This window comes from Triticum aestivum, chromosome 3D (assembly GCF_018294505.1).
Source record: "Triticum aestivum cultivar Chinese Spring chromosome 3D, IWGSC CS RefSeq v2.1, whole genome shotgun sequence".
Taxonomy (NCBI): Eukaryota; Viridiplantae; Streptophyta; class Magnoliopsida; order Poales; family Poaceae; genus Triticum; species Triticum aestivum.
The window spans coordinates 586694843-586761880 of record NC_057802.1 but is presented as its reverse complement, the minus strand read 5'-3'; the positions used below and the strand labels follow the sequence as shown (position 1 = coordinate 586761880).

Below are 67038 nucleotides of genomic sequence, written 5' to 3'. Positions count from 1 at the left end.
TTCTTTGGGCGCCGTTGGATCCCCGTCAGAGTTCACTTTAGTAAATTCCTCCTTGACGGTGCCGAGCACGTTCGGGCGCCGGTCCTTCCGTTGCCTCTTCGGTTGGCTGCCATCTGTGCGTGCGCTGCCATCATCAGTGGTGGCATCCTCGGCGGCACCATCAGTGGTGTCATCCCCGACACCACTAGGGGTTGTGTAGTCAGGATCAGTGTCTTCCGAGGCGTCCTCATAGCGGTGAGGTTCTTCCTCCATCTCCTGGGACAGCTCCCAGAATGCCTTGCCGCCCGAACCGCCGGCCTCATCGTTGTGGGCCATGTTTCGCTCTAAATAGGAAAAAAGTTTGATCAAAAAGTTGGTTATTGTCAAGGAACAAGATCATGGTCTCATCATTTAGGGTTTGTCGACACCGAGGCATCCTAAAAGCTAAGCTTTTATCATTTAGGGTTTGTCAACGCCGAGGCACCCTAAAACCTAAGCTTTCATCATTTAGGTTTTTATCGACACCGAGGCACCCTAAAAGCCAAGGTTTTATAATTTAGGGTTTGTCGACGCTGAGGCACCCTAAATGCTAAGTTAAGTTTTCATCATTTAGGTTTTATCGATGCCGAGGCACCCTAGGTTGACTGATATATATGGGTATCTTCTAATAATATACCCTATCAAGAAAAGGGAAGGAGAATTCTAATACACCAAGAGACAGTAAACATATCACACTTCTATATGTATAACACAAGAGGCAGTTGATCCTACTTAATTTAAGTACTAAGATACCCCGGCCCATGCATTAGTCGCAAGTACCCCATATGTCCTATTTTTAGCAAAGTCATGCTAAAATTCACGGAAAATTTCAGCATGACCTATGCTGAAAATAGGACATATGGAGTACCCGAATTTGCCAGAACGGAAGTTAATCGACATTCCAGCAAACTCAAGGGCCTCTTGGGGTACCTGCAAAATCATCACGACACGATGGTCGGAGACAAAACCCAGCAAACTAGCAAAGTTACTGACGTGTTTACAGAAATTGTTTTCTGTAAAAGATGATCATCATCTTTACAAGTCTTTCTCAATGTGATCAATTGATGGATCAACATGCCAGCCATCCAGGCAGGTGATTGTCACTCAAATTAGGTTGGGCTTAGACTGACTGAAGCATCTGTCTTCCTCCCTTTCTTTTTCTCTCTTCCTTTCACATTAACTTTACTTTCCAAAGGAAATAAAAATACAATGCATACATACATACTAAAGCAGGTAGATAGATAGATAGATAGATAGATAGATAGATAGATAGATAGATGAGCATGTTCAGTTTACAAGAATGAATATAAACAAGCAAAGAATGCATGCATGCATATCAAAAGTTGGCATCTACTGCTACTGCTACTGCTTGCCTTTGCTGCTTTATCAGCCCATGCCCATGCCCATGCAAGTCACTGCATATGCATCCCACTGCAGCACAAGCCTTGACAAATCTACCAAGCCTGCCTAAAGCATGTTTGCATGATGGGTATCACACTATCAGTTACTACCAGTTAATTACTAGTCATGCCAAATAAGATACTCCTCCTCATCATCATATAAAAAAAATGACCAATCAGCACATACATCAATATGCTCCTCTCCTCTGCTATTACTTCTCTGCTGCTACAAACATAACCACAACAACAATAACAACTAGTGACCACCAACCAATAGCAGTCTCATTCACCACACAATTCAACCAGACAGCACAGACAGACTTTCAGGGATGGTTTGATCAACCTAGAGAGTCTCTCTTTAACAGTAGCGAAATGGTTTGATCATTTTACATGTGATGTTCAGTAAATCAGATAAAAGCTAATTCTGTACCATTTTATACAACTTCTTTGGCAAGCAAGTACTTGCAAGTAACAACATAGAGCAGGATATCCACTACAATTTTTACGACAACAGATTAGATGGTGGCATGGTTCTTCCTCCCGCGTGATGGGCATTCCTAACAGCTAATACTCAAAAACATACAAGATGCACTACACTCTAAAGCCTCCAAGGCAAGAATTGAATGAACAGTTGCTTATAGGCCTCTACTGATCAGCCCATAAAAGGTCAAGTAAAGCTCTATCCCAATACCCCGTGCACGCAATGGAATTATGGAACAAGCCCTTAACCTCAAAAGAAAAAGATTTATGTGTAGTTTGTACCAAATTTCAATACTTCCACAGCTAATTTGTTTGTTTTTGTTTCTATAGGTGTTAGGTTATGAGGGTTACAACTAGGTACAAATCTTAACAGATACTTATCTTCTTGGGATGCAAAGAATGAAGTTAAATCGGTCTTTCTAATTGAGCAACAAGTCTGGAGGGTTAGAGCAGATTGAGACCACCGAGTTATGGTGGAGCTGGTGTGCACTTTCTGTAGGTACTGTCAGGGAGATGGCCAGCTAATCCGCAAAATTTCTCTATTTGAGAGATTGTGTCGGCTGCGAGTTCGTGCAGATTTTGCTTCTATCATGCATAGTTAAAACTTATCTGCTCACATACGTTTAGCTGCTGCAGATGAAGCATGGGTATTGCAGTAAATATGTCAACAGTATAAACTGAACAATCGATTCAGTAACTCCACTTTTTATTTGACAGATCTACATGCCTACAAAAATACAAGCAGTGTTCCTTTCTTCTGATGAAAATATGTGATTCTTGTCCCATACTCTCTGATAAAAACTTGATCAGAAGGGGAGAGAGGCGAGAGAAGAGGTCACCATGGCAACAGGGGAACCAAATCCAAATAAATTGAACCCGCAGTAGCTAATCCACGGCCCCGTTTCTTCACCCAAAACAACCAGATTAGATGGGCGCAATCTGCCTGCACAAACTGCACACACGCACGCATGAGATGCGGGAGACGAAGAAGAAAACTAGAAAGGGAAGAAGAGAAGGGGAAGATGGATTCATACCTCTTCTTCATCTTGAGGAGGAGAGGCTGCAGACTTGAGTCCGGGCGGCGGCCTGGATTGTGGGGAGCGGCCTGCGGCGAGGGATCCGCGCGGCGGAGGGGGCGAGGCGGAGGGAGGGAGGAGGTGGCATGGCGGAGGTCCGGTTCGTCAAGGTGGGTCGGGGCCTACTTCGGTGCTCGACGGCGTGGAGACGGAGACGCGTCGGGGTGGGTCGGAGGGGGAGGAAGGGGAGGATGGGGAGAGGGAGGCGGCGGGGGCGCGTGGGCGGCTGCGGCGCAGTGGGTCGGGGCAGTGGCGGCGGCGCAGTGGGTCGGCGCAGTGGGTGGGGGGCTGAGAGAGATGTGATCGATTGGGGGAAAGGGGATTGGGGATTTTAGTGGGGGGAGGATTAGCAATGGCGCACCCCCTAGCGGTGCGCCATTAGTAAAAAAAAAAATTGGCTAGCAATGGCGCACCCCCTAGAGGTGCGCCATTAGTATTCAATTTTTTGGATAGCAATGGCGCACCCCCTAGCGGTGCGCCATTAGTATTTTTTTAGGATTTTTTGTTGCCTAGCGGAGGGCCGGCAGCGGCGTCTTGAACCCTAGGTCTCGCTCGGGGGGAGGGAGGGGTGGGTGGTGCACTCGGCCGATTCCGTTCGGGGGGAACCGGGCGAGGAGACAGGGGAGGGTGCGGGGGGTCGTCGGCGGCGGTGGAGCGGGGGAGGGTGCGGGGGGTCGTCGACAGCGGTGGAGCGGGGGAGGGTGCGGGGGGTGCTCGGCGGTGGTGGAGCGGGGGAGGGTGCGGGGGGTCGTCGGCGGCGGGGGAGGGTGCGGGGGGTGCTCGGCGGCGAGGGGGATCTGGCGAGGGGGGATAGCGATTGAGATGGAGGGGGGTCTGGATCGAGTGTCCTCATGAATATTCAATATTAACAAATTCAATTCGAGATGTGAGTTAGAAATTCAATACCATAATAAACATAAATAAATATTCATGAGGACACTAGAACAGAACAAATATCATTTCAATATGTCGAAATACAATCGAGAAATGAAGGCTACAATTTAAATACAATCGATCTTAGCTAGCTATCTGTTCACAATCTTCTTGCCCTTATTTTTCGCAAATGGAGTTCTTCTCTTGAACGGACGTCCTTTAGGTAGGGTGGTCCTGCTTCTTCTTGTGGTGTATGCTGGTACTTCATCGTCGTCGTCATGTTCCATCTTCGGGTCGCCGTACTTGTCGAAGTCTTGCTCATTGGCGACTCCATCCATTCCGATGATCTTCCTTTTGCCTCTCCTCACGACAACACAACTGGGCTTTGACGGGTCGGTAATGAAGAAGCATTGGTTCACTTGGGAAGCCAGTACCCATGGCTCATTTTTCACGGTGACGTTTGAGCCCACGGTCTTGGATTTGGCTTCGGGTATAACCATGGTGGTGAAATACCGGTCTTCTTTTAGGACGCTCTTGGCCCATCTGACACGGAACATCGGGACCTTCTCTCCAGCGTAGCTCAGCTCCCAGATCTCCTCGATCCTTCCGTAGTATCTGTCCTTGTCGTTACCGGTGTAGGATTCCATCGTTACCCCGGAGTTCTGATAACCATCGCTCTTCATGTCCTTTCCCTCGGTGTAGAATGTGTAGCCGTTGATATCGTACGCCTCATACGTCATCAGGTTGTGCTCGGCGCCCTGTGACAAGGCGAATATGAGTTGTTCTTCCGCGGAAGAATCCTCATGTAAAGGGTACGACAGAAGCTTCTGCTTGAACCAACGCGTGAAACATGAGTTGTGCTCTTTGATTATATCTCCGTCCGTCCTCTGTTGGCCTCGGTCATTGTACATCTTCTCAATAAAGGTTTTGTGCTCTACCACCCAAGGATCGACCACGTCTATGTGTTGTAGCGCGACTAGGTTTGCTCTTTCAAAGTCGGCGAGTCGACCCTCGAAGTCGACATGCATTTCGCGGCGACCCTCACGGTGACCCCATCCAGCGAGCCTGCCGAGGTGCCTGTTGACGGGCAGACCAACGGGGTTCTCGATGCCTAGATAATTCGTGCAGTAGGAGATGCACTCTTCGGTCAGAAAGCCCCTGGCTATGCTTCCCTCTGGACGTGACATGTTGCGAACGTATCCTTTGATGACACCATTCATCCTTTCGAACGGCATCATGCTGTGCAGGAACGTCGGCCCGAGTTGGATGATATCCTCCACGATATGGACCAGCAGATGCACCATAACGTCGAAGAATGCGGGCGGGAAGTACATCTCAAGCTCGCATAGTATCACCACGATCTCTTCCTGTAGCCTTCTGAGTTGCCTCACGCCAACCGACTTCCGAGAGATGACGTCGAAAAAGTTGCATAGGCCAAATAGAGTTTCACGAACATGCGCGTCCATGATCCCACGGATTGCAACTGGAAGTATCTGCGTCATCAGCACGTGACAGTCATGAGACTTCATCCCGCTGAACTTCTGCTTCGCTGAGTCTAGGTATCTGCTTATCTTCCCCGCGTAACCGTAAGGAAGTTTTACTCCTACGAGGCAGGTGAAAAACTGATCGATCTCCTCCCGACTTAGAGTGAAGCACGCGGGAGGGAAGTCATATCCGGTCTTCTTGGCCTTTTTGCCTTTGCGACGACTTTCGGTGTCCTGCTTCACCTCATCATCATCATCATTAGCGTGAAGCTCCTCCCTGATGCCCATTGATTTCAAGTCTGCCCTTGCTTTCGGCCCATCTTTGGTCCTCTCTGGCATGTTGAGCAGGGTACCAAGCAGACTCTCGCACACGTTCTTCGTGATATGCATGACATCAAGGCTGTGAGGCACACGGTGGATCTTCCAGTACGGCAAGTCCCAGAAAACATACCTCGTTTTCCATACCTTCAGCAGCGGCTCTGGCGCCTTTCGCTTCATTCCCGGCTCTGGCGCCTTTTGCTTCTTTCCCGGCAATGGGCAATCTTTCCAATTTTTAACAGCTCGTCTATTTCCTCGCTGCTCCTCGTACGCGGGCGTCTTCGGGTTTCGGTTTCACCATCGAACAGATCCTTGCATTTCCTCCATGAGTCATCGTCACGAAGCCACCTTCGATGTCCCATGAACACAGTTTTCGAAGACCCGGGATCTCTATCTAGCTGGCGATACGTTGTGTCATCCATGCACCTGACGCATCCAGAAAATCCGTGGACCACCTGCCCTGCGACATATCCGTAACCGAGATAGTCCTGCACCGTCGTGAGCAATGCGGCTCTCATAGGGAAATATTCTTTCTCTGCGGCGTCCCATGTATTGGCTGGCGTTTTCCACAGCGTGTCTAGCTCCTCTTTCAGCAGCCCCAGATACAGATTGATGTCGCTCCCTGATTGTTTCTTTCCTTCAATTAGCATACTCATGTGAATGTATTTCCTCTTCATGCACAACCAGGAGGGAAGGTTGTACATCCACACAAACATAGGCTAGGTGCTATGTGTGCTTCTCTGGCTGCCAAACGGATTGACTCCATCGGTGCTCGCGCCCAGCATGATGTTCCTTGGATCGTTCCCAAATTCTGGGTGTTCGAAGTTCAACGCTTGCCACTGGCTCCCATCCTTAGGGTGACTCAGCATCTTGTCTTTTTTATTTATCTCCGGATCATTTGCGTCATCTCTCGCTTCTTCTCCTCCCTATCCGCGTGCCAACGCAGGAGCTTTGCTACATTAGGGTCCGCGAAATACCGCTGCAGACGAGGAGTGATCGGAAAGTACCACACCACTTTTCGAGGAGCTTTCTTCCTCTTCTTGTATCGAGTGACGCCGCACACCGGACATATGGTAGACTCCGCGTGCTCGTCCCGATAAATGATGCAATTGTTCATGCACACTTGGTATTTCACGTGCGGTAAATCCAGAGGACACACGATTTTCTTCGCCTCCTCGAAACTGGTCGGGCACTTGTTCCCCTTGGGAAGACGTTCGTGCCAGAATGACATGTTCTCGTCGAAGCATGCGTCGGTCATTTTGTGTTTTACCTTCATCTCCAGAGCCATGAGCATTACTTTCAGGCGGGTATCCTCGGGCCTGCATCCTTCATACAATGGAGTAACCGCGTCTATCTCTAGTTGATCCAGCTTGGCTTTCTCTCGGGCGGCAGCTCTTGCGTTATCCGTCTGCTTGAGAAGCAGCTCTTGAATATGAGGGTCCTGCACCCAGCCCATCGATGGTCCATCGTCGTCTGCGCCGGCATCTTCATCTTCATGATCATGCCCTTCGTTTGCTTTGGCATCTTCCTCATCATCATGTCCGGCATCTTCTACATGATGACTGTGTACTGCATCTACTTCGTGATCACGTCCTGGAGATTCTTCGTCTTCTCGCCCACCCTCGCCGCGGTTGTCTTGCTGCCCTTCCTAATTTCTTGCCCGGCCCCCATGGACGACTTCATAATCATCTTCATCACCTTGCCACCGATAGCCATCCATGAAACCACGCAAGAGCAGGTGGTCCCGCACCTGTACGGAATCCGGGTCCATAAGGCTCCTTAGCTTGCATCTTCGACACGGACATCTTATCTCCGTCTCGTTCTTTTGAAGCATCTCGGCCTTCGCGGAGCTCAAAAACCTATTCACGATGCCTTCGGTCATCGTGCGGACCATGGTCGCCTGCGGGGTAGAGCAAAACGATATTTTAGAACCAAGAAAAAATTTGGCATGACTTTGCCTAAAAATAGGACCAAAAAGAATGCATAGTGCCAAAATTCTCGCCGAAACGGAAATGAATCAACATTCCGGCAAAATATTGGCAACAATCGTATTTCAAATACCGGTACCTGCAAACACAAACATATATGCAACACCACAAACATACATAGATCTAGCTAGGCCATAAAAAGTGCATGTGCACGTTGTTGGAGGGAGAAAAAAGTAGATCTACAACATAAAGAAAGCTTTCCCCTTACTTACCTATCAAAAAAAGGTAATTTAACCACTTAATTTGGATGAATCTATGGTGCAAATGAGGTGAGGAGGAGGAGGCAGCCAAGACAAGCTTGGAGGAGGAGGTGGAGAGAATGAAGTGGGGAAAGTGAGTGTGTAGGTGCCTGTCCAAAATATCTAGCTGGTCCCAGGTTACTAATGGCGCACCACCCACAAATGCGCCATTAGTAACCCTGGTTACTAATGGCACACCAGCTGGCGGTGCGCCATTAGTAGTTTTGCAAAAAAAATGATAGTAGTGGCGCATGGGGTGACTAGTGCGCCATTACTAGTTAAAACTAGTAATGGCGCACTGTGCCCTGGTGCGCCATTAGTATTTTTGTTAAAAAAATTGTTAGTAGTGGCGCACCATGGTTGTGGTGCGCCATTAGTGTGTATCACACTAATGGCGCACCAACACACAGTGCGCCACTGCTATATAGGAGTGGCGCACCGCATGTCTGGTGCGCCATTAGTGTCCATATTAGCTATAGCCCTTTTCCTAGTAGTGGTTGTGTAGTAGACATCAAAGAACATCAAGAAAAAGGATTACACGCACATGAAGAGTGTTCTAGATAGTGCCTTGTTAACCTTCAGCCTGCCTGGTGGATATATCAAGGTGAAAAAGTACAGGAAGAATGGGTTGGGTTTCGGCCATAAGACCGACTTCTGCTGCATCCAACAACCGTACACCAGTAAGGCTGATGGATTCTACCTCATGCATCACCTGATCGAGTACAGAAGGGATAATCAACGCCTTCGCATGTCAGCTACTACCAATGATGCCGAGATTGTCAACTGGGCCACAAGCATAGGAAAGATACCGGATAATCGAATCCGAGCGGAGTTTTATCACGTACAGTGTGAACTTGCCCAAGTGATCATGAAGGAGGTCCTCGAACCAACAAGGATGTTCTACCATGGGCCAATCACGCGGGATGATGTCCGAGCACTGCTACTCGCTCATCGTCTGGACCTGAAGCCTTTCAACAAGCTCGGGTGCTTCCTCCCTGACTATGAAGATTGGACCGCCGACATGGAGGAATGATTGTCGATGATAATGTGTCACTAATGTCTTTCTATGGCAAAACTTTGAATTTATGCACGGTGAAACTCTGTGATGTAATTAAACCGTCCTCCTGAACTAGCGTAGATCGCTCTAGTTAATTAGTTTGGGTATGAGGAACTTCGTTATTTATGTTTACTATAGGTTGCTTGTATTTTGCTAATTATGCCTCTTTGTTTCCTTAAGTACATTATGTTGCATATTTTCGTTGAATTCATCAACTGACGATGCAGGTACATAGATCAGAGAAGGTGAAGGACTGCTATGCCATATTCGTTGGGAGGGTTCCAGGAGTGTACGACCACTGGCCAGACGCTCAGGTCCAAGTGGATAGGTGCCCGGGCGCTAGCCACAGAGGGTTCGACAGCAGAGCCGAAGCGGAAAATAGTTACTTGAGATGGACGCTCCGGCAGGAGAGGGAGCGAAATCGGTGCCTCAAGAAGTACTACATAGTTGTGATCTTGCTCATACTAATCACTCTTCTCTTCTACATCATGGTTTAGATAGAGATGATGAAACTTGTGTGTGTGCCATGACCATGCGGTTGCATTTATTCGAGACATGACATGACTTGTGTATCGCTATTTTCGAGATCTGATGATATTTGTGTTGGATGATGATGATGATGATGGTGGCGGTATGACGAGACTGCTGTATTTGTATGATATGATGAGAATAGTGTATGTTTATTATGATCTGATGAAACTACTGTATAGAGCATGCACAAATACATCACAAATACATAGAGGGGAAATAAATCTGTGAAAGCAGAAATATTAGCAGTAGTGCTGGTAGGCATCTAGCGGCAGCGCTGGATTAGCAGCAGTGCTTGCTTTGGTGCAGCGCTACAAATAGTTAGCAGTAGCGCTGGTCCGGGCAGCGCTACTGCTAACCATACTTACCCGTAGTGCTGGTCCGGGCAGCGCTACTGCTACAACATAGCTGTAGTGCGTTAGCAGTAGCGCTGCCTCCAGCGCTACTGCTATAGGTATTTCAAGCTCTACTAGTAGGCTTTCTCCTATTAGTGAATCCCTCAATTGAATGGATTAAAAACACTAATTTAAGCTAATATTGCATTACATAGGGGTAGAAAAGTTGATCAGTGATTTTACATTCATAAAACTAAATTATTTATACTAGACTACGTGTAGCCATGGCGATTGCGGTGAAGGGATTGGGTGTTGGTGCTTTGTCGGGGACGTTGGGGAATCCTTCAACAAGGGCCCGTATGACCTGGAATTCTTCCTTGACAACCGGATTTCCGGCCACGGGCATGGGGATGGAGACGGTGTCCTCGTCCATCACCTCGAGGAGGTCCAATACCATATTGTATTGGTCCCAATGCGGCAACAGGAGATCCGGTTCATCCGGCTCGGATTCGTCCTCCCCAAAGCTAGAGGTGAGGGGCAGATCATACTGCTGCACCATGGGTGATGGTGGCTTGGAATTTGGGAGAGGGGGGATTGGGATGGACCAGTGGGTGGGTTCGAGTATGGGAGAGAAGGGAGGATGGCAACCTTCTATAGGCCACTGCGGGCACCATCAAGGGGTAAGCTTCCCAATGAGAAACTTGTCTATCCGACAGGCCGCCCCGAAAATTTGATGGAGCGAGTGTGGCATTAATAGCCAGGTGGTTGCTCGCCTATGGTGCATCACAGGCCGCACAACCCAGAATTTGGTCGTGGCGTGAGGAGGAGGAAGTTGAAACTTCCCTTCCCCACTGACAGTTGGGATTTTGAGCGAGCTTCATACCAAACCTTCACATTCTCCAAATATAGAGGTTATGTGGTTGTTTATGGAACGTCTTCTATAAATTATGTTGATCTAGAGGCATATAGCACCTTAGCGAGTGCCTTTTTAGCCCAAATTTTATGTTTCAATGGTTATTATGACGATTGACCCAATATTTCAATTCTGCTAGACCTCAGTACGTACTGCACACTTTGCGTTTAGGCGAATTGGCCTGTACAGGAAATACATGTGAACGTGCAAACAAATAGAGCGAGGTACTTGAGACCTTTTCTTTCCCTTCTCGCAAGGCGGTTAGGGAAAGCCTTCCTCTCTTCGACCTCCACCGACGAGTCCGTGGATTCGCCTCCCCTCTGCCTGCCGCTCTGACAGCCGGTAGCGGAGAGGGGATTTCTGGTGCCTCAGATCTGGCTTGTAGCGACCAGACCTCAAATGGTCTGTGCTGCTGTGCACCAGTGTCATCCCTGGATCAGTAATGCTGACACACACAGTACAAATGGAGGATTTATAACAGAGTAGCAATCACACACTTATTACATCGAATATCTCCAAAGAGATTAAGTATGATAAACATGGCTTAGGGCCATCTAATAACGATAACAGCGGAAGACTTGGAAGATAAGTGAGTCCATCAACTCCAACGGCATCACTGAGTATAAGACCACGACCTAAGGCACCTTACTCGTCGTCTGAAAAGTCTGCAACATGAAACGTTGCAGCCCGAAAACGGGTCAGCACATAGAATATGCTGGCAAAGTAGCACAAGGAGAACAATGAACAATAGTAAGGCTATACTATATGCATATATGGCTGGTGGAAAGCTCTATGGTTACAGTTTTGCGAAAAGCCAATTTTATCCTACTTCAAAGGAATAAATTTTATTTAACTATCATGGTGGTTGAAACATTGAGAAGGTACCTCCAACTCAATCCCAATTAAGTGTCATCATTAACCCAACAAAATTAATTATAAGTATCACGGTGATGAGATTCAATTGACAATCCAGGTACTAGATACTCAAGTTGTCCATAACCGGGGACACGGCTAATCATGATTAGTTTGTACACTCTGCAGAGGTTTGCGCACTTTTCACCACAAGACTCGATCGCCTCCGCTTGATTCTCGCACTGCATGATGTTTGAGAAACGGATGACCGAGACACAGTCTTTCAGAAACAATCACTCTTTACTCTGGATGGACCGGTACACCTACTTTCCCCTACATCTGCTAGTCCACCTCTTCAAGAGATCCTGTAACCTACTCAGCTATGCTAGAGCCCATAATAGCTTGTGGTTGCACACGGAAGTTTCTAGCATGAATAATCTTATGATCCCTTTGAGCCTGGGTGGCGGACCTTATACAAACAGACAACACTGGGTTCTCCAGGTGCCTCAATCCACCCAGATGTGAGTTTTAGTTGCCACCTTAAGTTGAACCATTATTAACAATCTCACATCTGTCATGAATATCTCTCAAACCCAATCCACGTCTACGAGCATAGCATGGCAATATAATAGCAACGTAGAAGTAACTCCCAAGGGTTTGATAATAAAACAGGTAATAGGTACTACCTCAACTACTTCCCAGATACCCACAATTTAATTAGATCCTAATCATGCAATGTTTGAGGAATAGATCTAATGCAATAAAAACTGGGTATGAACGGGGTATGATCAAAGTGTTACTTGCCTTGCTGATGATCCGCAAAACCTAGCGATTCGAAGTAACAAGCGGCACACTCCGGGTACTCTATCGCAAACAAACAAGCATACAATCAGTACTCATCTAATGCACAGGTAAAACTCGAATGAAAGATCCAACCAGAAAGTTCAACTTAAGAACTCCGGTTTGCAAAAAGAATCAACTCGAAAGAAGCAACGAAAGTCAAACGGCGAAAGAAAGGAACTTCGTTTGCTAATCTGGATCTAGGTCAAATTTTACTATAGCAAAAACTTGTTTGAGTAGGTTAATCGGAAAGAAAATTTCGAGACGAAACTCTAGGCGCTTGAATCGCCTGATTCCGATAAACGAGCGAGAAGTTAAACTGATTTGAAGATTCGATCAGAAATCGAATCTGAGAAAAATAACGAGAAAATCCGATGAAAAAGAAAAACGGACGAACGGTATAAATAACGGACGTTCGTTAACAGAGAAAAACCGACGAACGCGTTTGTTAAAACGAACGGTTCGGTGAACGCTCGTAAAATAAGAAAACCGAAAAAAAACCGATCTAGGGTTTTTTTTAACGAAGGGTTTTTTTACAGAAAACCGGTCAACGACGGGAAAACGGCCGGCGGCAGTACCTCGACGGCGGGCTCCGGCGAGGGGCTCCGGCGGGGCGGGGCTCGGCGGCGGGGTGCGGGGCTCGGGGAGGCGGCGAGGGGCGGCGGCTCCGGGGCTCCCGGCGGCGGCGGCGGGCGAGGCAACCGGCGGCGGCGGTAGGCGAGTTGCGTGCGGGCGGCAGCGGCGATGTCGGCGGCGGCGGCTCGAGGTGAGGAGAGAGACGAGGGGGGTATTTAAGGAGGGGGGTGGCGGCGGCTTGGGGAAGGGGTCGGCCGGCGGTGTCGTGCGGCGGCCGGACTCGGGCGGCGAGCTCCCGTGCGGGAAAAGGAGAGGCCGCGGGCCGGCCGTCGGCTGGGCCTTTGGCCCAGTCGGCGCGTGCGTTTTTTTTTAAATAAGTTCCGCCTAAAATATTGGATAGAAAAATAAATAAAAATCAGAAAAATATGAAATAAATTTTCCCCGTCTAGTTAGAAAATCTAGAATAGGGTGAACATTTTTAAAATCAAAAATAAATAATTTGGAAACATGCAATATTTTTAATGCAATAAAAATTGCAAATAAAATCCAAATAAATTCCAAATAATGTTTTTAACATTTTTCCTCCAGTATTTCAATTGTTTTGGAGAAGTCATATTTTCTCCTCTTGTTTATTTTAAAATGAAATATTTTTCCGGAGAGAAAAATAATTAAAACCAAAATCCTCGTCTTATATTGATGAAAATCAAATATGAAAATTCGAGAAAATCCCCAACTCTCTCCGAGGGTCCTTGAGTTGCTTAGGATTTATCGAGGATTTGTCAAAATGCAATAAAACATGATATGCAATGATGATCTATGTATAACATACCAAATTGAAAATTTGGGATGTTACAAACCTACCCCCCTTAAGATGAATCTCGCCCTCGAGATTCGGGTTGGCTAGAAAACAGGTGGGAGTGGTTTTTCCGTAGATCTTCCTCTCGCTCCCAGGTGGCTTCATCCTCCGTGTGGTGACTCCACTGAACTTTGCAAAACTTGATAACCTTGCTGCGGGTAACTCGGCTGGCATACTCGAGAATCTTAACTGGTTTCTCCTCATAAGTCAAATCACTTTCCAACTGAATCGCTTCCAGTGGCACAGTATCTCTCAGCGGTATCTCAGCCATCTCTGCGTGGCACTTCTTCAACTGCGAAACATGAAATACATCATGTACTCCAGACAATCCTTCGGGCAATTCCAGCTTGTAAGCAACTTCTCCAATACGTTCCAACACTCTGTATGGTCCGATAAAACGGGGCGCTAACTTTCCCTTAACTCCAAAGCGCTTCACTCCTCGAAGTGGTGATACTCGAAGATACACTCTGTCTCCGACTTCGTGAACTGTCTCCTTTCGTTTAGAATCAGCATAACTCTTCTGCCTGGACTGGGCTACCTTGAGCCTATCGCGAATCAACCTTACTTTCTGTTCAGACTCCTTAATCAAATCTGGTCCAAACAACTGACGGTCTCCAACTTCGTCCCATAACAACGGTGTTCTACACCTCCTTCCGTACAAAGCTTCGAAAGGGGCCATCTTCAAACTGGTTTGATAACTGTTGTTATAAGAAAACTCCGCATATGGCAAATTGTCGTCCCAACTAGATCCATAATCTAGTGCACATGCTCTCAACATGTCCTCCAAAATCTGGTTGACTCTCTCGGTCTGTCCATCTGTCTGTGGGTGAAATGCTGTACTAAATTCCAGCCTGGTTCCCAATGTTTCATGTAACTGCTTCCAAAACTTCGAGGTAAATTGGGTTCCTCTGTCTGATACAATGGTCCTCGGAACTCCATGCAAACATACTATCCTGGTCATGTATATCTTTGCCAACTTAGCACTGGTGTAAGTGGTCTTCACTGGAATGAAATGAGCCACTTTCGTCAAACGGTCGACTACAACCCATATCGAGTCATAGCCTGAACGAGTCCTGGGTAATCCTGTGATAAAATCCATGCCTATTTTATCCCACTTCCATTCGGGTATCGGCAATGGTTGTAGCAATCCTGCTGGCTTCTGATGCTCTGCCTTCACTCTCTGACATACATCACAAACTGCTACATACTCCGCAATATCCTTCTTCATTCCGGTCCACCAGAAAGTATTCTTCAAATCCAAATACATCTTGGTATTCCCTGGGTGAATCGAGTACGGTGAATCATGGGCTTCTTGCAAAATCAACTTCCTGATCTCCGGATCATTTGGCACATATACGCGGTCCTCGAACCATAAGGTATCGTGCTCATCCTCACGAAATCCCTTGGCTTTTCCTTTGCTCATCTTCTCCTTTATCTCTTCAATCTCCTTGTCTGTCTTCTGAGCTTCTCTGATCCTTTCCATCAAGGTAGACTGAATCTCCAATGTCGCTAAATAGCCTCTTGGGACTATCTCCAAACATAGCTCGCGTAGGTCCTCGGCTAACTCCTGAGGTAACTCTCCTGTCATGAGGGTGTTGACATGACTCTTGCGGCTCAACGCGTCTGCTACTACGTTAGCCTTTCCAGGGTGATAATGCAATCTCATATCATAATCTTTAATGAGCTCCAACCATCTCCTCTGTCTGAGATTTAACTCCTTCTGCGTGAAAATGTACTTCAAACTCTTGTGATCCGTGTACACCTCACAATGGTTTCCGATGAGAAAATGTCTCCATGTCTTCAATGCATGCACCACGGCTGCTAATTCCAAATCATGCGTAGCATAATTCTTCTCATGGGGTTTAAGTTGTCGTGAAGCATATGACACAACTCTTCCTTCCTGCATAAGCACTGCTCCAAGTCCTCGACGAGAAGCGTCGCAATAAACTTCATAATCCTTGCGTTGATCTGGCAGAATCAACACTGGTGATGTAACCAATCGTTTCTTCAACTCTTGGAAACTAGCTTCACATTCCTCAGTCCAATTGAATTTGGTGTCCTTCTTCAATAGCTCAGTCATGGGCTTAGCAATCCTTGAGAAATTCTCGATAAATCTCCGGTAGTATCCTGCAAGTCCAAGAAAACTCCGGATTTCTCCAACTGTCGTGGGTGATTCCCAACTTGTCACTGTGTCAACCTTGGCAGGGTCTACTGCTATTCCTTCTCCAGAAATAACATGTCCAAGGAATCCAACTTCCTTCAACCAAAACTCACATTTGCTGAACTTGGCATATAACTGATGTTCTCTGAGCTTCTCAAGTACCAATCGCAAATGCTCCTCATGCTCTTCTTCATCCTTGGAAAAGATTAAAATATCATCAATGAACACCACGACGAACTTATCCAAAAACTCCATAAACACTTTGTTCATCAGGTTCATGAAATAGGCAGGTGCGTTAGTCAGTCCAAATGACATAACGGTATACTCATACAATCCATATCTGGTGGTAAATGCCGTCTTGGGTATATCCTGCTCTCGAATCTTTAACTGATGGTATCCTGATCGTAGATCGATCTTGGAAAATACTTTAGCTCCTTGCAGGCGGTCAAACAAATCATTGATCATCGGCAGTGGGTACTTGTTTTTGATGGTCACTTCATTCAATCCTCGGTAATCAACAACCATCCTTAGTGATCCATCTTTCTTCTCCACTAGAAGTACTGGTGATCCCCAAGGTGACGAACTTGGGCGAATATAGCCTTTATCCAGTAACTCCTTGATCTGCTTCTTAATTTCCTCCAAATCCTTTGCGGGCATCCTGTACGGTCTCTTAGATATTGGCCCTGTGCCTGGCAAAAGTTCAATCAAAAACTCAATGTCTCTATCTGGTGGCATGCCTGGCAACTCTTCTGGAAATACATCCGGATAATCCTTCACCACTGGTACTTCCTCCTGTACAACTCCTGATAAGGAATTCACTTGAGTCCTCTTCGGCATATGCCGGGATACATACTTGATCCTTTTTCCTTCCGGGGTGGTAAGCAAAATCGTCTTGCTGGCACAATCGATGTTTCCTCCATACAACGATAGCCAATCCATTCCCAAAATCACATCCAAACCTTGCGATTCCAAAACAATGAGGTCTGAGGGGAAAACATGCCTACCAATGGCCAATGGTATCTGAAAACATCCTTGGGTGGCCATATACTCTGCTCCTGGCGAGGTTACTAACATAGGGCTTTTGAGAACTTGGGTGGACATCTTAAACTTGTTTACGAATCCCCTTGATATGTATGAATGCGATGCACCAGTATCGAAAAGAACGGTTGCAGTAAATGACTTAACCAAAAACTTACCTATTACTGCATCAGGCTGAGCTTCAACCTCCTCCACGCTCACGTGGTTCACATGTCCTTTGTTGAACGGGTTCGGCTTCTTCCCAGAGCTTCCATTGCCATTTCCATTTTGGGCTTCGGGACAATCGGTAGCGTAATGTCCCGTCTTCTGGCACTTGAAACAAGTAATGTGACTTAGATCTCTCTTGGTTGGGGTAGATGGGTTGGTGCGGTTCTGTCCGTTTCCTCCTCCATTCCCATTACCATTCTTGGAGCCATTTTGGTTGTGCGAACTACCTCCTCCATGGGTATGCTGAAACTGTCCTCCCGGCTTCGGGGTAAATCGTGGCTTCTGCTGGGCTCCAGAATTGTACTTCCCTTGTCCATACTTCCTCTTACGGTTTTCAATCTGCTGTTGCTTCCCTTCAATCATGAGAGCTCTATCTACCAGCTCCTGGTAGTTGTTGAAGGTTGCTACCATCAACTGCATACTCAGTTCATCATTCAGTCCCTCCAAGAATTTCTCTTGCTTGGCAGCATCTGTAGCAACGTCATCTGGTGCATAACGTGCTAACTTACTGAAATCCTCCACATACTGGCCTACGGTGCGTCCTCCTTGGCGTAGGTTACGAAACTCACGCTTCTTCATAGCCATAGCTCCTGCTGAGACATGAGCTGTACGGAAAGCTTGCTGAAACTGGTCCCATGTGACAGTGTCAATAGGGTGCGTGGCTGTATAATTCTCCCACCATGATGCTGCGGGTCCATCAAGCTGATGTGCGGCAAAACGCACTCTTTCCGCATCTGTGCATCCTGCAGTGGTCAACTCTCTCCCAACTTTGCGGAGCCAATCATCTGCAACAATCGTCTCGGTGCTACTGGAAAACACCGGCGGGTTTAACCTTAAGAAACGGGCTAAGTGGTCAACAGGTGGTGGTGGCGGTGGGTTGTTGTTGTTGTTGTTGCCTTGGTTCTGAACTAACACTTGCATCAGGGCATTCTGTTGCTGAATCAACTGGGTGATCTCTGGCGGGAAAACAAATCCGGTGTCGCGTCTCGGAGGCATCTGATAGGTTTAGAAAAGATGAGAGTTAAGAAAGAATGAGGTCTAGAGAGAAAACACTACCCATATGCTCATGAGACAAATTCAATCAATATCACTCAATCAATCCAAACAAGGCAAAACAATCGATCTAACTAGCGTTACAAAGTGCTTGAACTATACTACTGAATGGGGGAAAACTACTACTGATATGGTGGTCTACTAAAAATTCTGATCCGTTGAAGACTCCATGATGTCTGCTCCAGCTTCATCAATCCATTCGTCTTCACTTGGTTCCGAGTCGGTGTCGTCGATGATGATGTAGTTATCCGGACAAGTGCATTCGTCGACTTCTGCTTTTGGCACTGGATTTCCCACGAATGCTCCAATCTTATTCTCCAGGTCGTCAATCTTCCCTACTAGTGCGTTGATTTCCTCCAAGTAATCTTCGCGTGTAGCCTTGAGTTCTTCTTGGAGTTCCTTGATCTTCGTGAATGCCTTCTTCAGTTCCTCCTTGTCCGTGCACATCTGGTTCTCCTGGCGACGAATATGTTGGTTCTGTTCCTGGATGAAAGCTGCAATTGATCCATCCTTCTTGGTCTTGATCATCTCCCATTGCGCGTCTCGACGTCCACAAATTTGATAAATCGTATCCTTAAGCTCCTGGTGGTAGACTTCTCCAATGCGTCCCATGGCGATATGTGCGGCCATGCTCTTCCCTAAATTCGAAGTTGGTGCTTCGAAAACCAATCTCATGGGTTCCGTAATTGGCGCAAACGTTCTTCCTGGAATGATAACTTGAATCTTCCAGCTCTCCTCTTCAGGAAGTGTGGCGTTGTAGGTTCCGGTGACGCTTGGTATTCCTATGTTCAAGTACTTGGTGACTTCCTTCAAGTGTCGACCAAACGGCGTGTCTTCATCTGGTTGGATGAACTTGCTCCTTGCATTCGCCATTCCTAAAAGAGTAGAAAGTGGAGAGGGGTCAGAAATGAGAAGAGAGAAGCTTTCTAGGGCTTAAGCTTAGTGGTCGTGTCCTACAGTCAGCGTGTGCTCTGATACCAACTTTGTAGCGACCAGACCTCAAATGGTCTGTGCTGCTGTGCACCAGTGTCATCCCTGGATCAGTAATGCTGACACGCACAGTACAAATGGAGGATTTATAACAGAGTAGCAATCACACACTTATTACATCGAATATCTCCAAAGAGATTAAGTATGATAAACATGGCTTAAGGCCATCTAATAACGATAACAGCGGAAGACTTGGAAGATAAGTGAGTCCATCAACTCCAGCGGCATCACTGAGTATAAGACCACGACCTAAGGCACCTTACTCGTCGTCTGAAAAGTCTGCAACATGAAACGTTGCAGCCCGAAAACGGGTCAGCACATAGAATATGCTGGCAAAGTAACACATAGAGAACAATGAACAATAATAATGCTATACTATATGCATATATGGCTGGTGGAAAGCTCTATGGTTACAGTTTTGCGAAAAGCCAATTTTATCCTACTTCAAAGGAATAAATTTTATTTAACTATCATGGTGGTTGTGAATCATTGAGAAGGTACCTCCAACTCAATCCCAATTAAGTGTCATCATTAACCCAACAAAATTAATTATAAGTATCACGGTGATGAGATTCAATTGACAATCCAGGTACTAGATACTCAAGTTGTCCATAACCGGGGACACGGCTAATCATGATTAGTTTGTACACTCTGCAGAGGTTTGCGCACTTTTCACCACAAGACTCGATCGCCTCCGCTTGATTCTCGCACTGCATGATGTTTGAGAAACGGATGACCGAGACACAGTCTTTCAGAAACAATCACTCTTTACTCTGGATGGACCGGTACACCTACTTTCCCCTACATCTGCTAGTCCACCTCTTCAAGAGATCCTGTAACCTACTCAGCTATGCTAGAGCCCATAATAGCTTGTGGCTGCACACGGAAGTTTCTAGCATGAATAATCTTATGATCCCTTTGAGCGGCGGACCTTATACAAACAGACAACACTGGGTTCTCCAGGTGCCTCAATCCACCCAGATGTGAGTTTTAGTTGCCACCTTAAGTTAAACCATTATTAACAATCTCACATCTGTCATGAATATCTCTCAAACCCAATCCACGTCTACGAGCATAGCATGGCAATATAATAGCAACGTAGAAGTAACTCCCAAGGGTTTGATAATAAAACAGGTAATAGGTACTACCTCAACTACTTCCCAGATACCCACAATTTAATTAGATCCTAATCATGCAATATTTGAGGAATAGATCTAATGCAATAAAAACTGGGTATGAACGGGGTATGATCAAAGTGTTACTTGCCTTGCTGATGATCCGCAAAACCTAGCGATTCGAAGTAACAAGCGGCACACTCCGGGTACTCTATCGCAAACAAACAAGCATACAATCAGTACTCATCTAATGCACAGGTAAAACTCGAATGAAAGATCCAACCAGAAAGTTCAACTTAAGAACTCCGGTTTGCAAAAAGAATCAACTCGAAAGAAGCAACGAAAGTCAAACGGTGAAAGAAAGAAACTTCGTTTGCTAATCTAGATCTAGGTCAAATTTTACTGTAGCAAAAACTTGTTTGAGTAGGTTAATCGGAAAGAAAATTTCGAGACGAAACTCTAGGCGCTTGAATCGCCTGATTCCGATAAACGAGCGAGAAGTTAAACTGATTTGAAGATTCGATCAGAAATCGAATCTGAGAAAAATAACGAGAAAATCCGATGAAAAAGAAAAACGGACGAACGGTATAAATAACGGACGTTCGTTAACAGAGAAAACCGACGAACGCGTTTGTTAAAACGAACGGTTCGGTGAACGCTCGTAAAATAAGAAAACCGAAAAAAAACGATCTAGGGTTTTTTTTAAAACGAAGGGTTTTTTTTACAGAAAACCGGTCAACGACGGGAAACGGCCGGCGGCAGTACCTCGACGGCGGGCTCCGGCGAGGGGCTCCGGCGGGGCGGGGCTCGGGGAGGCGGCGAGGGGCGGCGGCTCCGGGGCTCCCAGCGGCGGCGGCGCGCGAGGCAACCGGCGGCGGCGGTGGGCGAGTTGCGTGCGGGCGGCGGCGGCGATGTCGGCGGCGGCGGCTCGAGGTGAGGAAAGAGACGAGGGGGGGTATTTAAGGAGGGGGGGTGGCGGCGGCTTGGGGAAGGGGTCGGCCGGCGGTGTCGTGCGGCGGCCGGACTCGGGCGGCGAGCTCCCGTGCGGGAAGAGGAGAGGCCGCGGGCGGGCCGTCGGCCGGGCCTTTGGCCCAGTTGGCGCGGGCGTTTTTTTTAATAAGTTCCGCGTAAAATATTGCATAGAAAAATAAATAAAAATCAGAATAATATGAAATAAATTTTCCCCGTCTAGTTAGAAAATCTAGAATAGGGTGAACATTTTTAAAATCAAAAATAGATATTTTGAAAACATGCAATATTTTTAATGCAATAAAAATTGCAAATAAATTCTAAATAATGTTTTTAACATTTTTTCTCTTGTATTTCAATTGTTTTGGAGAAGTCATATTTTCTCCTCTCGTTTATTTTAAAATGAAATATTTTTCCGGAGAGAAAAATAATTAAAACCAAAATCCTCGTCTTATCATTAGATGAAAATCAAATATGAAAATTCGAGAAAATCTCCAACTCTCTCCGAGGGTCCTTGAGTTGCTTAGGATTTATCGAGGATTTGCCAAAATGCAATAAAACATGATATGCAGTGATGATCTATGTATAACATACCAAATTGAAAATTTGGGATGTTACATGGCTAGTAGATAGGTAGGGTTTTAGTCCTCAAGGGGGCGGCGTTTGGATGGATGGCGGCGCTTCTTCTTCGATTCAGTCTTCCGGGCTCCGAGCCTCCTCAAGTTCGTCCATTGGGACGGATTAGAAGAAGCTCCAGCGTAGATTCCTGCCAGCTCCTCGGGGCGGCGAGGTTAGGGTTTCTCCTCGTGCGTACGGAACGGCGCTACTTTATGTCAGGTTCTTCAGATCTATTCAAGGATTCAACGACGACAACTGCGGCTCTGGGGTGCTGGTCCTTAGAGGCACGTGCACAAAGACTTCCCGATTGTTATCGATAAGGTAAGGCCGGCTCCGGTATGGGAGTAGCAACAGCGCTGCTTCGGCTGCTCGTTCTGGCGGTGACAATGGTCGTTCGACGGTCCATGAACCTTGATGTAATTTTTATTATGTTTGAGGTGTTTTGTACTTTCGGTGAATCGTTATAATAGATTTCGATCTTTTCGAAAAAAATATAGCGTGCACGTCATCATATAATAAAAAGAAAGAGACATGCATGCGAGTTGAGTATTATATAAACTAAAGACGTGTGCCATGTGCTGACACTTATGTATAAGATGCATGCATCCGTGACAGTTTTGCATGGATGGTTCGTACGTACGATATGGTTTGCACCGCTCAGTTAACGTGACAAGCAACGCTGTTTGTCCTGAAAAGGAAGTATTAAGCACTGCTCACCGTCGCACCTCCCACGTACTACATCCGTACATCGCCTAACAAACTCCACCAACCCATACGATCGATCAAGCTCGTAGTAAGTACGTTGCCTCCTCTTCTAACTCAGACTTGATTGGTCATTAACTGTACCGATCACATGAGAAAATGACAGATAGACCCATCGTTCGCGCGTCTTCATTAGGGCTTAACCTACTGCCATCACATCTATAAATACCACCTTCCAAGCACCCCCTCTTCACCAAGCCGAAAGTTCCTCATCTATAACTACCCACAGCTCACTAGCTGATCACGAGCGAGCGAGGTCCAAGGACAGAGGGACCAACTAGCTCTACTACTCGTCATGGCCAAGCTTTGTGTTGTCCTCCTCACCGCCTGCGCCGCCCTCCTGGCTCTGGGTGCAGCGCCGTCGCTCGCCGGTGACCCCAACATGCTCCAGGACATCTGCGTCGCCGACTACATGTCCCTTCAGGGCCGTGAGTGACGGAGCAATTCTCATTTCATCGTGCATGCAATATTTGAACGATCGACCACTAACCGGAATGCATGCGTGCGTGTGTGTGCAGCGCTGAGGGTGAACGGGTACCCCTGCAAGCGGGCGGAGAACGTGACGGCGGACGACTTCTTCTTCGCCGGGCTGGCGAGCGCGGCCGACGTGTACGGCGGCGGCAACCCGATGGGCTCCGTGGTGACCACGGCGGACGTGGAGAGGCTCCCGGGTCTCAACACCCTTGGCGTGTCCATGTCCCGCGTGGACTACGCTCCATGGGGCGGCACGAACCCGCCGCACATGCACCCGCGCGCCACAGAGATCCTCTTCGTGGCCGAGGGAAACCTGGAGGTGGGCTTCGTCACGACCGCCGGCAGGCACATCACCCGAGGCGTGCCCAAGGGCGGGGTCTTCGTGTTCCCGCGCGGCATGATGCACTACGAGCGCAGCGTCGGCGAGGCGCCCGCCGTGGCGATCTCAGCGTTCGACTGCCAGCTCCCCGGCACGCAGAGGCTCGGGGAGGCGATGTTCGGGGCGGCGCCGGGGGTACCGACGGACGTGCTGGCCCGGGCGCTGCAGACCGACGGCGGCGTGGTGGAGAGCATCAGGGCCAAGTTCCAGCCAAACTAGGTCACGATCCACAAGCACGTACGTGCGCCAAAGCGTAACACACACATTAAGGCGCCTAAAAAAAGAGTGCGTACGTGATTTAGCGTGTGCTTCATTTCGGCTCTTTGATTGCACGGTAAAAGCATACATGCGTACGTAAATCATCACCACACGTCCTATATGTCTTCTCATCTTGTCTGTCTTTTAGGTGAAAAGCGTCTTAAGTTTGTTGTTGAGCTGCATGCAGGTATCGATGGTTTTCGTACGACGTCCTAAGTTTGTTGTAATATTTGCAATGCGTGTAAATGTAATAAATAAATGCTTCCATGAGTTTCCGGTGACTCGGCCTGCTTTTTTTTTACGGGCGGTGACCCGGCCTGCTTTACTTTGTCCCAATCCACACAAAGTTGCGTTAATGCTTTTCTTAGAGAAAAGATGTCGACCTAGTTTGAGAAGAGCTCGAACCTAACAAAGCCATCGACCGATCAGGATTACAAGGCAGCAACATAGAAAGAGAATAGGTAAAAGCGGAGAAAAAGATATAAGGAACAAAGTAGAACAACTCGAAGGCAGCCGAGAACAAACCGCATCATTACCAACGACCGTCGCTACGCCTACACCAACTAACCTACTAAGGCCGTGGAAGGAGGGCACCACCGTGTAAGTATTGTGTTCATCGACTGCCACCAAGGGGCAAACATGGGCAACAAAGATTTGTCTCCGCTACTGCAATGGGCCATTACCCTTTCACTCAGGCTCGATCGGTGCCGCACTGACTGCCGGCAGAGTGGTTCCCCTAGAACCCAAATCAAGGTGTCCAAGCTGCCTAAGGAGGAGCAGACCCACAAGCAACAGGAGCCCGACCACCTAAGCACCGTCGCTGGCAGCGGTGAGACAGAATGCTGGATGTGAGTTTTTGAATGAAGGCGTTGAACCACGGAGAAGGCCGAAAAGGGCAGCATTTTACATTGGTCAAGGATAGGAATCACCAACGCCCAGCTCATCATATAATAAAGGGATAAGTATATTTTTCATCCTCAAACTCTTCCGAGAGTTTAGAAATCATCCCTCAACTCAAAACGAGATAGTTTTCGTCCCTCAACTATCAAAACCGGATAGTTTTCGTCCCACACGCCGCTTCGGGCGGTTTTCGTCCGTCATGAATAGTAAACCAACGAATAGTAAATACGAAAAAAATTAAAAATATGAAAATTTGTGGGATCAAAGTTCCTCGGGTGCGCAAGGTGCGTACAAATTTTCATATTGTTTGGACATTCCAGATGCTCATGACAAAGAAAAAACTGTAAATATGTACGTCGGTGAATAGTAAATTAAAAAAAATAGCAAAAAGTATGAATTTTTTTGGCATCAAAGAATCTTGCGTGTGCAAGGTGCTTGTATATTTTCGTGCTGAAATGACATAGGATGAGCTCTAGCAAAAAAAAAGTTCACTTTTTCAAAGTTTCTTTCCCAGCCATTTTTTTTCACGAGCTCCCACAATGTCCGAACACCATGAAATTTTGCAGGCACATTGAGCACCCAAGCATCTTGTATGTCAACAATTTTCATATTTTTTTGAATTTGTTTTCTATTTTTTCGAATTTACTGTTCATTGACGTACATATTTATAGTTTTTGCTTTGTCATGAGCTCCTGGAATGTCTAAATAGCACAAAACATTTCACGCACCTTGCGCACCTGAGGAACTTTGATCCCACAAATTTTCGGATTTTTTTGACTTTTTTGCCTTTTAAAAAAAATCACTGTTCATCGGTTTACTGTTCATGCGGATGAAAACCGCCCGAAGCGGCGCGAGGGACGAAAACTATCCGGTTTTGAGTTGAGGGACGATTTCTAAACTCTCTTCGAGAACGAAATATATACTTATCCCTATAATAAATAGAAAGAGACATTCATGCGAGTTCAGTATAACTAAAGACGTCCGTGTGCTAGGCTGACACTTATGTATGAGATGCATGGATGCGCGGCAGTTTTGCATGGATAGTTGGTACGTACGATATGGTTTGCACCGTCAAAAAACATGACAAGCAACGCTGTTTGTCCTGAAAAGGAAGTATTAAGCACTGCTCACCGTCGCACCTCCCACGTACTACGTACGTACATCGCCTAACAAACTCCACCAACCCAAACGATCGATCAAGCTCGTACGTATGTACGTAGCCTCCTCTTCTTCTACCTCACACGTCCATGCTGGGTAGTAACATGCTAATATATGTTACTACTCTACGTAATTAGCTCGCTCACGAGCTATATAGCTACCAGCCAGCTAGCAATCGAGCCAAGTCCAAGGACCAAGCAGACTAACTACTAATCATGGCCAAGCTCTGCGCCGTCCTCCTCGCCGTCTGCGCCGCCCTCCTGGCCAAAAATCTTACGTCAGATTTTTAGCTGTTGGGATCGAACATACCATGGACCGTTTGATCCAACACGAATCTTGGAGCAACTAAGACCAGCCATGTCATCGAATTTTTTCGTTCGGAAAAGCAAGAGGCCGTCGCGAACGCTTCCATTTCTCCTCGCACTCACCGTCCACTCCGAAACCAGGAAGAGATAGTGGTGCCTCCACATGTTTAATTTCTTCGACATATTTTAATTTCGGGCTAATTAAACATGTTGCATGTAGTGCCTCTTTCTCTATGACTGCATGCAATGTTTGCATCAATAAACATCGTCGTACAGGGCGAAAATCTAATCAATTCTTCTCAGGAAGAGATAATGGCATTCTATCACTAGTAAAAAAAGGCCTTTAGTCCCGGTTCTGGTTCTGGAACCGGGACTAAAGGGTCGTTATTAAAGCCTCCCCTTTAGTTCCAGTTCTTACACGAACCGGGACTAAGAACCGGGACTAAAGGTCCTCCATGTGGCCGCTGCCTGGAGGTCCACCTTTAGTCCCGGTTGGTAATACCTCTCATCACTGCCCAATTTAACCTCTAATCTCTAATCATCCCTCATCATTCCAAATCATCTAACTTCCCGGACGGTCACCCATCCTCTCACTACTCCAGCCTGAGCACGCTTAACTTCCGGGTTCTATTCTCTCTCGTTTCCAAGTCTGCAATTGTTGTTTTCCTGACAATATTAAGATGTCAATCCTATTAACCCTCAGGAATTTAGCTTGAGCATGAAGTCACACATTTCACTGTTTGAGTTTGAAACTATTGTTCTAAAAAACAATAATTATTTAGTAACACTAATATTTCATGAATAAGTAGTTTGACTAGATTTGACCAAAATTCAAAAAAATGAAATAATTATTTACTAACACTAATATTTCTTGAATAATTAGTTTGACCATTGTTTGACCACAGTTTGACCAGATTTGACCAAAATTCAAAAAAACTGAAATAATTATTTAGTAACACTAATATTCTTGAATAATTATTTAGTAACACTAATACTTCTTGAATAAGTAGTTTGACCATAGTTTGACCAGATTTAACAAAAATTCAAAAAAAACAGAAATTTGAGCATAACTTTTTTTCCTTTTAGAATTTGAGGATTCTAAAAATTTGCAAACAGGCCGTAGGCAGTCAAAATCGGATGCGGATTTTCGTGCTGAACATTTTTATATATTATACTTTTTTCTGACATCGTATGCAAAAGTTATAGCCGTTTTACATTTTCCCTACACTTTTTGCAAAACATGTCCAAATTAAGTTTTTAAATTGTCCTAACTAGTACATGTAGTAACATAACTACATCTGGAAGGATTTTAATTTTTGAAGTTTTTATCATTTTCTTTTGCATTTTACAAAACTGAAAAGGCGATCCAAGGGGGGGGGGGGTAGAGTTTGAAAATGGGACCTTTAGTACCGGTTCGTGCCATGAACCGGTACTAATGCCTCAAACCCCATTAGTACCGGTTGGTGGCTCGAACCGGGACTAAAGGTCTAACCTTTAGTACCGGTTGGTGCCACGAACTGGTACTAATGGGCATCGCACCCTTTAGTCCCGGTTCGTGGCACCAACCGGGACTAAAGGTCCCATTTGAACCGGGACTAATGCCTGTACGGTGCCCTAGCCGCTCGAACCGGGACTAATGCTCACATTTGTCCCGGTTCGTAATGCAACCGGGATTAATGCTCTTTTCTGGCCGAACCAAAGCCCTGTTTTCTACTAGTGTATAGATGGAAATTGTATTTTTAATAGTGACATTGTATTAAAACCGGAGGGGGGATTTAAAGTTTTCTTTAAGTTTAACAAACTGTATAGATAAAAGTGTCATATATATGATATCCAATATATATTTTGAAAATATATGGCAAATGATTTGGTATTGTGGATGATATTTTTTCTATGTGTTTGGTCAAATTTAGAATTTCATTACCGTTGGCGTGGTAATAAGAGATCATGATGGAGTGGTGCTCCTCCCATTTTGGGACTTCCTGCCATGCTGCACATCTATGGAGGAAGCAGCGGACCGGGCTTTGTATTGTAGGATTGTACATTCCAGTTACTTTGCATAAGTTTTCTGTTCTGAAGACTCCTTGCTGGTTCATAAAAATAACTTGTCTACTAATGTCCGAGATGGACTGGCTCTCGTTGACCTGAAGAACGAAGCATTAGGAGTTCTTGCTCCAAGTCCTAAATGCACTATAGAGAAGATCAACCGAGAGAATAACAAGGTGGCCTCTGAGATTGCTAGGTTTTTGTTTAAATCATAGAGGTAATGGGTTGTCATATGGGGATGTCCCGTCATGTATGACAAAATTTGTACCAAACTATTGTAATCTTTTGTACTAGTTAAGATAGGCAGTGTTTAATTAGTAATGTCACACCTATGGACGTTTACAAAGAGGATTTGTGTAACTTCACGTTGTAAGTTATTTCCTATAAGTTTGATATATTTGCTTAGTATTGAACAACACAAAGTCAGAAAACTAATAACACAATGTTACGTCTTTACAAATTTGAACGCAAAATAAGAAAAAACAAACAAACACAAAACAAAAAATCATAGTTTGAATATGAACCGTAAATTAATGTTGTACACCACACACTAAAAACTTACATATACGCAACAAGCTTGACTTCTTATAGCAACTCTAGCGGAGTCGACATAGTTGTGATCGCCATCCATCATATATGGAGCGCGCTTCATATGGATAAGGAGGCTACTGGGCTTGTGTGCAAATGGTGTCACAAAAATGGACGCCTCTATCTTTTTTTGCTTTCTTGTTGCATCAACTCAATAGTAAAACCCTCAATTGAATGGATTTAAAACATTAGTTTAAGCTAATACTCCATTACAAACTTCTTACATAGGAGGAGAAAAATTGGTAAGTGATTTTATGTTCATAAAACTAAATTAATAAACTAAACTACTTGCAGCCACGACGATTGCGGTGAAGGAATTGGGCATGGGCGCTTTGTCAGGGGCGTTGGGGAATGCTTCAACAAGGGTCTGTATGGCCTAGAATTCTTCCTCGACAACCGGATCCTCTGCTATAGGCGTGAGGATGGAGACGGGCACGGCTACGGGGTCCTCTTCTGTCGCCATGAGGAGGTCCAATACTATATCGTATTGGTCCCAATGTGGCAACATGAGATACAGTTCACCCGGCTGGGATTCATCATCCCCAAAGCTGAAGGTGAGGGGCAGCTTGTATTGGTACACCAAGGCGTCAAGGTGGCTTGGAGTGGGGAAGAGAGGGGATTGGGAGGGACCGGCGGGTGGGTTCGAGTAGGGTAGAGAAGGGAGGGTGGCAGCCTTCTATAGGCCACTACGGGCGCCATCAAGGGGCACGCTTCCCAATGAGAAACTTTGCTGCGCTAAGTCGCCTTCCGGCCTGCTCACATGCAAGGCAGGAGATGATGTCGCGTGGTGTCCATCTGACGGGCCGCCACGGAAATCTGATGGATTAATGGCCAAGTGGTTGCTCGCCTGTGATGCATCGTAGGCCGCACAACTTGAAAATTCGGTCGTGGCGCGAGGTGGAGGAAGCTGAAACTTCCCTCCTGCACTGATGGTTGGGATTTTGAGCGAGCTTCATACCGAACCTTCACATTCTCGAAATATAGAGGTTACGAGGTTGTTTAAATTATGGTGATGCAAAGGCATATAACAACTTTGTGAGTGCCGCTTCAGCCCAAAAATTCTGTTTTAACAACTTTGCGTTTAGGCGAATAGACCCGTACACAAAATACACATGTGAACGTGCACACAAATATAGCGTGCACGTCATCATATAATAAAAAGAAAGAGACATGCATGTGAATTGAGTATAACTAAAGAGGTGTGCCTGACACTTGTGTATAAGATGCATGCATGCGTGACAGTTTTGCATGGATAGTTTGTACGTACGATATGGTTTGCACCGTCAGTTCGCGTGACAAGCAACACTGTTTGTCCTGAAAAGGAAGTATTAAGCACTAGCTATACTAGTAGCTAGCTCCACCAACCCAAACCTTAAGGCTAGTCATAGTGGGAGTAACTTAGCTACTCCCTCCTTTCCGGTTTGTAGAGCTTATCTCAAAATTTTCATTTTTCCAATTTAAAGGGCTCATCTCCTCTCCTTTTGAGATTTCGAGGCGCATTAAATCTTCGCATGCAAGAATTAAAAAGAAACTCACCAATGCATGTATTGCTACTACTCATCTAGTGGCCAAGTATGCATGCATTGTAGTTAATCCTAATTAATGCATCAATTTAGTTTGGTTAGTTTTGTAAAGCACGAGATACATTCCACCACTCACCATGTGTCTTGGTTGATGAGATTTCAGATTTGAGCCCTATAAACCCGAAAGGAGGGACATAGCGCACTTCGAGAAAATTTTGTTTATGTGGCATGTAGTTAATGAGAAGTGGTACTCCCTCCGTTTAGGTGAGTAAGTCATCTTAGGTTGTGCACCGTGACCAAGGAGGAGGGGAAAAAGAGAGAACTTAATGTTTATTTGCTAATTAATAGCATTGCATGCAATGTTAACCACTGCATGTCGTGTTTGGTAGTCTCCAAGTCATTAAAATCATGCACACCCCACATATCTTATTGGTTGATATGTCAAGAAACAAAAAACGAGGTGGAAGTTAATGCACCGCGCCTAAGTGTTTTGGGATTATTTGGTTTTCGTAAGATGACTTACACACCTAGACGGAGGGAGTAACATAATATGTTAGTGTAACATAGCGCTTCCCAAGAGAAGATGAGTCTACAAGCTAATTAATGAAGTCCTCTATGACACTACTATGTTACTTTGCACTATGAAGGTAGTAAATTAGACTAGTGTCATATGCATGACACTAGTATAAGTTGCTCCCTACTATCACGAGTCTAAGCCTTCCCCTTCTGACACTTGATTGGTAATTAATTGTACTGATCACATGAGACATGACAGATAGACCCATCGTTCACGCGCCTTAACCAACTACGTTCAAATCTATAAATACCACCTCCCAAGCTCCCCCTCTTCACCAAGCCGAAAGTTAATCATCTAATTAGCTAGCTCACGAGCTACCAGCAAGCTAGCGTTCCAGGCCCAAGGACCAACAAGGTTAACTACTAATCATGGCAAAGCTTTGTGTTGTCCTCCTCGCCGCCTGCGCCGCCCTCCTGGCGCTCGCTGCGGCGCCGTCGACGCTCGCCGGCGACCCCGACATGCTCCAGGACCTCTGCGTCGCCGACTACATCTCCCTCCAGGGACGTGAGTAACTGGCCAATTCTCATTTCGTTGTGCATGCATGCGTTTGTGTCATGTTTCATATGTGTGTGCAGCGCTGAGGGTGAACGGGTACCCGTGCAAGCCTGCGGAGAACGTGACGGCGGACGACTTCTTCTACGGCGGGCTGGCGAGCGCGGCCGACGTGTACGGCGGGGGCAACCCGATGGGCTCCGTGGTGACCGTGGCGGACGTGGAGAGGCTCCCGGGGCTCAACACGCTGGGCGTGTCCATGTCCCGGGTCGACTACGCGCCGTGGGGCGGCACGAACCCGCCGCATTCGCACCAGCACGCCACCGAGATCCTCTTCGTCGCCGAGGGGACCCTGCAGGTGGGCTTCGTCACCACCTCCGGCAGGCACATCACCCGGGCCGTGCCCAAGGGCGGGCTCTTCGTGTTCCCGCGCGGCATGATGCACTACGAGCGCAGCGTCGGCGAGGCGCCCGCCGTGGCGATCTCAGCGTTCGACAGCCAGCTCCCCGGCACGCAGAGGCTCGGGGAGGCGATGTTCGGGGCGGCGCCGGGGGTGCCGACGGACGTGCTGGCCCGGGCGCTGCAGACCGACGGCGGCGTGGTGGAGAGCATCAGGGCCAAGTTCCAGCCGAAGTAGGCCATGAACACGTACACGTGCGCCAAGCGTAACACGCACATTAAAGACACGTAAAAAAAAGCGTGCGTACGTGATTTAGCGTGTGCTTCATTTCGGCTCTTTGATTGCAGGGTAAAAACCTACGCGCGTACGTAAATTATCACCACACGTCCCATCTCGTCTGCCTTTTAGGTGAAAAGGGTCTTGCTATTTCTTCCTTGTTGAGCTGTATGCAGGTATCGATGGTTTTCCGTACGACGTCCAGTTTGTTGTAATATTTGCAATGCGTGTAAATGTAATAAATAAATGCGTCCATGGGTTTCCGGTGACTCGGCCTGCTTTTTCTTTTACGGGCGTTGACCCGGCCTGCTTTACTTTGTCCCAATCCACACAAAGTTGTGTGAATGGTTTTCTTAGAGAAAATATGAAGAGCAACTAGTTAACGAGCGCTCCTTCGGGAGCCTCGCAACGATCAGCGCCACTTGGCGCGCTCTCAGCCATTCCCCACGTGTCGCGCTCGAAACGCTCCCTCTAGATTTTATTTTTTTTTATTTTTTCGCACGCGTTTTCAGCTTTTTAAACGGTTTTTTGGGTTTTTTCGACGTTTTGGTTTTCCCCCGGTCTTTCTTAGCTTTTCGACAAAAAAAATTCGAAAAAAAAATTTGCGCGAAAAAACGTGTTTTCTTTTTTCCTTTCGCGAAAAGTCACGGTTTTCTTCCGCGAGAGGCACGGTTGTGCTTTAGCGAGAGTCACGGCCGTGCCTTTCGGAAACGAAAAAAGAATGTGTTTTCCTTTTTTTTTTTGCGAGAGTCACGGTTTTACCTCCGCGAGAGTCACGGCCGTGCCTCTCGGAAAGGGAAAAACAAAACGCGTTTTCTGTTTTTTTTCTTTCGCGAGAGTCACGATTTTGCTTCCGCGAGAGGCACGGTTGTGCTTTCGCGAGAGTCACGGCCGTGCCTCTCGGAAAGGGAAAAAAATACGCGTTTTCTGTATTTTTTTCTTTCGCGAGAGTCACGGTTTGCTTTTGCCACAGGCACGGTTGTGCCTTCGCGAGAGTCACGGGCGTGCCTCTTTCGGAAAGGAAAAAACACGTTTTCTGTTTTTTCCTTCCACGAGAGTCACGGTTTTGCTTCTGCGAGAGGCACGGTTGTGATTTCGCGAGAGGCACGGGCGTGCCTCTTTCGGAAAGGGAAAAAAACCATGCTCCCAGTTTAGTTTGTTCGTCCGGTTTTTTTCGTGAAAAAAAAGTTCATCAAAACCTATCAACATGGGATCTAGTTTTGAAGATCTCGACACAAGGAATCTAATGGTGAAAAGGATTTGAGATTTGGACGCACGGTTTAAGAGATAAAACGGTTTGAATAAACGGATCTACGAAAAAAAGGGAAATCTCCCAGGTTGCGACAAATGGCGCGCTGCATGTGCACCACTTGTCGTGACCTGGGGAGGTGGAGTGTTCTTTGCAACGAGTACTCCTTAATTAGTGATTTCGGAAAATATGTCAACCGAGTCTGAGAAGAGCTCGAACCTAACAAAGGCATCGACTGATCAGGATTACAGGACAGCAACATACAAAGAGAATAGGTAAAAGTGGAGAAAAAGATATAAGGGACAAAGTAGATCGAACAACTCGAAGGCAACACCAACAACAGCCGAGAACAAACCGCATCACTGCGAACAACCGTCGCTACGCCTACAACAACTAACCTACTAAGGCCATGGGAGGAGGGCACCACCGTGTGAGTATTGTGTTCATCGACTGCCACCAAGGGCCAAACATGGGCAACAAAGATTTGTCTCCGCCGCTACAATGGGCCATTACCCTTTCACTCAGGCTCGATCGGTGCCGCACTGGCTGCCGGTAGAGTGGTTCCCCTAGCACCCAAATCAAGGTGTCCAAGCTGCCTAAGGAGAGGCAATAGGAGCAGACCCGCAAGCAACAGGAGCCCGATCACCTAAGCACCGTCGCTGGCAGCGGCGAGACAGAATGCCGGATGTGAGTTGTTGAATGAAGGCGCTGAACCACGGAGAAGGCCGAAAAGGGCAGCACGATACATTGGTCAAGGATAGGAATCACCAACGCCCAGGTCATACCACCGGCACTGAGAAGGACACCGATCCCCCTCGCACAATGGAAAGGACAATCCGCACCTAGAACCGAGCAGATTGACAAAGATGAATCCAGACCAACCCACGTTGTCATCAAACCGCCGCCAACTTCACCACCACTTGAGTAATCCTTGAACGACACCTTTAGGAAGGATCATGCACCTACGGTGTCGTCGTCTTCCGGAACAGGAGATCTGAGGCTGTCACCTGAGCTCCTGGGAGGGAGGGGTGGGATGGGAACCTCACCGAAGCCTCTAGCAAGTGGAACAACAGCGAAAGGCGCCGCCTTCGGTGTGGCCGCCGTGCCGGCCAAGGGAATCCCCCAAATACACTCAAGGCCACTAGATCTACAAAGCCAGCCTCCGAGAGTGGCTGCCGAAGCCACCAAGGGCTGGATCCGGCATGGATCGGAGTAGATCGGGTTGAGGACAACTTCTTCATGGGGAGCTAGTAACCAGCGAGGGGTCGCCGCAGCAGCTGGCACCCCACCCCCACCACGCTTCCAACACGACCGAGGAAGTAGCCCACCTGCAGCTGCCAACCCTGTGCACCACCTCTCGGGGCCGCCGCCCCGGAAGCCGAGGCACTCCACGCGTGGTGGAATTGCCAGGATCCCTGCTGCCACCTTCATTGGTGTCACGCGGCCACACCAATGAGCACCTCTGGCGGCAGTGGAGAGACGGGTTGGGAAGGAGGGACGAGGCAGAGGGCTCACACCGGGGGGAGGGGGGCTTCTCAAAATGGAGAAGTGCCATTTATTATCCTTCAGCTGTTTCAAAAGTCGAAGTATGCTATTTCAAATTCAAAAAGAAATAATTTGTATCCTCCATATATCAAAACTGTCTAGCTTTGATTCTCCTGCACTCAAAATGTAGTTTTGAATGCATATGGTACCCATGTGAAAATGATGATACGGTTAGTATTCTTATAAGTATAAATGTCGGGAAAAAGTAGTTCTTAAGAGCATGGTTAATAATATAGCCAGTTGCTTGCTATAACATGTTGCCATGTCATTTATGGTCAATGTAATAGTTAACGCGTATAATAGTTGGTTATAAGAAAGTATTACTTTGTCAACATATTGCCCACCATTCACTCTTACAAAGCTTCTTGTAGACGGCTATAAGTCTACAGCCCTCTTCCCTTCTCTCCCCTCTTCTCTCTCTTCCAACTTAGCAATAATATAATATTTAAATCCTTACAGTCCGCTTACATCACCTTATTATAGTTGCTCTAATGAGAACATGACAATGCTTCTCACACAATGTAGTCTATTGAGTACAAAAACATACTATTAGTAAAACTACATAGAAAAATGGTGAAAGTTTATAAATATTCAAGAGAGCCATCAAAACTTTCGTTGACTCTCCACTTGCATAAATTTCAGAAACCTTCTTGTAAAGTCATGGTATGATCTAACTTTGTGACATCTCCAAATTTTAGTACCATTTTAGAAATACGGCCAAGTTTTTAAGAACATATACCTTTTTTTTTACAATTTTCCTAAGATAATCATGGGTTTTTGTTTTTATTACACAAATTCTGACTTGATTTCCGCACGTGCAAAACTTGCTGCAGATTGGTTAAGACCATCTCTAACATGGCAAGAAAATATGTGTGAATTTTATGATATGGTTAGTATTCTTCTTAGGATCCTTCTGTTGTTTCAGAAGTCAAAGTTTAGTATTTCAACTTGAAAAGTGAACATTCTTGGTCCCTCATCTACTAAAATCATCTACGTTTGGTTCCTCACCTCACTAAAAGAAGAATTTAATGACACTATGAGATGGCTTCTCACATATTAGCAGGTGTGTAAAAAAATCAAAACCAAACACATAAAATGTATAAGTGCATAAATATTCAATGGAAGCCTTTGGAAAAAAAATATGAATTCTAAATTGCATAAAATCCAGAAAATTTCATTCATATAAAACCACAATTTGATATAAAAAAAATCGTTATGGCACGCCTCCCTTTAAGTACCATTTTATAAATGGACCGAGTTTTTTTTAGAAAATATACCTTTTTTAAAAAAATTCTAAAATAATCATGAGTTTTTGTTTCTTATTACATAATTTTTGACTTCACTTCCGCACGTGCAAAACTTGCCGCAGATTGGTTAAGACCATCTCTGACATGGCAAGAAAATATGTGTGAATTTTATGATATGGTTATTATTCTTATTATGATCCTTCTGTTGTTTCCAAATTCGAAGTTTAATATTTCAACTCGAAAGGTGAACCGTCTAGCTTTGGTTCCTCACCTCACTGAAAGAAGAATTTAATGACACTATGAGATGGCTTCTCACACATTACCATGTGAGTAAAAATAATATTAAAACCAAATGCATAAATGTATAATTTCATAAATATTCTATGAATGATTTAGAAAGAAAAAAAACATGAATTCTAAATTCCATAAAATCCAGAAAATTTCATATAAAACCATGGTACAATTTCATATAATAAAATTTTAAAACCCTCATGATTTTGGTACAATTTCCTGAAATATTTATGCATTTTCCCAGTTTTTATAAATTTAAAAATAAATAAAAATTATTGCCTTTTTCTTTTTGTAGTTGCAAAATTGTTGGCTTTAGTTTCACGTGTGCCAGAACACAGTGGGCGATGTTTAGGGCAACCTTTAGCACAACAATAGAGCACGTCTCATTTGGAAATAAAAAGAAGAACAAATCTAATGATTTTGACACTCGAGGAACCAAAATGCCCGATTCAGACGTCGAGGCACGAAACTCACATTTTAGCAATACTGAGAGTGATTTTTTTTCCTTTCGGTAATGTGTTTTTTCATATTGTTTGAGCGAAATGAAAATCAGAGTTTGGGTCGGGGGCTCGGGGTGTTCTTTCAGGCAGTTGTTCTTGAGAAATCCGGGTGTTTTTTCGAGGAAGGAAACCGTGGTGTGGGCTGGTGGGTCACAGAACGGGCCGGAGAGGAAACACTGGACCTCGTCGTCGTAGCCGATACGAACACACAACACGTCCACACCCAGCCCACATATCGGCACCGAGCCCGCCCCGAACCCTCTGCCAGCAGGCCCCGCAAACTTACCGTCCCAACCCGTCATCGCCACCCGGGCACACCCGATCCGATCCGCTCAAGGCTCAACCGCGAAGAGACTTTACCCATCCCACCTCCGCCCGGCGTGGGTCTCCCGGTCGTTACGCCACGCCTCCCTCCCCTCCCATCCATCCCCTGATCTCCTCTCCTGCCGCCGTTCCCTCTCCCACCTCCACCTCGCCGCCCCACCTCCAACCCGAAATCAGGCCGAAATTCCCGCGCGATCCGCCGCGGCGGCGACCCGTCACACCCCCGGACTCCCCCAATGGGAGAACACTAGCCCGCCCTAACCCTAGCATCCACTCCCCCCAAACTGACCGATCGCCCGCCATGGCCGTGGTCGTGGCCGCGGGCGGCGGGGACGCCGCGCCCGCGCACCGGAAGCTGGGCGGGTACCTGCGCGTGGTGGTCTCGGTCCCGTCCCCCGACGCCAAATCCATCCGCCCGCTCGCCCCCTGCTCCCTCTCCGCCTGCGGGGCCGCGCCGCTCGCGCCGCTCCCCGACGACGCGGCCGGCGCGCGCCCGGGCCTCGCCCCGCGGGGGTCGCTCAGGTGGCGGGCCACCGGCGGCGGGGGCACCAGCGTCGTGCGCCAGCTCAGGGCGCTCGTCGCCGCGCGGTGCGTCGAGGTGGAGGGCAGGGTGCTCCGGGTGGTGGCGAGGGAAGAGGCGGAGGAGGCCAGGGTGGTGGTGCTCGTCGACGTGTACCTCCCCGTCGCCGCCTGGTCCGGGTGGAAGTTCCCGCGCTCGCGCTCCTCCGCCGCCGCCGCCGTGTTCAAGCACCTCAGGTCAGTGCATCCCCCCTTCCTCTGCGTTTGTTTCCCCTGACTCTGCCCGGTGGAATTTAAGTTAAATTGGCACGATCGCCTTCTTCGGTTCCAGGGCGGCACATGCCCGCCCTTCCGGGGCAATGTGTAGAGCCTGCTGGGGTGTCGGGCAGGCAGGATTTTGTCCTTTTAGTGGGGATTTCTCGCGGTTACAGGCTTCTGACGCGGGAAATTTATTACTGCTACTGTTGCTTCTCTGCATTGTGCGATCAGTTTACCACTGTTACTACTATTAGCTCGCTGCCTTGTGTAAGTTGGGTTACTGCAACTTTGATCTGAAGCGTGAGAAATTTCGTCCTCCTGTGTTCTCTGCATTTGATAATTGATACTTCCTAGTCAGTAATGTGTCAGTAACGCACTTTGCTTGCATCTGAAGTTGTGATTTGCAATTCAGATGTTGATAGATCACCATGATTTGACTAAAATTAATAAGAAGCTTGTGGGTTTGTCCCCACAGCATTTCAAAAATTAGTGAAGGTAGCTTCGTAATCCCATATGGTTACTGCATTTAATTTTAGCTATCTGATGCACGCGAGTTGATCAGTACAACAGCCCTTCGAGTAGGTTCGTTTTACTATTTCAGAAATCCTCCTGTTGATGCTGCGTAACTCCTTGTCTAAGGGAATGTTCTTTTGCAGTTGCAACTGGGATGCTAGGAATGCTTTAGTTGCTTTTGACTGGGCTTCTCATGACAATCCACATCCTGATGACAAGTATATTTGGAGCTGCACTGACTGTCATGTCCTTGGCTGCGAGCTTCATCAGATATCATCTGTATCGAATAACGACAAGTCATTTGACCTGCATGAAATCTTCAAAGTTCTCCCCAGTGTTAGAGTGGAGAAGGGGATGCAGATAACAACAATAATACCCGATGTTATATCGGATGAAATAGGTATCTGGTCTATCCCTGATGATATATTGAATAAGGTGCTAATTCGCCTTAAACCCGGGGATTTGATAAGAGCGGCAGCTACTTGTCATCACATAAGGACTCTTGCTGCCTCTATTATGCCTTGCATGAAGCTTAAGCTTTTTCCTCATCAAGAGGCGGCTGTCGAATGGATGTTGAGGCGAGAGCAAAACCCTGAGCCCTTAGCGCATCCTCTCTGCAAGAATTTCTGCACTGAGGATGGCTTTCCATTCTTCATAAATGTTACCTCTGGTGAAATATTCACAGGGACTGCTCCAACCATAAACGATTTCTGTGGAGGTATGTTCTGTGACGAACCTGGATTAGGGAAGACAGTGACTGCATTGTCTCTTATTCTCAAAACGCATGGAACTTTGGCAGAACCTCCAAGAGGGGTGGATATAAAGTGGTGCACTCATAAACCAGATAAAAAGTATGGATACTATGAATTTAACACCAGCAACTGTTCAAACAATTTCTCTGAATCAAAAAGGCTCATGGGGAAGAACGTTGTTCAAGAAGATCCACGTTCAAGTGAGCTATCTCATAATGGTGACTCTGTTCCCAGTACAAGATCATCAAGGAAGAGAGGCAGGTTAGTAGACCCTGGTCTATCGCCGGTCAACATGCATGTTTCAAGTGAGAAGTCGCCAGAATCATGCAATCCACATCCAACGCCAGCTACCCAAGTACTAAAGGTCACCAAAAACTTGAAAAGTGTCAGGAAAAACCTCATGGATGCTTACAGCAAAGATTCAGTAGGCAGTAAAAGGAAGAGAGGCACCGTGTCCGAGTTAAGTGAGACATGGGTTCAGTGTGATGCTTGCAGAAAGTGGCGGAGGTTATCAGATGGAACTGTTCTCGATTCTACTACGGCTTGGTTTTGCAGTATGAATGCCGATCCTGCACGGATGACATGCACTGCTTCAGAGGAATCCTGGGATTTCAAGACAAAGATAACCTATTTGCCAGGATTTTACAAGAAAGATGAGTTGCCGGGAAATGAGCAGAATGTATCATATTTTGCAAACATATTGAAAGATAATATTTCTTTGATCAACTCTGAAACCAAGAAGGCTTTATTGTGGTTGGCACAACTTCCTCTCAGGAAACATCTCGAGATGGAATCAGTTGGTTTGACACGTCCAGTTCTAGATGCACGGGCAACCACAGGCAAGGGTGCCCGCCCATATTTCAAGTTATTTCAAGCATTCGGCCTTGTGAGGAAGATTGAGCAAGGTGTAACTCGGTGGTATTATCCATCTATGCTTGATGATTTGGCCTTCGACTCGGCTGCGCTTGGAATTGCTCTTGAAAAACCGCTGGATTTAGTGAGGTTATATTTATCTAGGGCGACCTTGATAGTTGTGCCTGCTAATTTGATTGATCACTGGACAACACAAATACAACGTCATGTTTCTTCGGATACACTTAATGTTTATGCATGGGGAGATCACAAGAGGCCGCCTGCTCACATCCTTGCTTGGGACTATGACATTGTCATAACCACATTTAGCAGATTAAGCGCAGAATGGGGACCAAGTAAGAAAAGTGTTTTAAAGCAGATCCATTGGTTTAGGGTAATATTAGATGAAGGACACACTTTAGGTTCCAGTCTTGCCCTGACAAACAAATTGCAGATGGCTGTTTCTTTGGTTGCTTCAAACAGGTGGATTTTAACTGGTACGCCTACACCGAACACACCAACTAGTCAGGTTGCTCATCTTCACCCCATGCTCAAGTTTCTTCATGAAGAAGCTTATGGTGAAAACTACCACTCATGGGAGTCTGGAATTCATAGGCCCTTTGAGGCTCAAATGGAAGAGGGGCGCATTCGTCTTGTGGAGCTACTTCGGAGGTCCATGATTAGTGCAAGAAAAGCAGATCTCAAAAACATCCCTCCTTGCATAAAAAGAATAACATTTGTAGACTTCAGTGAAGGGCATGCGAAAAGTTACAATGAACTGGTTGTTACTATTCGCCGGAATATACTGATGGCTGATTGGAATGACCCTTCCCATGTTGAATCACTTCTGAATCCCAAGCAGTGGAAATTTCGTACTACTACTATAAGAAATGTCCGGTTGTCTTGCTGTGTTGCTGGGCATATTAAAGTAGCAGAGGCTGGTCATGATATACAAGAAACTATGGATGAGTTGATGCAGGGGGGTCTTGATCCTTCTTCAGAGGAATATCAATCCATAAGATTTGCTCTTTTAAATGGCACCGATTGTGTCAGGTATGGAAGTGTTTAATAATAACTAAAGCATATTATCTATCAATCAGATACTCTGATTTGCTCAAACGTTCATATTGCTATATTCAGGTGTCGAGATTGGTGCCGCTTACCTGTTATAACACCTTGTCGGCATCTGCTGTGCCATGATTGTGTAGCTTTGGATAGTGAGAAATGCATAGAATGTGGCAACAACTACGAGATGCAGTCTCCCGAAACTCGTGCACGTCCAGAAAATCCAAACCCAAAATGGCCAGTCCCGAAGGATCTAATTGAACTGCAGCCTTCATATAAGCAGGTCTGTACTCAGAGCTATGTGATGCCATGCAATTTGTTCAGGCACTTTGTTCCCGGAGTATTTATTTTCTCCATTTTATGCAGGATGACTGGGATCCAGATTGGCAGTCAACGACTAGCAGCAAAGTTGCTTACTTGATCGACAAGTTGAGAAGTTTGCGAGAAGCTAACATGAAACATGTGCACTCGACTAACATAACCATTGGTGCTGGTCCTGCTACTACATCGTCTTATCAAGATGATAATAACCTGCAGACCAGGTTACCACAGACATTGCCTGACAAAGTAATTATATTCTCTCAGTTTCTGGAGCATATTCATGTTATTGAGCAGCAGGTAAATTGTAATGCCCATACTTGTCTTTTACTCCCTCCGTAAACTAATGTAAGAGCATTTAGATCACTACTTTAGTGATCTAAACGCTCTTATATTAGTTTACAGAGGGAGTACTTAAGAGTATGAATTAGTTGGTTAATGATCTCCTTCTGTTCAGCTGACTATTGCTGGAATAACATACGCTGGAATGTACAGTCCCATGCCTTTAGGCACTAAGGTATGTGTTTTTTTGCTCTTTCTTCTGTATACCTGTAACATATATCTAGTTGAATGGATGTATTTGCTATCTTTGCCCCCAAAAGCAATATTTTTATTGAACTGGGATGTGTCCATTTTATTTTGGCCCTTTTTGGCTTGGTGAACCTTAATGGCGATCATGTGTACCACGTTTATCCGTCTTGTTCTCATCCCCGTACCATCCTACGTAGTGTCTCCCCTTCCCTTCCACTAGCTTGATGGCCCGCACGTCCTCCTTACAATGGAACAAATTTGGCTGTCTAATTAGGGAAAATATGGTAAATCATTGGCATATCTCAAAACATTTTGTGACGGATCTGTGTGTTGCCACATTTCTTTTCAGAGAAGCGCATTGACAAAGTTTAAAGAGGATCCAACATGCATGGCTTTACTGATGGATGGCACTGCAGCACTGGGCCTTGATTTGAGTTTTGTGAATCATGTTTTTCTGATGGAACCCATATGGGATAGGAGGTAACCTGATTGCTCAATTACTGAAATACTGTCATTTTTGGGCCTGCATCAAAATAGAACATGTACATATGTTTTTGCTGGGATGCAAATAAACGTAGAAATGAAAATTGACTTCCCAAATTCTATGCAAACTTAATTACCATGCTCTCCTGCTTTACATCTGTCAGCCATGGGCTAACTTCTGTTCTTACTGGTATTTGGCACTTGAGTTAACCACCCTTTTGGGGGATATGTCTTGTTAGCTATCAAATTGTGTATGACCGACCGGTATTGACGGATGGTCCTCTTTTCTCTGATTATTAGTATGGAGGAACAAGTTATTAGTCGCGCGCATAGAATGGGTGCAACCCGTCCAATAAATGTTGAGACCCTGGCTATGCGCGGTACCATCGAGGAGCAAATGCTCCAACTTCTGCAGGTTTGTGTGGATCACATTGTTCGTAGCATTTCATTGCGAAATATATCATCAAACCTTGCTGATAAAACATATGCTTTGTTCTTAGGACTCTAGCGCTTGCAGAAATATGGTTAATAAAGGTGCAGGCGGCACCGAGAATGAAGGGGCTCGGCCTCACCGTAGCCTACACGATTTCGCCGAGAGTAGTTATCTGGCGAAACTCACCTTCGTGAAAGGATCTAACACAGCATGCATGAATGCTTACTTGCTTAGTATAAATTGAGCTGTCACCATAAGTTCTTTGTTTGTTTCTTTTGTTTTGAGATAATAGCGAGGTCCTTCAAGTCATTCTTTTGCAGCAGATGGTGGAATATATGTGCCTTCCCTTTTAAGCAACTGCGAGTTGCTCTTGTTTTTCACGTCCGACTGCAGTCTTATGATATAATTTCGATTTCTTATAACAGATGAATAATACTGTAGCTAGTAATTAAATTAGGAAAAAGGAAAATCGAAGTAGTGGAGATGAAGATGCAAGTAGCAAAATATGCGCATGCATACTCTACATGATTTCGCCGAAAGCAGCTCCCTTTAGCAACTTGCCTTTGTGACAGGATCTAGCAAGAACTAATTTTGGATTTTTTTTTGCGTGAAATTATGAGAGCTTTATTCAAACAAAAGAGCTCCTGAATAAAGCTCTTGTAATTTCATGCAAAAAAAAACTAATTTTGGATTTGCAACTTAAATCTATACCTATGCATCTTCTTTCCTACTTAAAAAGATTTGAGTTAGTGGTCGATGCGCTCTCCTCCTACACGTGGGATCCATCGAATTAGAATAAGAAGCAAAAAGTGGCACTCGAATTGGGTTGACCGCTGCTCTTGCCCAAATTGCCATCCTCCGGCCTGCTGCTGCCCAATTGTCAATGGGAAACGTTTATAATGGGCGGACCGGCCGCCGGTCACGCCCCCTCGTCGCCTTGACTCGCACTTCTGCACATGGGTCCATGCACCAAACGAAGCGCTCCTTCACTTGTTTCTTCCTCGCTCCTCTGCCTTATCCACAACAAAACTCAGCCTGTCCCGCATCCACTCTTCTGTTTCTACGATCCCCGCCGGCGAGCGTGCCAGAACCCACACACTCCTGGCTCCACTCCGGCTCGCCGGACGCGGCCATGGGTCCATTTCTCCACTCCCCACAGCAAACCGCCATGGATGCCTAGAGGATTTTGGAGCTCTTTTCATGGTGCCTTTTCTCTCCTTCCTACAGACATGGAAGCTACAACGGCGCCACCCAACGTCAGTGCTGCAACCAGCACCAGCCGGAGCTGGAGACGACAACAAACCGATGTTGCAACCCGCACCTGAGAAAGCTACCACAGGTGAGAAGAAAAGCTTGAGCCGAGATACACAAAGCTGGGGCGGGTACCCATGGAAGCTGCAACCGGCGCCTGAGAAGCTACAACCATTGTCGGAAAAGCTACAACGGGTGAAACAAAAAGCTTCAACTGGCGTCGAGAATAGCTACAACCCGCTTCTAAGAAAGCTTCAAACTGAAAACAGCTAGATAACAATGGCAACTGGCAACGACGGTGCTGCGTGGCGATGCTGCGATGGGCGCATGGCGAGCTACGACAGCAGGCCGGTGGCGACGCTGGAACCCTCATCCGGTGGTGCTGCAATCAAGGGGTGTGACACACATCGAGATGCAAGGCGGAGCTGCATCCAGCGAGCTGCGGCGGCCTCGGCGATCTGCGACATCGACCGGCCCCCGTGAGCTGCGACGTCGAGCAAGCCCGGCGAGGTGCGATGGGGCGGTCGAGCAGGCCCGGCGAGCTGCGACGGGGCGGCCAAGGGCGCGCACGAGGCGGTCAAGGGCCCGCACGAGGAGGCTGACCTGCAGATTTCTTTTTTTCCCTCGCGCAAGTCCTGAAGAATGAAGACGACCTGGATCGGGGGGCAATCACATCCGTTGATACGTATAAATCGGACGCCTGGCAGCCGACCGGCCCAAATTTGGGCCCATTGTCAATACCTTCCATGTGCCTTTCAGTTTCAGTTTCTACCAGACCATGAGCGGCAAAGAACTGTTCACACACAACAAGTTCACAAGTCAGACCCGACACAAATCGGACTGAGCCGACCGAAGGCTCGCTGGCAACGAGCCAGGCCGGGCTCAGGTAGGTGCTCTGGCGCCGGCGAACCGGGCCAGCCCTTTGGCCCGGGCCGGTCGGCTGCCTCACCGGCCCGACGGCGATAGCCACTGCCAGGTGGGCCCAGCTTGCGGCGGCGCCGGCATCAGAAACTTGGTCGTGGAGACGGAGCGTAGTGAGACATGCTCTTGGGCGTGGTCAAGATGGTGGAGGAAAAGCACCACGAGGGCGGCCCAAGTCGCTCGCGCGGACAAACCCGGAGCATTTGCAGCATGGGAGCTCACGCCAACTCCAACGCATAACTTCAAACGAACGTTCGTTTTGTTCGGATTTTGTCCGTTTATATTGAGAAAAGGGTGGTGTCCAGCCGTTTTCCTAGATGCGTTGGCAGTGCGCCCAACACGGCCGACACATATGGTCCGTCACGGCCGATCGGAGGCCAAATGCAGACAATCTTTAAACTAAACATCGCAAATAGTTTTACTAACAAATAAACTAAACATTGCAAATAGTTCCGCAGCCAAATAAAAAACATAAAGTTTACAACCCAATCGAAATTGTCTTGAATACATGGAAAGAAAATGAACCAGTACATTCACTGGTTGCCAATGTGATTCCACAGGTGCTCAACCAAGCCATTTTGGAGATGCGTATGAGTATGCCTATCACACATCTCATGATGAAAATGGATAAACTGTCCAAACCTTGTCAGTTCCTAGTGCTCAGGCACAACATTTTCACCCTAATATTCAAACCCTTGGTCGCAAATGTTGTTATCATGTTCATCCTTCATGATCTTGTTGTGCATGATCACACAAGCAGTCATCGCCTCCCAAAGCTTCTCGTTGCTCCATGTCAGTGTAGGGTGTCGAACGATACCCCATCGAGATTGAAGCACACCAAAAGCACGCTTCACGTTCTTCCTAGCACTCTCTTGTGCTTTGGACAAATCTCTGTTTTTTCTCTCCATCCAGGTTGGATATTGTCATCACAAGAGTTGACCACTGAGGATAAATATCGTCGGCTAGGTATCCCTTGTTGTAATGGTGGAAATTGATCTCAAAGTTGACCTCCGGGTAGTGGCCTTCCACAAGCCTTGCGAACACTGGAGAACGCTGAAGCACGTTGATATCACTGTTAGAACCAACCATGCCAAAGAAAGAGTGCCATATCCAAGGATCTTGTGAAGCCACCACTTCTAGTATGACAACGCAGCCTTTCACATGCCCCTTGTACTATCCCTGTCAAGCAAATAGATAGTTCTTCCACTTCCACTGCATACAATCTATGCTACCAAGCATTCCCGAAAAGCCTCTATCTGCATTGATCACCAAAAACGGGGTTGTATCTACGACATCTGGCTCTCTCAAGTACTAAGGGTCAAACACCGCTACCACACGGGCTTGCAGAAACTGTACATTGATTTGAGACCTCATATAGACGTACTCGTCCACAAGATGCCCAGAATTCTATATGCAAGCATACGAATAGCTGCAGTGCATTGATGTCTGCTAGAACTACGTCGGCATTTTCCCAAAGAGGAAGAGATGATGCATCACAACAACGGTAGGTATTTCCCTCAGTGATGAGACCAAGGTTATCGAACCAGTAGGAGCACCAAGCAACACTACGTAAACATCACCTGTACACAAATAATAAATACTCGCAACCCGACGTGTTAAAGGGGTTGTCAATCCCTTCCGGGTAATGGTGCCAGAAATTGGCAAACGGACGTGAGAGAGTTGTAATAAATTGATAGATCGAACGCAAAATAAAATAAAGTGCAACAAGGTATTTTTGTATTTTTGGTTTAACAGATATGAAGATAAAAGCAAAAGGAAAATAGATCGTAAAGGCAAATATAATAAAGAAGAGACCCCGGGGCCGTAGATTTCACTAGTGGCTTCTCTCGAGAAAAATAGCAAACGGTGGGTAAACAGATTACTGTTGGGCAATTGATAGAACTTCAAATAATCATGACGATATCCAGGCGATGATCATTATATAGGCATCACGTCCAAGATTAGTAGACCGACTCCTGCCTGCATCTACTACTATTACTCCACACATTGACCGGTATCCAGCATGCATCTAGTGTATTAAGTTCATGAAAAAATGGAGTAATGCAATAAGAACGATGACATGATGTAGACAAGATCTATTTATGTAAAAATAGACCCCATCTTGTTATCCTTATTAGCAACGATACATACGTCTCAGTTCCCCTTCTGTCACTGGGATCAAGCACCGTAAGATCGAACCCATTACAAAGCACCTCTACCGATTGCAAGATAAATAGATCAAGTTGGCCAAACAAAATCCAAATATCGAAGAAGAAATAGGAGGCTATAAGAAATCATGCATATAAGAGATCAAAGAAGACTCAAATAACTTTCATGGATAAAAAGATAGATCTGATCATAAACTCAAAGTTCATCGGATCCCAACAAACACACCGCAAAAAGAGATACATCATATGGATCACCAAGAGACCATTGTATTGAGAATCCAAAGAGAGAGAGAGAGGAAGCCATCTAGCTACTAACTACAGAACCATAGGTCTACAAAAGACCACTCACGCATCATCGGAGAGGCACCAATGGACATGATGAACCCCTCCGTGATGGTGTCTAGATTGGATCTGTGGTTTCTGGAACTTGCGGCGGCTGGAATTGATTTTCGTCGACTCCCCTAGGGTTTCTGGAATATTGTGGTATTTATAGAGAAAAGAGGCGGTTCGGGAGGCACCCGAGGCGGGCACAACCCACCAGAGCGCGCCTGGGCCTCCAGGCGCGCCCTGGTGGGTTGTGCTCTCCTCGGAGCACCCCCCAGGCGCTTCTCCGGCCAACTGGATGTCTTCTGGTCCAAAAGAATCCACAAAAAGTTTCACCGTGTTTGGACTCCGTTTGGTATTGATTTCCTGCGATGTAAAAAACATACAGAAAATAGCAACTGGCACTTGGCACTATGTCAATAGGTTAGTACCAAAAAATGATATAAAATGACTATAAAATGATTATAAAACATCCAAGAATGGTAATATAGCAGCATGGAACAATACAAAAATTATAGATACGTTGGAGACGTATCAGCATCCCCAAGCTTAATTCCTGCTAGTCCTCGAGTAGGTAAATGATAAAAACCGAATTTTTTATGTGGAATGCTGCCTAACATGTCATATCATATTCTTTTATTTGTAGCATGGACATTTGGACTTTTAGATGGTTCAAAGCAATAGTCTAGTTTTGACATGATAACTTAAATACTCAAGCATATCAACAAGCAACCATGTCTTTCAAAATATCAACGCTAAAGTAAGTTATCCCTAGCCCATCATGCTCAATCATTGATCCATTCATGAAACACACTTGCATATTAGCTACACCCAATGCTCAAGTAAGATCATAGTGCCCCCTACTTGGTGCTTTATAAGAGAAGATGGAGACTTAAATTAAAAATAAAAATTGCATAAAGTAAAAGAAAGACCCTTCGCGGAGGGAAGTAGGGATTTGTAGAGGTGCCAGAGCTCAAAGCAAAAAACATAGAGATAAAAACATTTTGGGAGGCATGCTTTTCCCACCAACGAAAACGACTTAGAGTTCCCAACACTTTCCATGCTAGATATATCATACGCGGTTCCCAAACAGAAATAAAGTTTATTCTTTTTTCCACCATACTTTCACTTTCCATGGCTAACCGTACCCACGGGTGCCCTCCATACCAACACTTTCCAAGGAATTTGTTATTTGACAACATAAAGTAAATTCATTTTTCATTTCAGGATTGGGCATCCCTAATACCTTTGCCTTACTCTCATGCAATGACAAGTTAATAAACACTCATCGTGAGAACAACACATCTAGCATGGAAAATATTAGCCACCCCACAGCGCCTCGCAAGCGGTACGAACACACAAAAGAGAAATTTATTTTGAAAATTAGAGATGGCACATACAAATTTGCTTAGAACGGTAAAAGAATACCGCATATAGGTAGGTATAGTGGACTCATGTGGCAAAATTGGTCCAAAGGATTTTGGATGCACAAGTAGTGATCATACTTAGTGCAAAATGAAGGCTAGCAAAAGATTGAGAAGCGGCCAACCCAGAAACGAATAATCTCATAAGCGAGCATTAAGCATAATTAACACCAAATAATGCACCACAAGTAGGATGTAATTTCATTGCATAACTATTGACTTTCGTGCTTGCATAGGGAATCACAAACTTTAACACCAATATTCTTACTAAAGCATAATTACTCATAAACATGACTCACATATCATATCATGATATCTCAAAACTATTACAAGGAATCAAGTTTATTTTGTCCAATGATCTTCATGAAAGTTTTTATTATATCCTTCTTGGATATCTATCACTTTGGGACTAATTTTCATGTGTTGCTTTTGATAAGCTCAAACAAATATAAGTGAAGATCATGAGCATAATACTTCTTTCTCTCAAGTTAATTTAAGTGAAGCAAGAGAGAATTTCTTAAAAAAATTACTAACTTCCAAATAAATCTAAGTGAAGCAAGAGAGCATTTCTACAGAAATACTAAAGCACACCGTGCTAAAAAAGATATAAGTGAAGCACTAGAGAAATTCCATAGCTCATAAAGATTTAAGTGAAGCATAGAGAGCAATTCTAACAAGTCATGGCATAATTTTGGCTCTCTCAAACAAGTGTGTCCAGAAAGGATTCAAGACTTAAAACAAAAAGAAAAACAAGCAAAGACTCATATCATACAAGACGCTCCAAGCAAAAACTCATAGTATGTGACGAATAAAAATATAGTTCCGAATAAAATACCGATGGGTTAGAAGAAAGAGGGGATGCCACTCGGGCATCCCCAAGCTTAGTTGCTTGCTTCTCTTTTGGATAATAGCTTGGGATGTCATGGGCATCCCCAAGCTTAGGCTCACCTTACTCCTTATTCCTTCATCCATCGTAACATCACCCAAAATTTGAAAACTTCAATCACACAAAACTGAACAAAACCTTCAAGAGATCCGTTAGTATAAGAAAACAAATCACTACTATAAGTAATGTAGCAAACCAATTCATATTTTATTCTTGCATTATATCTACTGTGTTACAACTTTTCTATGGAAAAAACTCTTTAAAGAAAACCATAGAATCATCAAAACAAGCACACAACACAAAGAAAACAGAATCTGTCAAAAACAGAACAGTCTGTAGAAATCTGGATATTTCGAATACTTCTATAACTCCAACAATTCTGAAAATTAGGACCACATGAAAAATTTGTATATTAATCTTCTGCAAAAAGAATTGGTATTTTATCATGCTCCTGTTAAAAGTGAGAATTATTTTTGTGAGCGCAAAGGTTTCTATTTTTCACCAAGATCAAAGCAACTATCACCCAACATGATCCTAAAGGCTTTGCTTGGCACAAACACTAATTAAAACAGAATCATAACAGTAGTGTGCAAACACTCAAAAACAGAAAGAAAAAAGCAAAAATAAATTTTATTCATTGGGTTGCCTCCCAACAAGCGCTATCGTTTTACGCCCCTAGCTAGGCATAAAGCAAGGATCTAAGTATTGTCATCTTTGTTTCTAGATCCGTAAGATGCCCTCACGATTGATTCATATGGTGGCCTAATTCTTGTTCCAGGGAAGTGTTCGATACCCTTCCTTAGTGGAAATTGAAATTTACTATTGCCTTCTTTCAAATCAATCACAGCACCAATAGTACGTAAAAACGGTCTACCAAGAATAATTGGACAAGACAGATTGCAATCAATATCAAGAACAATAAAATCTATGGGCACATAATTCCTATTTGCAAGAATAAGAACATCATTAATTCTTCCCATAGGCTTTTGAATAGTAGAATCCGCCAAGTGCAAATTTAAAGAACATTCTTCAATATCGGTAAGACCAAGCACATCACATAAAGATTTCAGAATTGTAGAAGCACCCAAGTCACATAAAGCAAAACACTCATAATTTTTAATCTTGACTTTGATAGTAGGTTCCCATTCTTCATGTAATTATCTAGGAATTGAAACTTCTAATTCCAACTTTTCTTCCAAAGCTTTTATCATAGCATCAACAATGTGTTTAGTAAAAGCTTTATTTTGTTCATAAGCATGTGGTGAATTGATCATAGATTGCAATAAAGAAATACAATCAATCAAAGAGCAACTATCATAATTAAAGTCTTTGTAATCCAAAATAGTGGGCACATCACTAGTTAAAGTTTTGACCTCTTCAAACCCACTTTTATCAATTTTCTCAACAAGATTTTCACCCTCTGAATTATCGGGATGCCTTCTAGCTAAATTTGACTCTTCTCCAGTCCCTTTATCATCAATCTTAATTTTACTGAACAAGGAATCAATAGAAGAAACACCAATCATTTTAAGATCTTCATCACTTTTATGAAAGCAATCACTAGAAAACGCTTTATCTAAAAATTCTCTTCTAGCTCTAAGCATAGCGGTTCTTTTCTTACTTTCATCCATAGAAACATAAAGAGCTTTAATTGATTCCTCTACCTTAGGCAAAAAAAATTTCATCTTGAGATTTTCCACATCATGAAATCTATGAACACTTCTAGACAAATCATCAAGCTTATTCAACTTTTCTTCCATTGTAGCATTGAAAACTTTTTGAGTATTGATAAATTCTTTAATATTATTCTCAAGATCAGAGATGTTCCTATTATTATTATAAGAAGGATTACCATAGGAATTACCATTATTATTAGAGGAATTACTAGGAAAAGGCCTAGGATTAAAATTACCTCTATAAGCATTGTTATAGAAATTGTTTCGCGAGATAAAATTCGCATCTAGGGCATCACTATTTTGCTCAATCAAAGTAGACAAAGGCACATCATTAAAATAAATAGGAGCACTTTTATTAGCAACCAATTTCATAAGAGTATCAACTTTTTCAGTCAAAAAAGAAATTTCTTCAACCGAATTAACGTTTTTACTAGTAGGACCTCTTTCGGTATGCCATTGTGAATAATTTGCCATAATATTATCAAGAAATTTGGTGGCTTCACTGAAAGTAATTTCCATAAAAGTACCACCCGCGGCGGAATCTAAAAGATTACGAGAAGCAAAATTCAACCCCGCATAAAAGATTTGTATGATCATCGAAAGATTTAACCCATGAGTTGGGCAGTTCCTTAGCATCATTTTCATCCTTTCCCAAGATTGCACAACATGCTCATGTTCAAGTTGCTTGAAATTCATGATCTGGGTTCTAAGGGAAATAATTTTTGCGGGTGGAAAATACTTAGTAATAAAAGCATCCTTGCACTTATTCCAAGAATCGATACTATTGCGAGGCAAAGAAGAGAACCAAATTTTTGCACGATCTCGCAAAGAAAACGGAAATAATTTCATCTTCACAACATCATTGTCCACATCTTTTTTCTTTTGCATATCGCATAATTCCACGAATGTGTTAAGATGGGACGCGACATCCTCATTAGGAGTACTGGAAAATTGATCTTTCATAACAAGATTCAGCAAAGCAGTATTAATATCACAAGACTCCGCACTAGTGGCAAGAGGAGCAATCGGAGTGCCAATAAAATCATTGTTGATGGTATTGGAGAAATCACACAACTTGCTGTGCTCTTGAGTCATTGTGACTACGCAATAAGATTGCACTCAAAAACAGATCTGACAGGAAAACGGTGAACGAAAAAGAGGGCGAATAAAACGACAAATTTTTGGGAAGTAGGAGAGAGGAAAACGAGAGGCAAATGGCAAATAATGTAAAATGCGAGGAGATGAGATTTGTGATTAGGAACCTAGTAGATGTTGATGATGTCTCCCCGCCAACGACGCCAGAAATTCCTTTTGATGTCTGCTAGAACTACGTCGGTATTTCACCATAGAGGAAGGGATGATGCAGCACTACAATGCTAGGTATTTCCCTCAGTGATGAGACCAAGGTTATCGAACCAGTAGGAGAACAAAGCAACACTATGTAAATAGCACCTGTACAAAAATAACAAATACTCGCACCCCGACTGTTAAAGGGGTTGTCAATCCCTTTCGGGTAACGGAGCCAGAAATTGGCAAACGAACGTGAGAGAGTTGTAATAAATTGATAGATCGAACGCCAAATAAAGTAAAGCGCAGCAAGGTATTTTGTATTTTTGGTTTATTATATATGAAAATAAAAGCAAAGGAAAATAGATCGCAAAGGCAAATATAATAAAGAAGAGACTCGGGGGCGTAGATTTCACTAGTGGCTTCTCTCGAGAAAAATAGCAAACGGTGGGTAAATGAATTACTATTGGGCATGTGATAGAACTTCAAATAATCATGACGATATCTAGGCAATGATCATTATATAGGCATCACATCCAAGATTAGTAGACCGACTCCTGCCTGCATTTACTACTATTACTCCACACATCGACCACTATCCAGCATGCATCTAGTGTATTAAGTTCATGGAGAAACAGAGTAATGCAATAAGAACGATGACATGATGTAGACAAGATCTATTTATGTAGAAATAGACCCCATCTTGTTATCCTTAATAGCAACGATACATACGTGTTGGTTCCCCTTCTGTCACTAGGATCAAGCATCGTAAGATCGAACCCATTACAAAGCACCTCTTCCCATTGCAAGATAAATAGATCAAGTTGGCCAAACAAAACCCAAATATCGGAGAAGAAATACGAGGCTATAAGCAACCATGCATATAAGAGATCAAAGAAGACTCAAATAACTTTCATGGATAAAAATATAGATCTGATCATAAACTCAAAGTTCATCGGACCCCAACAAACACACCGCAAAAAGAGTTACATCATCTTGATCTCCTAGAGACCATTGCATTGAGAATCAAAAGAGAGAGAGGAAGGCTTCTAGCTACTAACTACAGACCCGTAGGTCTACAAAAGACTACTCACGCATCATCGGAGAGGCATCAATGGACATGATGAACCCCTCCGTGATGGTGTCTAGATTGGATCTGTGGTTTCTGGAACTTGCGGCGGCTGGAATTGATTTTCGTCAACTCCCCTAGGGTTTCTGGATTATTGGGGTATTTATAGAGGAAAGAGGCGGTTCAGGAGGCACCCGAGGTGGGCACAACCTACCAGGGCATGCCTGGGCCTCCAGGAGTGCCCTGGTGGGTTGTTCTCCCCTCGGAGCACCCCCAGATGCTTCTCCGGCCCACTGGATGTCTTTGGGTCCAAAAAAATCCTCAAAAAGTTTCGCAGCGTTTGGACTCCGTTTGGTATTGATTTCATGCGGGGTTGAATTTTGTTTCTCGTAATCTTTTAGATTTTCCCGCGGGTGGTACTTTTATGGAAATTACTTTAGGTGAAGCCACCAAATTTCTTGATAATATTATGGCAAATTATTCACAATGGCATAACGAAAGAGCTCCTACTAGTAAAAAAGTCAATTCGGTTGAGGAAATTTCTTCTTTGAGTGAAAAAGTTGCTGCTCTTATGAAATTGGTTGCTAGTAAAATTGCTCCTATTGATTTTAATGATGTGCCTTTGTCTACTTTGATTGAGAAAAATAGTGATGCCGTAGATGTGAATTTTATCTCAAGAAACAATTTCAATAACAATGCTTATAGAGGTAATTTTAATCCTAGGCCTTTTCCTACAAATTCCTCAAATAATTCTGGTAATTCCTATGGTAATCCTTCTTAGAATAATAACAGGAACACCTCTGGTCTTGAGAATAATATTAAAGAATTCATCAACACTCAAAAGGCTTTCAATGCTACAATGGAAGAAAAGTTGAATAAGATTGATGATCTGTCTAGAAGTGTTGATAGAATTTCTCATGATGTGGAAAATCTCAAGATGAAAATTTGTGTGCCTAAGGTAGAGGAATCAATTAAAGCACTTTATGTTTCTATGGATGAAAGTAAGAAAAGAACCGCCATGCTTAGAGCTAGAAGAGTTTTAGAAAAAAGCGTTTTCTAGTGATTGATTTCATAAAAATGATGAAGGTTTTCAAATGGTTGATGTTTCTTCTATTGATTCTTTGTTCAGTAAAATTAAGATTGATGAAAAAGGGACTGGAGAAGAGTCAACTTTAGCTAGAAGGCATCCCGATAATTCGGAGGGTGAAAATCTTATTGAAAAAATTGATAAAAGTGGGTTTGAAGAGATCAAAACTTTAACTAGTGGTGTGCCCACTCTTTTGGATTACAAAGACTTTAATTAGGATAGTTGCTCTTTAATTGATTGTATTTCTTTGTTGCAATCCATGATAAATTCACCCCATATGAACAAAATAAAGATTTTACTAAACATATTGTTGATGCTATGATGAAAGCTTTAGAAGAAAAGTTGGAATTAGAAGTTTCAATTCCTAGAAAATTACATGATGAATGGGAACCTACTATCAAAGTCAAGATTAAAAATTATGACTGTTTTGCTTTATGTGACTTGGGTGCTAGTGTTTCTACAATTCTGAAATCTCTATGTGATGTGCTTGGTCTTACCGATATTGAATAAAGTTCTTTAAATTTCCACTTAGCGGATTCTACTATTAAAAAGCCTATGCGAAGAATTAATGATGTTCTTATTCTTGCAAATAGGAATTATGTGCCCATTGATTTTATTGTTCTTGATATTGATTGCAATCCATCTTGTCCAATTATTCTTGGTAGACTGTTTTTACGTACTATTGGTGCAGTGATTGATATGAAAGAAGGCAATATGAAATTTCAATTTCCATCAAGGAAGGGTATGGAACACTTCCCTAGAACAAAAATTAAGCTACCATATGAATCAATCATGAGGGCATCTTATGGGTCTAGAAACAAAGATGACAACACTTAGATCTGTGGTTTATGCCTAGCTAAGGGCGTAAAACGATAACGCTTGTTGGGAGGCAACCCAATGAACAGAATTTATTTTTGCTTTTTGCTTTCTGTTCTTGAGTGTTTGCACAATTATGCTACTGTTATTATTGTGTTTTTTTGTTTTAATTAGTGTTTGTGCCAAGCAAAGCCTTCAGGATTATGTTGGGTGATAGTAGATTTGATCTTGCTGAAAAACAGAAACTTTGCACTCCAATTATAGAATTGTTAAAAATAACAGAAGTGTGATAAAATACTCATTCTTTTTGTATAAGATTAATATAAAAATTGCTCACCTGTTCCTATTTTTTCAGAATTTTTGGAGTTACATAAGTATTCGATATATCCAGATTGCTATAGACTGTTCTGTTTTTGACAGATTCTGTTTTCTTTTGGTTGTGTGCTTGTTTTGATGATTCTATGGTTTTCTTTGATGAGTTTTTGCCATAGAAAAGTTGGAATACAGTAGATGTAATGCAAAAATAAAATATGAATTGGTTTGCTACAGTACTTATAGTAGTGATTTGTTTTCTTATACTAACGGATCTCACGAAGGTTTTGTTGAGTTTTGTGTGATTGAAGTTTTCAAGTTTTGGGTGATGTTACGATGGATGAAGGAGTAAGGAGTAAGAAGAGCCTAAGCTTGGGGATGCCCATGGCATCCCAAGATATTATCCAAAGAGAAGCAAGCAACTAAGCTTGGGCATACCCGAGTGGTATCCCCTCTTTCTTCTAACAACCATCGGTATTTTACTCGAAGCTATATTTTTATTCGTCACATACTATGAGTTGGTATGGAAGGCAGCCGTGGATACAGTTAGCCATGGCAAGTGAAAGTATGGTGGAAAAAGGAATAAACTTCATTTTCAGTTTGGGAACCGCCTATGATATATCTAGCATGGAAAGTGTTGGGAACCCTAAGTCGTTTTCGTTGGTGGGAAAAGCATGCCTATCAAAATGTTTTTATCTCTATGTTTTTCGCTTTGAGCTGTGGCACCTCTACAAATCCCTACTTCCCTCTGCGAAGGGCCTTTCTTTTACTTTATGAAAATTTTCTTTTTATTTGAGTCTCCATCTTCTCTTATAAAGCACCAACTGGGGGCACTATGATCGTACTTGAGCATTGGGTGTAGCTAATATGCGAGTGTGTTTCATGAATGGATCAATGATTGAGCATGATGGGCTAGGGATAACTTATTTTAGCGTTGATATTTTGAAGGACATGGTTGCTTGTTGATATGCTTGAGTATTTAAGTCTCATGTCAAAACTAGACTATTGCTTTGAACCATATAAAAGTCCAAATGTCCATGCTATAAAGAAAAGAATATGAGATGACATGTTAGGCAGCATTCCACATCAAAAATTCTATTTTTATGATTTACCTACTCGAGGACGAGCATGAATTAAGCTTGGGGATGTTGATACGTCTCCAACGTATCTATAATTTTTGATTGTTCCATGCTGTTATATTATCATTCTTGGATGTTTTATAGTCATTTTATATCATTTTTTTGGTACTAACCTATTGACATAGTGCCAAGTGCTAGTTGCTGTTTTTTGCATATATTTTTACATCGCAGGAAATCAATACCAAACGGAGTCCAAACGCAGCGAAACTTTTTGTGGATTTTTTTGGACCAGAAGACATCCAGTGGGACAGAGAAGCGCCTGGGGGGTGCTTCGAGGGGAGCACAACCCACCAGGGCGCACCCTGGTGGGTTGTGCCCACCTCGGGTGCCTCACGAACCGACTCTTTGCTCTATAAATACCCCAATATTCCAGAAACCATAGGGGAGTCGACGGAAATCAATTCTAGCCGCCGCAAGTTCCAGAAACCACAGATCCAATCTAGACACCATTGATGACCCACAAGTATAGGGGATCAATTGTAGCTCTTTTCGATAAGTAAGAGTGTCGGGCCCAACGAGGAGCAGACGTAAATGACAAGTAGTTTTCAATAAGGTAATGTCTGCAGGTGCTGAAATTGTAAGTAGTGGAGTAGTTTGATAGCAAGATAATTTGTAACAAGCAAGTAATGATAGTAGTAACAAAAGTGCAACAAGGTAGGCCAATCCTTTTGAGGCAAAGGACAGGCCAAAACGGTCTCTTATGATAAGCAAAGCGTTCTTGAGGGTATACGGGAATTTCATATAGTCACTTTCATCATGTTGGTTTAGTTCATGTTCGCTAGTTTGATAATTTGATATGTGGGTGGACCGGTGCTTAGGTGCTGTTCTTACTTGAACAAACCTCCTACTTATGATTAACCCTCCAGCAAGCATCCGCAACTACGAGAAAAGTATTAAGAATAAATTATAACCATAGCATTAAACTTTTGGATCCAATCGGTCCTTATGGAATAGTGCATAAACTGGGGTTTAAGCTTCTGTCACTCTTGCAACCCATCATCTAATTGCTACTCCACAATGCATTCCCTTAGGCCCAAATATGGTGAAGTGTCATGTAGTCGACGTTCACATGACACCACTAAGGGAATAACAACATACATACTATCAAAATATCGAACACATATCAAATTCACATGATTACTTGCAACATGATTTCTCCCGTGACCTCAAGAACAAAAGTAACTACTCACAAATAATAATCATGCTCATGATCTGAGGAGTATTAAATAACATAATGGATCTGAACATATAATCTTCCACCAAATAAACCATATAGTAATCAACTACAAGATGTAATCAACACTACGAGTCACCCACAAGCACCAACCTATAGTTCGGGTAACGAGATTGAACACAAGAGATGAACTAGGGTTTGAGATGAGATGGTGCTGTTGAAGATGTTGATGGAGATTGCCCTCCCCAAGATGGGAGAGTTGTTGGTGTAAGTGCATATAGTGCCCCTTAGTGATTTTGGTGTATTGAAGACTTATAGGTTAAGGGACTAATGTGTTTATGAGTGTACACAGGTCTATAAGTCTATGAGGAGTTTGATATTTACAGAGAAAGTCGACCCCTAAAAATGAAGTTCTTCGACTGAAGACTTTGGATTTCTGAAGACTTTGAAAGTGAAGAAATTGGTGTGACCTTGAAGACTTGGTATTCATTTGAGGAACATGAAGCGTGAATACTTTTGTTTTCGTAGTTTCACTTTCTCTTTCTTGAGTCATAGGAAACACCGTACTGTTAAAGGGGGTCGAGGAAATACTAAGGAAAAATTTCCAAGTGATGCTCAACTCAAAATCCTACACCTACCAATCCCTTCGAGTGAAGCCATTGGAAATATCATACAGTTCAGTCATATTCTTCAGTGACAGAGACGAAGTTCTTCTGGTCTCTGAGGAATTTGTTCTGACTGAGGAGTTAGGAATTCGCCAGTGCGGATTGCCTACACAGTGAGGAACATGATAGCCCTGAGGAATTTGATAGTCAAATTTCCGACCGTTGCTGTGCTACGCGCCAGCTGTCCCAAAATATCTACCCACCTAATGGTCATATCATTGAAGGGCATTTATGTCTTATCATGTCGGGCTGCTCCCTAGGCCATAAATAGCCGCCCCCTACAACCACTAGCTGGTTGGCTGCTCCGAGAGAAACTGACCCTTGTCATTTGAGAGCATCCCATCCTCCGAGGACTTTGAGGGAAAATCATTGAGTGAGGAAAACCCAAACCCAAACACCTACAAACCCAAAGTGATTGAGCATCACCGAAGAGATTGATCCTGCGTGGATCCGATGCTTGTTACCTTTGAAGACTGTGCTTCTTCTAGACGGTTAGGCATCATGGTCTAGAGCATCCAAGAGGAATTGTGGATCGCCGAGTGACCGAGTTTGTGAAGGTTCGGAAGTCACCTGAAGACATACCACGAGTGATTGGGCGAGGTCTGTGTGACCTTAGCTCAAGTAGAATATGGTGAGGACTGTGTGTCCGGGACTGTGTGTCCTCAGGTTTAAATACCTAGCCGCTCCAACCAGATGTACAACTGAGACAGTAGTTGGAACTGGTCTACCAAATCATTGTCTTCACCAAGCTTACTGGTTCTATTTCCTCAACTCTTTCATTTCCTCATATCTGTGTTTGAAGACTTTGACTGAAGACTTTCTCAATTTCCTCAATTCAATTTCTTCAGTCTATTTGTCTTCATCCTGTGTTATCCTGTGTTTACGCTTTCTATACTCTGTGCTTGTCTTCATTTCATCATGATGACCATGCTTGTGTTCTGTTATGTTTACTTCTGAGTACTTATTCCGCTGCAAGTAGTTCTTCACTAAGGAATTTCCTCACCCGCAAATTCCTCAGTGAAGAATTCATAAAAATCGCCTATTCACCCCCCTCTAGTCGATATAACGCACTTTCAATTGGTATGAGAGCAAGGTACTCCCTTGTTCTGTGTGATTTTGGTTTAACCGCCTGGAGTTTTAGTTATGTCGACCACAGGAATGAAGACTGTGTCATTCCCCATCTTTGACAGTCACGAGTATCCCAAGTGGAAGGCCATGATGAAGAAGCGCCTCATGGCGATGAACAGCGAACTGTGGACCGTCACTGAGATTGGTCTTACCGATCTGTGCAAGATGGCGGAAGATGATGACATTCGCAAGTACACTCTTCTCAACCTCACGGCGAAGGACGTTATCTGCTCCTGTCTGTCTCAAAATCAGTTCAGGAACATCATGCATCTCGACCATGCGAAGCTTATCTGGGACTGTCTCTCTGAGGTCTGTGAAGGTCATCGAACCCGTCATGATCCTTGGTTTGAGAACTTCAAGGAATCTCTCAAAGCGATGACATTCGAACCAGAATCATCATCCTCTTCATCATGCCTTATGGCAAAAAGTGCTGAGGTAACTGAATGCTACCTATCCGAGTCTAGTGATGATGAATTTGGACCCAGCTATGTCAAACTTGCTTCCCTTGCCACTAAACAATAAAGAGCTTTGGAAAAAGTTCAATACATGCTAAATAGGAGCGATGATATGTTGGGTGAAGAAATGGATCAGTCAAAAGCTTTGGCTGAAAGTCTACAGAGACTTCATACTAAGTATGACACCCTTCAAGATCAACATAACACTCTCTTAGCTGATCATGAGAAGCTTTCTTATGAATTTCTTCAAAGAAAGCAAGATCTTGAAAAGCTAAGAGTGAGTTATGAAGATCTTCAGAAGGAGCGCGATTCATTACTTGCTCAACAAATCAGCGCTTCTCAGGAAGAATTTGTTCCTCCATGTTTGAAGTGCATTGAACGTGAATCTCCTAGTTCTTCACCCGAATGTTCAAATACTTCTAATGTTTCAAATTCTTCAAGTGACTCTGCTATCACTAATTCCTCATCTGAGGACATTTCTAGTATCACTGATGATGCAGGGCTGAAGGAATTGTACATGACAGGCATGTACAAAAGCCTCAAAGGGCATCAGACTCTTTGTGATGTGCTTAAAAAGCAGATCCTCAACAGGAACCCTAGGAAAGAGGGTATTGCCTTTGAGAGGAAACTCAATGCTGATGGTACATATTGGAAGCCTGAGCAGTACCCCAAAACCTCATGGGTTGCTGCAAAGGGACCTCCAGTTGATCCATTTAATCTATCTGGCTTTACATGTGAATCTCCTCATTCTTCTGATGAGTCATTTGACTCCAACTATAAACTGTTCAAAAATCAGAATGGTGAAGTATTTGCTAGATATGTTGGCACTAACTGCAGGAACGGTTCCCCTATGAAGAAAATCTGGGTTCCCAAAAGGTGCCTTGAAAGTCTTCAGGTGAATGTCCTCATGACACCACCTGTGAAGAATAGGAACCCCAGATCAAATTCTTCATACGACCAATTCTTCATATGGATCCAAGTCCTCATACGGACCAAATTCCTCACGTGGATCAAATTCCTCAAAAATCAAAGTCCTCATATGAATATCATCGTGCTAACAACTCTGTTTCGCAGGGAAGAGCTAAGGGCTATGAATATGAGCATTATTCTTCTAACCATTATGTTCATAAGTCCTCGAAGAATTTCTCTGCTTATTCATATGCTTACCCTAACTCCTCTTATGTGAAACGAAATGGTCTGGCTTCTATGCCACCTTTCTCGTATGGAGCTCGCAGAGTGATGAACTCTTTGCCACCCCTTCAGATGTGGGTGGTGAAGAAAAAGAACTAATCTCTTATGCAGGGTCAGGTCTCCAGACGTGCTCAAACGTCTGAAGAATTTGATGGAGACCTGAAAAGTGCCTGAAAGGACGCAGGCTAATCATGAAGAAATGAACTTTCATTTCTCACGTCCTCATACTGCTTTATCTGTTGCATTGCTTGATGAAATTGATCTGATGAATTGATGTCATATTCTTCACTGATGAAGTATATGAGTTCGTAAGTTGCACTAATTCATCTGCAGGATGATCAACCCAAAGCCACTGAGTGGGTCCTCGATAGTGGATGTACAAATCACATGACTGGTGACAAGAATCTATTGATGGATGCTCCCTTATCACCATCGCATCTGAAGCATATCATCTTCGCTGACAAAGGCAAAAGTCAGGTATTGGGTCTAGGTAAGGTTGCGATCACAAAGGATCGACACATGGACAAAGTCATGCTTGTCGAGTCCTTAGGATACAACCTCATGTCTGTCTCAATGCTTTGTGATCTTGATATGGTTGTTGTCTTTGGCAAGTATCGTTGTGTTGTGGTTATGGAAGCTGACAATTCCAAAGTCTTCGAAGGCTTTAGGAGAGGAGACTTGTATATTGTTGATTTCTCTACAGGACCGCAACCAGCCGTGTGCCTACTTGCAAAAGCTTCAGAAGGCTGGCTATGGCATCGACGACTTGGTCATGCAGGCATGAGGAATTTGCACACGCTTGCAAAGAAGAAGCATGTCATTGGCATTGAGAATGTCGAATTCCTCAAGGATCACTTATGCGGAGCCTATGAAGCTGGAAGGATGACCAAGGCTAAGCATCCAACGAAGACTATCATGACCACTACTCGACCATTTGAATTGCTTCACATGGATCTCTTCGGTCCTAACCATTATTCTGCAGTTTCAAATGATGCATCTCAATATGGCTTTGTTATTGTTGATGATTACTCTCGATACACATGGGTACACATTGTTACTTACAAACATGAAGTGCAGGAAGTCTTCAAACGATTTTCCTCGAGGGCTTCAACCAACTTTGGTGTGAAGATCAAGCACATCAGAAGTGACAATGGAACTGAGTTCAGGAACTCTGGTCTTGATGACTATCTTGATGAACTTGGTATTACTCATGAGTTATCTGCTCCTTATACTCCTTAGCAGAATGGCGTCGTGGAGCGCAAGAACAGGACTCTTGCTGAGATGGCTCGCACTATGCTTGATGAATACAAAACGCCTCGTCGTTTCTGGATTGATGCAATTGATACTGCGTGCCACAACATTAACAGAGTATATCTTCACAAATTCTTCAAGAAGACTGCCTATGAACTCCTCACTGACAAGAAACCCAATGTGAGTTATTTCAAAGTCTTCGGTGCTAAATGCTAGATTAGAGATCCTCATCACAACTCCAAATTTTCACCGAAAGCACATGAAGGTTTTATTCTTGGTTACCGAAAGGACTCGCACACCTACAGAGTCTTCAACAACGTTCTTCACAAGGTTGTTGAAACTGTAGATGTGCGGTTCGATGAAACTAATGGCTCGCAAAGAGAGCACCTACCTTCTGTGATAGATGAACCAACACCTGAGGAAACTATCAAGTTCAAGGCTACTGAGGATGCCGTTCCTTCCGAAGAATCTACTGAAGAATTCATTCCAGAATGTGAGGAACGTCGAGCTAATGCACCTGAAGAAAATTCTGAAGAAAATGGTGCTGAAGAAAATGCTGATCAAATTCCTCGACGAAAACTAGCTCATCCTCGCGTTGCAAAAGAAGTGCAAGTTGAAAAGATCATCGATGACATTGAAGCACCAGGTCCTCTCACACGCTCAAGAGCTTCTCATTTATCTAACTTTTGTGGGCACTATGCTTTTGTCTCGATTGCAGAGCCCACTAAGGTAGATGAAGCATTTCTGGAGCCTGAGTGGATTCAGGCCATGCAAGAAGAATTACATCAGTTCGAGCTCAACAATGTCCGGGAACTGGTCAAACGTCCAGATCCTCGCAAGCACAGTATCATTGGCACAAAGTGGATCTACCGCAACAAGCAAGATGAAAATGGCCTTGTGGTGAGGAATAAGGCACGACTTGTAGCTCAAGGCTACACACAGGTTGAAGGAATTGATTTCGATGAAACTTTTGCACCTGTTGCTAGACTTGAGGCTATTCGCATATTACTTGCTTATGCTAACCATCATGATATCACTTTATATCAAATGGATGTGAAAAGTGCATTCCTCAATGGTAAGCTTGAGGAAGAAGTATATGTTGCTCAACCCCCAGGTTTTGAAGATCCAAAGCATCCTGACAAAGTCTTCAGACTCAATAAGGCCCTCTATGGCCTCAAGCAGGCCCCTCGGGCGTGGTATGATACTTTGAAGGAATTCCTCATGAAGAAAGGCTTCAAACCCGGTTCACTCGACCCTACTCTTTTCACTAAATCTTATGATGGTGAACTGTTTGTGTGCCAAATATATGTTGATGATATTATCTTTGGCTGTACTGACCAACGTTATAGTGATGAATTTGCCTATATGATGAGTGAAGAATATCAAATGTCTATGATGGGAGAATTGAAATTCTTCTTAGGTCTTCAAATTCGTCAACAGCGCAATGGCATATTCATATCTCAGGAGAAATACCTCAAGGATGTACTGAGGAAATTCGGCATGCAAGATTGCAAAGGCGTCAAAATTCCTATGCCCACAAATGGCCATCTGTGCACTGATGAAAATGGTATTGACTTCGATCATAAGGTATACCGCTCCATGATTGGTTCTTTATTGTACTTATGTGCATCTAGGCCAGATATAATGCTTAGTGTTTGCATGTGTGCCCGATTTCAAGCTACACCGAAGGAATCACACCATAAGGCTGTGAAGCATATTCTTCGATATCTAGCTCACACACCAACACTTGGATTATGGTACCCCAAGGGCTCGGCTTTTGATCTCATTGGATATTCTGACTCTGACTATGCTGGTGATCGTGTGGACCGCAAGTCAACATCTGGTACATGTCATTTCCTCGGACGATCTTTGGTCTGTTGGTCCTCGTAGAAACAGAACTGCATATCACTGTCTACTGCTGAAGCTGAGTACATTGCTGCTGGTTCTTGCTGTGCTCAATTGCTGTGGATGAAGCAAACTCTCAAGGACTACAGCGTCAACGTGAAGAATGTGCCTCTCTTCTGTGACAATGAGAGTGCCATCAAAATTGCTCACAACCCAGTTCAGCACTCGAAGACAAAGCACATTCAGATTCGTCATCATTTTCTTCGTGATCATGTGTTGAAGGGCGACATTTCTATTGAGGATGTGAAGACTGAAGAACAGCTAGCCGATATCTTCACAAAGCCCTTGGATGAGAAGAGATTTAGCAAGTTGCGGTATGTGCTAAATATCTTAGAATCTTCGAATATTGTTTGAAAAGGAAACTCATGCTAACACTTATGCAAAATTGATGACTTAGATGTGCAACACATGAAGAAACGTTTTTCTTCAATCAATGAAGAATAACACTCTAAGTGTGAAGAAATTAACGAAGAATTTGATTCTCAGAACCCTACGACAATTGTCCGCGGTGTCTGAAATCATCATTCTTATATGGTGGGTCACGCCACCACCAAAGTTGAAAATCTTCAATTTGAGTTTTTCCTCTGTTGAAATTCCTCAGTTGTTCATTTTCTTCAACTTTGCATTGTCTTCACTGTTTCCGTCGTTTTTCTTCATTGGCTATATATATATATATGAGTTTATGTCCTCTACAGCATTCACTTATTGCTATTTCTTCAAGTTGCTTGTTCTGCTAAGTGAATGTGATCGGACCTTTCCCCCTCTATGCTATACTCAACCCAATCTATTCACAAATTCTTCATGTGCGTTCTATTTGAAACTCGTTCAAAATCTTCACTATGTCCTTGTTAGCTGAAGAATTTGCGAACGGAACTTTTGACTTATCTTATCCAAATTTTCGGCTTTGCAGCTCAAACCGTTCCGCATCCCACAAAACACTTATCTATTCACCCACGATCTCACACGATCTCCACTTCTCAGTACGTGGGTGACACATGTCAAGCGAATGAGAAGGGTCAGGGGCACGTTCGTCCAAATTCTTCGGGCGAACAATTTTTCACCGTGGCTATAAATACCCCCTCCCCTTCCTCACTTCACTTTTACTCCGCTCGTTCTCTCGCCAACTCGATCTTCTCAAACCCTAGCGCCGCCGCTACTTCATCGTCGCCGGTGAGGAAGAGCTTCACTGCCTCGACCTCGTCGCCGTCGTACTCGCGCCGGCCGCGGATTTCTTCACTCCGCCGCCGCCGTAGCTGTCTTCCTCTGCCGAGTTAGGGCGTGGAAGATCTGCACTGACGAACATCACATCTCCACTTCACAGTTCATCGTGTTCTTCGTCCAGGGTAATTAAAAGTTACTTTTACTGCCCTCTTTGATTCAAATGTTTTCTACAAAATCCTCAAAGGTGTTTTTCTTCAAATCTTCACACACTAAACACCTCACATGTCATCTGTTCTTGATTCATTTCTCTAAGCTATATTCTTCTTCATGATTCCTCAATTGTGTGGATTTTTGATCTGTACAACTCTGGAACCTAAGACAAAGAACACTTAGTGAAATTCTTCAAGACTCATCTAGTCAAATTCCTCAAACTTGTTCTTTTTTCAAAACCTTCTGAGAACGCATATGACCTCTCCAAATTCCTCGCAACTATACTCTGTTCACAGGCACTCATGTCCGCTGCTGAATCACTAGGTTCTCATCAACTTAACTCATTTGCAGCGTTCCTCGAAGAAAAGTTGCATACTTCTTCAGAGAATTCAATTGTTCAAATTCCTCATCTGAAGAAAATGGCTGATGGAAAGAAGCCACAGAAAGGAGGAAAGAGGCCTGAAATCAATACTGCCTTTGAGATCCCTGATGACATATACAAAGATTATTGCACTCCTGATGAGGCCAAGTTTGGT

General features: G+C 44.3%; 3 protein-coding genes across 3 annotated transcripts; all 3 read left to right on the top strand.

Annotated features, from left to right (window-relative positions):
• The first annotated feature begins 22948 nt into the window (after positions 1–22948).
• Positions 22949–24138, top strand: LOC123075668 (germin-like protein 1-4). Its single transcript, XM_044498222.1, has 2 exons — positions 22949–23174; positions 23265–24138. The coding sequence occupies exons 1-2, from the start codon at positions 23042–23044 to the stop codon at positions 23816–23818; spliced, it is 687 nt and encodes a 228-aa protein (XP_044354157.1). The 5' UTR covers positions 22949–23041; the 3' UTR covers positions 23819–24138.
• A 7081-nt stretch (positions 24139–31219) lies between these two features.
• On the top strand, positions 31220–32228 carry LOC123075667 (germin-like protein 1-4). The gene is made up of 2 exons (XM_044498221.1): positions 31220–31458; positions 31530–32228. The coding sequence occupies exons 1-2, from the start codon at positions 31323–31325 to the stop codon at positions 32081–32083; spliced, it is 690 nt and encodes a 229-aa protein (XP_044354156.1). The 5' UTR covers positions 31220–31322; the 3' UTR covers positions 32084–32228.
• Positions 32229–37334: 5106 nt separating this feature from the next.
• Positions 37335–43382, top strand: LOC123080722 (F-box protein At3g54460). The gene is made up of 8 exons (XM_044503658.1): positions 37335–38034; positions 38712–41225; positions 41313–41520; positions 41604–41855; positions 42013–42072; positions 42436–42566; positions 42870–42984; positions 43070–43382. Exons 1-8 carry the CDS (start codon positions 37580–37582, stop codon positions 43244–43246), a joined length of 3912 nt encoding a protein of 1303 aa, XP_044359593.1. The 5' UTR covers positions 37335–37579; the 3' UTR covers positions 43247–43382.
• The last annotated feature ends 23656 nt before the right edge of the window (positions 43383–67038 follow it).

Bases quoted from the DNA above. Each gene is read 5' to 3' on its own strand.
- LOC123075668 (XM_044498222.1), top strand. From the start codon at position 23,042: ATGGCCAAGCTTTGTGTTGTCCTCCTCACCGCCTGCGCCGCCCTCCTG. The intron at 23,175-23,264 runs GTGAGTGACGGA...GTGTGTGTGCAG, and splicing joins CTACATGTCCCTTCAGGGCC to CGCTGAGGGTGAACGGGTAC.
- LOC123075667 (XM_044498221.1), top strand. From the start codon at position 31,323: ATGGCAAAGCTTTGTGTTGTCCTCCTCGCCGCCTGCGCCGCCCTCCTG. The intron at 31,459-31,529 runs GTGAGTAACTGG...ATGTGTGTGCAG, and splicing joins CTACATCTCCCTCCAGGGAC to CGCTGAGGGTGAACGGGTAC.
- LOC123080722 (XM_044503658.1), top strand. From the start codon at position 37,580: ATGGCCGTGGTCGTGGCCGCGGGCGGCGGGGACGCCGCGCCCGCGCAC. The intron at 38,035-38,711 runs GTCAGTGCATCC...GTTCTTTTGCAG, and splicing joins GCCGTGTTCAAGCACCTCAG to TTGCAACTGGGATGCTAGGA. The intron at 41,521-41,603 runs GTCTGTACTCAG...CATTTTATGCAG, and splicing joins TGCAGCCTTCATATAAGCAG to GATGACTGGGATCCAGATTG.